Source organism: Thermobia domestica, chromosome 3, assembly GCF_964235325.1.
Source record: "Thermobia domestica chromosome 3, izTheDome1.hap1.1, whole genome shotgun sequence".
Taxonomy (NCBI): Eukaryota; Metazoa; Arthropoda; class Insecta; order Zygentoma; family Lepismatidae; genus Thermobia; species Thermobia domestica.
The window spans coordinates 183,358,501-183,430,589 of NC_137456.1; the positions used below are offsets into that span (position 1 = coordinate 183,358,501).

Genomic DNA, 72,089 nt, shown 5'->3' on the forward strand with positions numbered 1-72,089 from the left:
CAATTATGTTTTAGAGGTTAGAAATTATATCTTGCAGTTTGCTTAACTGCCTAATATGGTTTAGTTCTAAAGGAGACATATTACTACTAAAGGAAAACAAATAATGACAGATTTTTTTTTTCAAACTTAGGATAGTAAGACTATTCATGGCTTTGGATTAATTGTTTTAACAAAAGAGACACTGACCAAAGCTTAAAACTTTACTTTATTTTAAATTATAATTTGTAACTGTTTCGGATATCTAGCATATCCTTCTTCAGACACGATCGAAATTAATGAAAATACAGACATATATATAAATGTTGTTATAACAGAGTTTAAATTCTTTAACCGTGTTAAATTGTTATAACAACATTTATATATATGTCTGTATTTTCATTAATTTCGATCGTGTCTGAAGAAGGATATGCTAGATATCCGAAACAGTTACAAATTATAATTTAAAATAAAGTAAAGTTTTAAGCTTTGGTCAGTGTCTCTTTTGTTAAATCAAACTTAGGACTATGAATTATTCTATCGCAAAACATTTGACAGGTGCCTAAGTCATAATCTGAATCATGATTGTAAACAGTTCGCTGAATCATGCAAGCTACTAATAATTTTTGACTTAATAACGACAGAAATGTTAAGCAATAATCAGGAACACTCAAAGGAGATATATAAATCCAGAAAATGTTGGTATACGCACAAATCACAACATGTACTGATAAATCGTTGAAAACATATTTGGAATCCTTATCCTCTATTTTCGTCTCTCCCTCTCTATTTAAGTCTTTGAGGGTAGGCGCATCTGTATATTGACACCTGACATGTTATCATTAACCATGAATCTGTGTCAGTGTAAAGGGTGTTGACGTACTGTCTGTTAACTTTAGTGACAATACATTTGCTAACGATTTTTTCCCTGCTTCAGCGAATACAAAAGCTTAGCCACTCTTTTACATATTTCACATTTTATGACTTGTACATGCAGCCACTATGGTAGCATTTTGTATTCTTCTGGTACTGCATTTATGAACACAATACATCATACGCTAGAACAACTATTAATGCTTCATTATTAGAACTCATTTAAATTTGTGTCTTCAATATTAAGCAGCTGTAGTTTACGACTTTTGGTAAGGAGAGAAAATACCATAATATTATGAATTCTTTTAAATCGCGATATAAAACTGATATTCTAAGCTCTAAAAAAGTTCATCTATTAGATATAATCACGATGTTGATCCCTTACATTTGTTCTTGTTATATGCATTTCCTATATAGTTATTGACGTTGGGATGGTATCGAGACGGGACGAGACGATACTTTCTACAGTCTCTGCCTCGTCTCGGTTGATAAATAGCGCTCTCGGTCTCGATCCCGTCTCGAGTCAAAAATCGCCGTGTCGGTCTTGATCTCGTCTCGGTCAACAGATACTTGTCTCGATCTCGGTCTTGGTCTCGAGGGCCAAGTCTCAGTCTCGTCTCTAAAGTCTCGAAATAAATAATGTGAAATTAAAGTTGTTAAATATTATTATCTTGTCTTCTGTCATTTCCACTTGTTTCGCCCTTCATTCTTGACTTAGAATTATGGTATGCGTATGGTGTACCTCTTCATAGGTAATTTGCTAGCGCTAATGTTTTCCATGCGTGTGTTCCAGGTTCAGTCATCAGTGGGTATCTCATACCTGAGGTAAAACCCTAATGGTACCCCATATTTCACTTTCAGCAATAGGCTTTGTCCCATGTAGCCTCAGTACTGCCTATACAATTAAACTCTCTAGACCTTATGCAGAGTCGTTTTGATGTATGATTAGCGTCATATCAAAGACCTGACTACTGCAGGAAACATCATAGTCAGACGCTTTTGTATGGCACTAATCACGCATCAGAACGATTGTGCATAAGAACCTATTAAATTAACTCCAGTATTACACAGTAGTTTATTTCCTCCCTCTGAATCAGAATTGTTCAATACCTCCTAACTGATAATGCAGCACATAGCAGCACAAATGTATTTAATCGTACCGAAATTGAAATTTTACTATTTCTCATTTATTATACAAAACATTCTGCTCTGACTGTCATTTTAAAAACAGAATATAAAATTCATCATCTTTACAAATGAGGCAAATTATTACTACAATATATTTTGTTTCAAATTGATCAAATGCTTTATTACCGTTTCTCATCTTCGCGTTTAATTGGCACTTCATAACACGAACTTCCTGAAGCTTGTGGTGGGAACTGTGGCATTCATCTTTGCTATGTGTAATCTTGAGTTGGATCATCGAACAAGTTAGATTCAGTCTGCTGTTTCGCATAGTTCGCGTCTCAATTTAAGTACATTCTGTTTCTTATACAAGTTTATAAGGTCGTACATAAATTTTGAATCCATTTTTACCCTACCTTACACATTAAAAGTTTATATATATATATATATATAATTTAAAAATAGACTATGCAAAGTCACTTTTGGTCGAAATTGAGTTAAGAATACTTTTACAGGAAGCACCCTGGACTCCAGAAAAAAGAAGTCAATGTTAATTTTCTAGATCTTAATTCACTTGTATCTTCCTCCAGCAACTTCCTCCTTCCCCCATCCTTGGTGACCTAAGAAGTTGGGTGCGATCTCCTTGGGAAAACAACAGTATGGAATTTCGAAGAATTAAGAGACTGGTTAATTAAACAAGTTTATGGGGTTAACATATTATTACGGTACTACCATTTTCTAATACTTTGATTTGTTAACTAACTAATTCATACTAGCTTTTCCTACGTTCAATAACTTAGACTAAAATTATAAAATAAAAAAACAATAACTTATTATTTTATAATAAATCATTGCTTTGCTCAGCAATTTTTTTAGTGTAAGTTTTAATTTGTTGGCGAAAAATATTACAAATATATTCAAAAATACAAGCATCATGTAATGAAAAGTTCTGCTATTAAAATTATTTTTTTATTGTAATAACCCCCAAAATAAGCAAAATATGTGAAAAAAAAAACAAAATCAAAAAGCGTTACGTAACAAAGGGGAGAATTCAGCCTTGCATTATAAAGTGTGACAACGTTGAGGGAGGAAGTAAAATTATGTCCATGAAGTGAGCAGGCCACCTATGGCAGGCCAGAACTTCGACTTTACAGATCGTTAGTGCTTCGTTAGTGCTCGTTAGTGCCGCAAACCCCATCGTTAGTGCTACAAAAATAACGTCAGAATTTTAATAGTTACTATTGGCCTGCTAACTTCATGCCAGCAGGCCAACATATCAGAATCACACCATAAGTGAAATAGCCGGTTTGAGCATCGTTAGTGCTCGTTAGTGCTGTAAACATTAACGTTAGTGCTTCCATATATACAGTTTTTAGGGTAACAAAATGGGTCAGTTTTATGAAGCTAGCATGAACTTAGCAGGCCACCTATGGCAGGCCAGAATTTCAACTTCACAGATCGTTAGTGCTTCGTTAGTGCTCGTTAGTGCCGCAAACCCCATCGTTAGTGCTATAAAAATAACGCCTCAATTTTCAATAGTCACTATTGGCCTGCTAACTTCATGCCAATAAACTTGGCAGGTCATATATGACATACCAGAATTTCGACTTTACAGATCGTTAGTGCTTCGTTAGTGCTCGTTAGTGCCGCAAACCCCATCATTAGTGCTACAAAAATAACGTCTCAATTTTAATAGTTACTATTGGCCTGCTAACTTCATGCCAGCAGGCCAACATATCAAAATCACACCATAAGTGAAATTACAGGTTCGAGCAACGTTAGTGCTCGTTAGTGCTATAAACATTAACGTTAGTGCTTCCATATATACAGTTTTTAGGGTAAAAATGAGTCCGTTTTATGAAGCTGGAATGAACTTAGCAGGCCACATATGACAGACCAGAGTTTCGACTTCACAGATCGTTAGTGCTTTGTTAGTGCTCGTTAGTGACGCAAACCCCATCGTTAGTACTACAAAATAACGTCTCAATTTTTAACAATCACTATTAGCCTGCTAACTTCATGCCAGTGAACTTGACAGACCACATGCGGTAGACCAGAATTTGGACTTCACAGATCGTTAGTGCTTCGTTAGTGCTCGTTAGTGCCGCAAACCCCATCGTTAGTGCTACAAAAATAACGTCTCAATTTTTAACAATCACTATTGGCCTGCTAACTTCATGCCAGTGAACTTTGCAGACCACATACGGCAGACCAGAATTTCGACTTCACAGATCGTTAGTGCTTCGTTAGTGCTCGTTAGTGCCGCAAATCCCATCGTTAGTGCTACAAAAATAATGTCTCCGTTTTTAACAATCACTATTGGCCTGCTAACTTCATGCCAGTGAACTTTGCAGACCACATACGGCAGACCAGAATTTGGACTTCACAGATCGTTAGTGCTTCGTTAGTGCTCGTTAGTGCCGCAAACCCCATCGTTAGTGCTACAAAAATAATGTCTCAATTTTTAACAATCACCATTGGCCTGCTAACTTCATGCCAGTGAACTTGGCAGACCACATATGGCAGAGCAGAATTTCGACTTCACAGATCGTTAGTGCTTCGTTAGTGCTCGTTAGTGCCACAAACCACATCGTTAGTGCTACGATAATAACGTCTCAATTCTTAACAGTCACTATTGGCCTGCTAAATTTATGGCAATGAACTTTGAAGGCCACCTATGGCAGGCCAGGAGTTCGACTTTACATGTCGTTACTGCTTCGTTATTGCTCGTTACTGCCACAAATCCCATCGTTAGTGCTACAAAAGTAAGGTCTCAATTTTTGACAGTCACTATGGGCCTGCTAACTTCATGCCAATGAACTGGCAGGCCACCTATGGCAGGATAGAATTTCGACTTCACAGATCGTTAGCGGTACGTTAGTGCTCGTTAGTGCCAGAAACCACATCGTTAGTGCTACGGAAATAACGTCTCAATTCTTAACAGTCACTATTGGCCATCGTTAGTGTTCCACAGTTAAGGTCTAAAATTCTACAAACTTCATTTTTTTCTCATAATTTCATGCAAAAAAGCCACGCACTAAACCTACAACAGACCACAATTTTGATTACACCCGTCATTAGTTCCCCGTTAGTGCTTGTTAGTGCACCATATCCAATCGTTTGTGCTTTACAGATAACGGGTACATTCTTGAAGAAAACCATTATTGTCCTGATAACTTCATGCCAGTAGTCGAGGGACGAAATAGACGGCAACCCACAAGTTTGATTACATCTGTCACTACTTCTTCGTTAGTGCTCGTTAGTGCCGCACATCTCATCGTTAGTGTTCCCTAGTCCTGCATATCCCATCGTTAGTATTGCATATATAACGGCTACATTTTTTAAAGAAATCCATTGTTGCCATGCTAACCTCAACCCAGGAAACGAGGAACAAAATCAACTGGAGGGTACAATTTTGATTACATATGCAATTAGTGCTTCATCAGCACGCGTCAGGCGCGCATATTCCACCGTTAGTGATCCACTGATAAGGACTACACTTTTTAAGAAAGCCAATATTGATCTGATAATAGTATGGTAGCAGACCAGTGACGAAATCTATGGGAGACCACAGTTTTGATTACGCCCGTCATTAGGCTTCATTAGTGATCTTTTGTGCTTCATATGAAACCGTTATTGGATCTGTCATTACATCTTCGTTAGTGCCGTACATCCCATCGTTAATGTTCGTTAGTGCTGCTTATCCCATCGTTAATATTCGATATATATGGGCTACGTTTTTAATAAAGCCATTACTAGCCTTTTAACTTCATTCCAGCATACTAGGGACCAAAGAAGACCACAATTTATATTACATCCTTCATTAGTGCTTAACGAGTGCTCGTTAGTGCCGCATATTCCATTGTTAATGCTTCACGAATAACAGCTACATTTTTTAAGAAGCAAGTATTGGCCAGCTAACTTGATGCCATCAGAACAGGAACGAAATCTAAAGCAGGTTACAATTTAGATTACACTCCTCATTAGTGCTTCATGAGTGCTCGTTAGTGTCGCATGTCTGACCGTTGGTTTCTCAAAGCTAACGGCTACATCTTTCAAGAAAATCATTTTTTGCCTGCTAAATTTATGGCAGCAGAACAGGGATGAAATCTATGCAGACAACAATTTTGATTACATCTGTCATTAGTGTTTCTTTAGTGCTCTCTAGTGCCACACATCCCATCGTTAGTGTTCGTTAGTGCTCCATATCTTATAATAAGTACTGCACATATGTCGACTATATTTTTTAAGAAAGGCAGTATTGGCCTGCTAATTTTATGGTAGGAGACATAGACCAAATCCGCACAAGAACACAATTTTGATTACACCTGTCACTAGTGCTTATAAAGTATTTCCAGTGCCAGTTTCCTATATAACAATACTATAAGGTAAAAACTACGTGTATCATCATACGCGATTAAATTAATTCTAGGAAATCATATTTGATTGAATAAATAAATAGCTGTTTGATTAATGGGGTAATTAAATTTGATATAATTAAACAATACTATAAGGTAAAAGCGGTACGTGTATCATCATACGCGATTAAATTAATTCTAGGAAATTATCTTTAATTGAATACATTAATAGGTGCTTGATTAAAGGGGTAATCAAATTTGATAGGCGTTTGATATCAAATTAATTAGAGTTTGATATCAAAATTTAATTAAATTATATCTTACAATGTTGCCTAATTTACACTATAAATATGCAAAATATAGGGAATTTCAGTTCTTTTAAGGCCTAATTTGGCAACACCGCAGTGTTATAAGTTCGTAATACAGCGTGATTACAGTGTAATTAATCGTCCACCATTTTCAAAAGGTCATATTTGGCAAACTATCTACTCTACACTAAAAAGCACTAACGTTATTGGTTGGTTCACTAAGAAGCACTAACGATTACAATAGAAGAGACCATTAGTGCTTTTGAATTTGGCGGGAATTTGACGCAATAAAAATTCCCCATGCTTTTCTAATGGGAGTTTTGGAACTTATAATTGGCTACGTCTACAGCAATAATGAAGCATTCACCGAACTATTAGTGTTTTCTAGAAGCACTAATGATGCACTAACGAAAAGCACTAATTTCTTTGTTAGTGCTTAAAGGAGGGATCAAGATCACGCTGTCCCCCAAAGCTTTTTCATTTGTTGCATCTACACTAAGAAGAAACGCTAGGGTTGGTGCACAAAGAAGCACTAACGATGAACTAACGATTGCACTAGAAGAGGTCATTCGTGCTTTTCAATTTGCCGGAAACGTCACGCAATGCAGAATTACCCATGCATTTCTTACGGGAGTTTCATGATAGATAATTGCCTATATCTACACTAATAATAAAGCATTAACAAAACTATGAGTATTTTCTTAAAGCACTAACGACACAAAAACCAATGGCACGAATTTTTTCACTACTGGACAGTGTGGGGAGACTAGCGTGGACCATTGCTTTGGCTCTAGAGCCTACACTAATGAAACACTAACATTAGCGGTTGGTGAAGTAAGAAGCACTAACGATACACTAACGAATGACACTAATTATTTCTTTAGTCCTCAAAGTGGGGACCAGCGTCAATTTGGAACACGAGAGGTGTTTTCCTTGTAGCATGTACACTAATGAAACACTAACGTTAGGGTTGGTGCACTAAGAAGTGCTAACGATGCAACAATGATTGACACTAATTTTATCGATAATGCGTTAAGTGGAGGCGCAAAGTTCACGAGCGTGTAATTTCAACATCACTAACGGACAAATTGAGTCACGACCAAGCACTAAAAAGAGCGGAGCCAACTTGACGCTAATTTATTTCGTTATACTGGCGTTATTTGAACAGCACAAACGCTCATATTTGGGCACTAACCCGCACTAACGTAGCACAAAGTTTGCCATTAGGAAGTCAATTCTATCTTAATTAAGGAAAAAAAGCGGTGCTAGCTTGATGTCAAGTTGGCCCCGAAATTTAAATTGTTCATAACTTTGTTATTTTGATAGCACAAACGCTGAAATTTCTGCACTGACCAATACTAATACAGCACAAACGAATGGCATTATTTATTTTTCCCAGTCGAAAAGTGGTGGTCCCAACTTGATACTAATTGTAATGTGTCGTGCACTAACGATATGATATACAACATTAACGAGTACTTACGAAGCACTAATGATAGATAAAATCAAAATTGTGGTCTGCTGTAGGTATTGTGCGCGACGTGTTTGCATGAAATTAGAAGGAAAAAAATGGATTTTTTAAAAGTATAGGCGTTATCTGTAAAGCATTAACAATGAGATATGCAGGACTAATGAGCAATAATGACGGGTATAATAAAAATTGTGGTCTACCATAGATTTCGCTTCTGGTTTGCTGGCATGAAGTTAACAGGTCACTAATGGCCTTAAAAAATGTAGCTTTAATCGGTGGATCACTGATGGTGGGAAAACGGCACTGGAAATATTTAAGAAGAACTAGTGAAAGGTGTAATCAAAATTGTGTTCTTGTGCGGATTTGGTCTATGTCTCCTACCATAAAATTAGCAGGCCAATACTGCCTTTCTTAAAAAATATAGTCGACATATGTGCAGTACTTATTATAAGATATGGAGCACTAACGAACACTAACGATGGGATGTGTGGCACTAGAGAGCACTAAAGAAACACTAATGACAGATGTAATCAAAATTGTTGTCTGCATAGATTTCATCCCTGTTCTGCTGCCATAAATTTAGCAGGCAAAAAATGATTTTCTTGAAAGATGTAGCCGTTAGCTTTGAGAAACCAACGGTCAGACATGCGACACTAACGAGCACTCATGAAGCACTAATGAGGAGTGTAATCTAAATTGTAACCTGCTTTAGATTTCGTTCCTGTTCTGATGGCATCAAGTTAGCTGGCCAATACTTGCTTCTTAAAAAATGTAGCTGTTATTCGTGAAGCATTAACGATGGAATATGCGGCACTAACGAGCACTCGTTAAGCACTAATGAAGGATGTAATATAAATTGTGGTCTTCTTTGGTCCCTAGTATGCTGGAATGAAGTTAAAAGGCTAGTAATGGCTTTATTAAAAACGTAGCCCATATATATCGAATATTAACGATGGGATAAGCAGCACTAACGAACATTAACGATGGGATGTACGGCACTAACGAAGATGTAATGACAGATCCAATAACGGTTTCATATGAAGCACAAAAGATCACTAATGAAGCCTAATGACGGGCGTAATCAAAACTGTGGTCTCCCATAGATTTCGTCACTGGTCTGCTACCATACTATTATCAGATCAATATTGGCTTTCTTAAAAAGTGTAGTCCTTATCAGTGGATCACTAACGGTGGAATATGCGCGCCTGACGCGTGCTGATGAAGCACTAATTGCATATGTAATCAAAATTGTACCCTCCAGTTGATTTTGTTCCTCGTTTCCTGGGTTGAGGTTAGCATGGCAACAATGGATTTCTTTAAAAAATGTAGCCGTTATATATGCAATACTAACGATGGGATATGCAGGACTAGGGAACACTAACGATGAGATGTGCGGCACTAACGAGCACTAACGAAGAAGTAGTGACAGATGTAATCAAACTTGTGGGTTGCCGTCTATTTCGTCCCTCGACTACTGGCATGAAGTTATCAGGACAATAATGGTTTTCTTCAAGAATGTACCCGTTATCTGTAAAGCACAAACGATTGGATATGGTGCACTAACAAGCACTAACGGGGAACTAATGACGGGTGTAATCAAAATTGTGGTCTGTTGTAGGTTTAGTGCGTGGCTTTTTTGCATGAAATTATGAGAAAAAAATGAAGTTTGTAGAATTTTAGACCTTAACTGTGGAACACTAACGATGGCCAATAGTGACTGTTAAGAATTGAGACGTTATTTCCGTAGCACTAACGATGTGGTTTCTGGCACTAACGAGCACTAACGTACCGCTAACGATCTGTGAAGTCGAAATTCTGTCCTGCCATAGGTGGCCTGCCAGTTCATTGGCATGAAGTTAGCAGGCCCATAGTGACTGTCAAAAATTGAGACCTTACTTTTGTAGCACTAACGATGGGATTTGTGGCAGTAACGAGCAATAACGAAGCAGTAACGACATGTAAAGTCGAACTCCTGGCCTGCCATAGGTGGCCTTCAAAGTTCATTGCCACAAATTTAGCAGGCCAATAGTGACTGTTAAGAATTGAGACGTTATTATCGTAGCACTAACGATGTGGTTTGTGGCACTAACGAGCACTAACGAAGCACTAACGATCTGTGAAGTCGAAATTCTGCTCTGCCATATGTGGTCTGCCAAGTTCACTGGCATGAAGTTAGCAGGCCAATGGTGATTGTTAAAAATTGAGACATTATTTTTGTAGCACTAAAGATGGGGTTTGCAACACTAACGAGCACTAACGAAGCACTAACGATCTGTGAAGTCGAAACTCTGGTCTGCCGTATGTGGTCTGCCAAGTTCACTGGCATGAAGTTAGCAGGCCAATAGTGATTGTTAAAAACGGAGACATTATTTTTGTAGCACTAACGATGGGATTTGCGGCACTAACGAGCACTAACGAAGCACTAACGATCTGTGAAGTCGAAATTCTGGTCTGCCGTATGTGGTCTGCAAAGTTCACTGGCATGAAGTTAGCAGGCCAATAGTGATTGTTAAAAATTGAGACGTTATTTTTGTAGCACTAACGACGGGGTTTGCGGCACTAACGAGCACTAACGAAGCACTAACGATCTGTGAAGTCCAAATTCTGGTCTACCGCATGTGGTCTGTCAAGTTCACTGGCATGAAGTTAGCAGGCTAATAGTGATTGTTAAAAATTGAGACGTTATTTTGTAGTACTAACGATGGGGTTTGCGTCACTAACGAGCACTAACAAAGCACTAACGATCTGTGATATCGAAATTCTGGTCTGCCATATGTGGTCTGCCAAGTTCACTGGCATGAAGTTAGCAGGCCAATGGTGATTGTTAAAAATTGAGAAGTTATTTTTGTAGCACTAATTATGGGGTTTGCGGCACTAACGAGCACTAACGAAGCACTAACGATCTGTGAAGTCGAAATTCTGGTCTGTCATATGTGGCCTGCTAAGTTCATTCCAGCTTCATAAAACGGACTCATTTTTACCTTAGAAACTGTATATATGGAAGCACTAACGTTAATGTTTATAGCACTAACGAGCACTAACGTTGCTCGAACCTGTAATTTCACTTATGGTGTGATTCTGATATGTTGGCCTGCTGGCATGAAGTTAGCAGGCCAATAGTAACTATTAAAATTCTGACGTTATTTTTGTAGCACTAACGATGGGGTTTGCGGCACTAACGAGCACTAACGAAGCACTAACGATCTGTAAAGTCGAACTTCTGGTATGCCATATGTGACCTGCCAAGTTTATTGGCATGAAGTTAGCAGGCCAATAGTGACTATTGAATATTGAGGCGTTATTTTTATAGCACTAACGATGGGGTTTGCGGCACTAACGAGCACTAACGAAGCACTAACGATCTGTGAAGTCGAAGTTCTGGCCTGCCATAGGTGGCCTGCTAAGTTCATGCTAGCTTCATAAAACTGACCCATTTTGTTACCCTAAAAACTGTATATATAGAAGCAATAACGTTAATGTTTACAGCACTAACGAGCACTAACGATGCTCAAACAGGCTATTTCACTTATGGTGTGATTCTGATATGTTGGCCTGCTGGCATGAAGTTAGCAGGCCAATAGTAACTATTAAAATTCTGACGTTATTTTTGTAGCACTAACGATGGGGTTTGCGGCACTAACGAGCACTAACGAAGCACTAACGATCTGTAAAGTCGAAGTTCTGGCCTGCCATAGGTGGCCTGCTAACTTCATGGACATAGTAAAATTGATCAAAAACAGCGTTACGCAATATGTGAACGGCCCCTAATGCCTGTTACGTGTGCTACCTCTCTGCAACACGTTTTTGAATTACTCCAATGGCTTCATTTAGTTATCGGGATATGTACCTTCCAAGCAATGTGTACAAAATAAAGTGGTCTTTTCATCGATATCTCGAACAATTGCTTGTTATGACTAATACAGTGAAACTTCTCTTAACGGACACCTCTCAATAACGGACACTCTATAATAAGGGCAAATTTTTTTGTCCCGGCAAAAATATATGTTCTCTTACGGAACAAAACCCTACCTTTTACGGACACTCTCAGATACGGACGCGGACAGTCCTTATTTCCCCCAAACGTTTCAATAACCTCTTCATAACGGACAGGAATTATTCTCAGTTCTGCTATACCTATATTACAGTAGACAAAGAAAAGTCTTTTCCCCACAAGTGTATCTATCAGAGTCTAGACCTGGTAACCTCAAACAGAACAGCTTCAGACTGTACTTGAAATTATTCTTTTTTTCTGTCCACAATAAACTGCTTTCTGGTGGAAATCCTAGAAAACCTTCATAAGCAATAACACTCATGCAGGGTCGGTCGTATGGTCCAGAATTCTATGCGAAAGATCTCTTCCTTAACAAATGTAGTCCTTTTTTCTCTGGGCCTTTCATCTTTCCCGATAATTTCATAGATAACAAAGCAGTGTTTCACAATAAACATTTTCAATGAGCAACGTTTCCTCTTACTTTTTTGGAAAAGCAATATTTTTCTTTTATTTATGATACTGGAACAAGTCTGGGTTGGAGTTTTCCCGGCTTCCTTTTTCACTTTCTCTAAGAGGAAATTCTTTCTGATTGGTACTGGTCACTAAACATATGCGCTCCCAATAACTTGCAAAAGAGTTTAGCCGATTAGTTGGTTCCTAATGCATCTTTTGAGAAGGTACTGAGAATTTGAAATAAATGAAAAACGCTTTCCCTCCCGCCTCCCCCTCCTATGTAGGAAAGTATCCAAACATCTTTGGCATATTATTCTTTATTAGTTGAAGCAGTGCAAAAGAGAGTGCCATGCCGTATTGTGCGTATAATTTGTGGGTTCGTTACATTTAGTTAAGTCGATGGCTTTTTAATACTGTAATAAGAGAATGAAGTTCTTCATTCCTCCAAGTAATCAATCCTCTCCTAAATAGAGTATTTTCATATTGAATTTTACGTATTTACGCTCATACATAATGTATTTACTATATATTATTGCATACAATTATCGTTGTGAACAATTAAATTTCTGTCACCTCCCTGTGACACCTCTCAGTAACGGACAAAAAATCATGTCCCATTAGTGTCCGTTATTGAGAGGTTTCACTGTACTACCATTCCTGAAAATATAGCACTTTCCTGGTGGGACATATACCATTTATAATTTCCTATGTATATATATATATATATATATATATATATATATATATATATATAGAGAGAGAGAGAGAGAGAGAGAGAGAGAGACGGTTGTTAAAAGATTAGAATAGCGCCACTGCAAATACGTCATTTTAAGCAGTATAACAATCACTATCCATGTGTTTGGTATCTCTTTCTCAAACGGTTTTTAAATAACAATTGTTGTAAATGGTATTATGATCATTTAAGTCTTTTGGAAGTATCTACATGATGAAACGTGATATCTCAGCACATTTTCTAAGTAAAGTCTTTAGAAAAAGTTAAATTTCCATTTCTTGTAACTTTGGTTCTTCATTCATTCGAAATACGGTACATTATAGCATGATCATAGTATTTGACGCAAAGATACAATTAATGTGCATTGCACTGTCCATGCCACTTGAGTTATTAGAGATTTCCAAAATGTTGATGTTAGTGATACTGTATTGTTCTTTGTTACACTGAACAGTGTATGTGGTATTGTGGTTTTATTTAATATCTGAATTAAAAATATGTAATATATTACGTCGTACAATTTGAGAAAATATAACTTTATGTTGCATTGGCAACACTGCTTGCTTATCTAGTGGTATTGCAAAGTATCTAGAAGAATTTCCCCTTCAATATTTCACACAACATTATACAAAATTTCAGCATTATATCCAGGGTGTAACATAAATGCACGGCCGAAATTGACGAGATGATTGCGGACATCCCAATAAGCAAAAATACTCCTATAAACATGGGTCCGATGCCCCTTCATTTTTGAGATACAGTGTGTTCAAATGTTGAGTCCCTCTTCTGGTTCACTTCGAACATTTTGTCATTATCTTTACGAACACTGTCTTCCAAGTTTATATGTGTATAAACGAACGCTGTGGCCTCCATCGAATACCTTTCTCAATTACTTATCTTTGGAAATATTCAATAGTTGTGGTGTATAAACCGTTGTTTACTATTGTGAGCCGTTAATTGACTTCACACTTGGACGCCTTGTCTTTCGGAAACGAAGCGGAATCTGCCCCATGTTTAGGAACGTTTTGAGGTCACCAATCATATGCTAACGTATGGTCGTCTAGTGCTATTTGAAATCATAACACTTTGAACCAGGTTGACAACACTGATAACCCAATAATCTCAAATATTGATTTGTTTTATTTTCTATGTTAGTGTAAATGTATTTGCACAGGCAGAATTCCACTTAATTGTGTTATTCCTGTAATATTAAACATTTCCATTCACTTTCCCATAGTGAGCCATTGAAGGGATTCAATGTTTGAACACCCTGTATCTCGGAACCGAAACGGCATCAGATCCATGTTTATAATAACATTTTTACTTATTTGTATGTTTGCAGTACATTTTGTTTTGGGAGAGGCTTGAGGAACGGGCAAGAAACATCTGTGTTGTACGTACAATTCGAAAAAATGATAACAAATTTATTTCAGGAGGATTTTGAACCTGATATCCACTCATTAAATACGCCACTGTATATCTATTATCTAACACGGCAACGAAACAAATTTTGAGTAAAGGCAATTTTAATAGCCATCAATATTCGAGACAAGACCGAGACTGACCTAAGTCTCGTCTCGGTCTCGTCTCGGTTTATAAAGATCTGTCTCGGTCTCGGTCTCGTCTCGGTATATAAAAGTCCGTCTCGGTCTTGTTACCATCCCTATAATTGATGTCCACTTCCTGGTTATATGCATTAAGGAAAATGTACACACACTAGAAGTATTCTTATTATATTAGAAATCATAAAATAAATTTTATTGAAATCAAAAGAAAATATTTGATGATTAAATAGCAAGGTGACCCTGAGTGCAAACGATAACTGTCAGACATTTTTAGGTCCTATGCAATCATAATACCTAGATTTAGAAATGGATGCTATATTTTAAAAGTTCTAAAGAAAGTGGAGATATTATCATTTTTAATTAAATTTTATAATAATATTAAAGAATCTCCAGTTTACAAGACCTCAAACAGGCGTAGAAAATAGAAGTTATTTCTACTAGTTTTCTAATATTTAATGCCTTAAGAATGAGGTATTTGTTACATTGTTCTTTAATAAATTTCAATAGTAATGTTTCATACACGTTCGCGAGGGACAATTCTATTCGATTCTTGGTAAGCGCTCATGTAATTCGGACTCCACAATTAACTGTACGTACACGTCTCACGTAGCTGTAGGAAAGCCATTAGTGGTGAAACGGGAATTAAAATTCAAACCAATTGGAACTAAATGATTATTAAACTAATTGTAATTTTTAATGTAACATAATTTCAGGAGTGTGATTTAGGACGGCACGAACCTAATTACAACGCAAAGTAGGAGCTAAGGATGTTCTGGAAGATACAAATATATTTTTCTTAATTATTTTTGTTCAAATATAGAAAAAATTCTGTACTTTAATGCAGTTGTGTCCGTTACAATATTTCGAAAGTCATGGTGTACAATACATTGAAAGCAAGTATGCATATAGGGTTTGTAAATGACAACGGATGATTTGCTATTCGATGAACTGACCAACAAACCGTAACGTAGATGAAGCCGTAAAACAGATTACATATTACTGCATAAAAATGCGTTACTCCCACTACCTCCTTATTGATGTGGTAAAAGGGCTCAGTGTTACAGCGCTTACCACTAGTAAGTGGTGTTTCTAGTTCGATCCGTCGTCTTGCCAAATGGGCCTTGTTGTGGAGAAATGCAATGTGTGTTGGTTTCCTTGGAGTCCTCTCAGTTTCTCTCACTTTTTTCATTTTGTCTTTTGTCTCTCTTAGCATCGAAATATAAACATGGGACGTTAAACAAATTAAAACTGAAATGGAAATGAATAAGTACTATTCAATACTGTTGATGTTGTACATTGTAGAAGCTAGGTATTCTCCCTCTTCTCCTTCACTAATTTAAATCCCAAACTACTAAACTAAAGGATTAAGTTTTCTCCAAGAAAACTCACACTATGTTTTATAAAAATCGGAGTATGTTAACGGAACATATTTTATTTAAAATTTTTGGGGCTGAAATTTACTCCCTTATTACGCATTCCACTACAAAAGGATGAAACAATTGGAAACTTTCACTAAAATTTGCTCCATACTCCACCAAAATCGATTTTTTTTAACGAAAAAGTAATCGTGGACAGAAGTTGATAAAAATAATTTGTGAACAGAGGATGCGGGGCGTAAAGTGAGTCAAGTTTTTGACTCTCTTCAATTGCAAGCAGTGTAGATTGTGTGAAGGTTCTAATAAACATATACACGAAATTGTGTCAAAATTGAATAATTATTACAGATTTTTTTATTTCGGGTTTAGCGTCTCTTTCACAGCGAGGCTATATGAGACGTAGACCTACAGGTTAACGTGGACCCAAACCGCATGAGCTCCCATTGGGAATCGAACCCAGGTCTTCCACCCCAAAGGCACGTACGCTAACCGCTTAGCTACGAGGGAATTCTATTACAGAAATTACAATAAAACACGTTTTTCAAAACGGGAAGGGGTAAGTTCACTCTCTCGTTCTCGATTGATTTTAAGCTCGAATATTGAGGATGATCATGAAGGTTCAAAATATATTCACCAATATATATATATATATATATATAAGACCAATAATTTTATTGTTTAAGTAGGGAGAGGCAATCTATAATACAATAAGAGGACCACGTTTAGCGCTCATTTCTGACTGATTTTAATAATCAAGCACTGGAGGATAAAGAGAAAACCTCACAGAAAATATACGTAATACTCTATGAAAATTAATACGAAAGTTAAACCATCCTTCATTCTTCACTACTAATCATGCCAAATGGATGTTTGAGAAGTCTAGAAAGAAATATTCGTCATATGTCATCAAAACTGAACAACTTTTCTTATGAAAAACCTAAATACTTAGATGGTTGATGAAATACTTATATTCGAAATTTTGTGAATTCTAACAATTTTAAATGCTGTTATCTTTGGTATTTTCTTTTCAATCACTTTTAAGTAGATTGGATTGACATTTTTATTATGTTACATTATGATAATAAGTGCACATCCGCTTCAGTGTAAGCGTTCACAGTATTGATCTTTGATTTATTGAAAAATTACTGTATCTCATCTTTATATAATACATTTTAAGTTATTTCTAAAAATGATATATGTTTTCACTTTTATATCTAGTGATTATCTTAAATTTTTTCATACACTTATCTCATACAAAGAGAGTCCAAAGCTATTTCATTTGCATTTTATTCAAAATGTATAAACCTAAGTTTTTAATTTAGTTCTATAACATGTAGTATGACGTTTACTAATACTGATAGGTACATATTTATATTCGTTAACTCTTTTACATTGCGTGTATATATACAATTCTAGGGTTGGACATAGAAAGAGCAAAGAAATTCAAAAAAAAAAAAAAAATTTCAATGAACAAATCGACCCATTGCTTGTATTCAACCAGTAATAGCAAAACATAAACTGCAAGCATTACTATGCTCTGCAACGTACGCAAGAAATTAACCGGGAACTGAAACCGTAATTATAGTCTCAGGCTTTGAAAAGAAGAAATTAATTCCTCTTTTGATGTTCAGATTGGAAACATTTCCCAATATCTCTTCAGGGCTATTCTATACCCCATCTCCAATCACACACCGGTATCTCTGATACCAAACCACTGATATTTCTCTCTTCCTCCTGCTGTAGTTTTGTTTCTGAATCGTTGATAGATTTCAAAGGGAATGAAGGGAAAACAGAAACTGACAAGTCCTCCAGACTCTCTTACTGTACGAAAAGCTGGTGTGTATATGAATAATTTATAGAATTGTCTTCCAAATGTTACACTGTTCATATGAATTCTATTCCAGAAAATGTATACATATGCGTATATCCTTAATATTACATTCTTCATATTTATATAAAGAATTTATTCTACAGAAGATTATTATAACAAAATTGTTTTTCTTTCTCTAATTCGTTTAACGTTCAAGTATACATTTCTGTAAAATATAAAACAATAGCAAATTTTTCGGAACAGTTTATGAGTTAAGGGATTTGCCAATTAATATAATTTGTATTCCTAACAAAGAGTTAAACAAATAAAAATCAATGTTAGCATTTCTTTGCATTTTTTGCGTCATGTTTAATTTTTTCCTGGTCAGCCTGTTACGTTATAAGTTAATGCCCTACCCATACTGATACTTGAATTTCGCCTTTCGTGAGATCAGTGCAGTATAAAAAGTACCGGACTTGTGTCAGAGGAAAGATAGATGACTGTTCGTACTTATCAGGTAGTATTAGTATTGTGACGTCCATTCAGAGTCATGAGGACAATTGGAAAGCATTTTGAAGAAATAAGTTGCAAACTCCATTTAACCCGTAAGTAGTCGCACCATTTTTGTAACGTAAGTACTCGCGTGGGGGTGCCACAGACTCCCAATTTTTTTTTTAAGCTGTCAATTAAAATATTGCGGTGAGAATTGCTAGAGACATTCCTTATAAGCTTCCTTTTCGACTCAATGATTAATAAAAGGCAAAATATTGATGTTTCTGAGGAACGTACTGTAAGTGGCAGCAGTATAACCAACTCTGTTTTCAAGAAAATCACTAAGGAATCTTGCTGTTAGTCCAGGAGACCCCCACGCGAGCACTTACGGGTTAAAAAAGCCAGCATTAACAGCGATGGGAGCAGATATGCTAATTGTTGTCAAATGGAACACGATACGCAATCGTAAGTTCCAAATGAACACGTTTATCCGGTGGAGAAAAGAGACACGCTTAAAGCACAATACAAAAATGGCTTTCTATTATTATTATTGTTATTAGTATAATAATAATAATAATAATAATAATAATAATAATAATAATAATAATAATAATAATTATTATTATTATTATTATTATTATTATTATTAGTAGTAGTAGTAGTAGTAGTAGTAGTAGTAGTATGATTAGCATTATTAATATGAGCAATATGATGATTAAAAATAATAATAATGAGAAGAAGAAGACAACAAATGTTTTGTTGAGCTGTTAGGTAACAGAAGACTTCAACCCGTCTTGAATATCCTCTAGCACTGCTATAAAGGTTTTAAAAAACACAAACAACCATACTCCAACCGGGATTCGAAGTCGGAATCCTTGAGTCGCTGGCTTGACGCCTCAGCCAACACGAACATGAGGTCGGCAATAAGACGAAAAAGACGACAAAGAAATAATAATAATAAAATTAATAATAAGAAGCTAGTAGGTGACATTGGAGATCTATCAACGACTTCGTTGGATGGAATCGGAAGTGATTTCTGAGCAGCAGAAAGAGGTTGAAGAGCTAGGAAAATAATATATTCGGAGTTGTCAGCCATTATGAGCACAAATATATGCAGGATGATCTTACTTCCACTTAGAAATCTCGGACCGGAAGTGGTCGTAGGGCATCCGGATTAACATATTCTGGGTCCTCAAGCTATAAGGAAAAGGAGGATATATAGTTTGATTCAACGACCTAGTGGTCACTTCCAACCGAAAATGGTCAACATGTATCCCCTGTTAATCTCCGGAACCGGAAGTGAGATCGGAAAATGGATTCCATATATGATATCCTGATTGGACGGAGACAATCAGGATAGATTTTGATCCCAATTTGGCCACTTCCGACCTGACATAACCTCTCGAAATCCAACCGGAAGTGGCCAATCGGGAATAATTATATTCGTTGTTGTCTCCGTCCGATCAGACTTCCAAATATGCAATCCATTTAACGATCTCACGTTCGGGTACGGAGATGAACGAGAACGAGGAGTTACGCACCAGGGGAATACAATAGGAGATCCTTACTCATTTACATTCGTCGGGCCCTTAGCGGTCGAACAGGCCCACGCTGTACCACGCTACTTCCAGCAATAGTCACTGCCATACAACATGAACGCCATCTACCAGGTATATGCCCTACCACCCATGAACCTCGTAGCATCAAGAAGCCCGTAACTTGATCACTTCGAATGGAGAGTATCGCCTGTAAAAATTACTGTACTAAGCAGAGAATTATAGTACTACTACTCCTACTCCGACTACTCATAATAATAATAATAATAATAATAATAATAATAATAATAATAATAATAATAATAATAATAATAATATAATCCTATACCAGTGGTTCTCAATCTAATTCCCATCACGACCCCCATATTGCGACTCCTTGCCAGCGACCCCCTTATAATTTCTGGCTTGTAATAAGCTTGTGTCGGATTTTTAATTTACCTATTGCGAAGATCTCACTGTATACATTTTATTTCTATAATAGTAGAATCCATTTGCTGTATATAGTTGATACAGTAACTTCCCTAAAAGGAAATGGATTAAAACCAAATTTGAGCAATTCATTCATATTACAAATATCGAATCCGATCCGTCATACTGTTTAAAAATGGAGACCGTTTGAAAATTTTAAAATTTCATTACTCCCTTAATTTTGAGTCATATGATAAAAAATGAAGTGCATTTGCATTCTTCTGGTATTTCAATATGCAGTTCTCAATAGTTTCATGTCGTACCTCTTTCACTTAAATTGATTTTTAACCTGCTATGCACCTGTTGAAAATGCTTAGTAGACCAATTTTTTGTTGTTCTTGATAGTATGTAGATTGTCTATCAGAACAAAATTAAAAATATTTAAAAATATTTTTCGGTATTAGATTCTCATTATATTTATCTCTTTCGCTTATCTTCGCAACGCCCAAGTTGAGAAACCCTATCCTTACTATTTCTTCTTCTTGCCGACTTCGTGTTCGTGTGGATTGAGGCGTCAAGCCAGCGAATCAAGGGTCCCGACTTCGCACCGCGGCTGGAGTATGGTTGTTTGTGGATTCTAAAAAAATATAGCAGTGCTAGAGTCTCAAGACAGGCCGTGGTCCTTTGTTAGTTGACAGGACCAATACTACAATTGTTGTCTTCTTCTTCTCATTATTGTTATTTTTACTCATATTACTACTACTACTACTACTACGACGACGACTAATAATAATAATAATAATAATAATAATAATAATAATAATAATAATAATAATAATAATAATAATAATAGAAAGCCATTTTTGCGTTTTGTTTAAAGCGTGTCCCTTTTTTCCACCGGGTAAAAGTGTTCGTTTAAAACTTACGATCGTGTATCATTTGACATCGATTAGCATCAATGACGTACTCGAGATCCCAATCAGCACCGACTGTTATCATCTTGAGTTAGCAATATTTGTCTTCGTGAGAAAACAAGTTCCAATGTATCACATTCTGGCATGTATGACCAGAGTACATAGCTTTCAGGGGCTATGGGGGCAGATCATTCTACTTCCTATTTGAGGACGTTGCGAATCGTACTAGTAAGCATATTTCCATCTTTCAATACGTCCTTTCACTTGTGCAAGCTTCAATGGAATACTCGTGGAGAAGTTGGATAGCTTTCCTTGTAAGATATTCAAAAGTACATGGAAGTCAGAAATATTTCTGCTTCTATAAACCTTTGGATTCTTGATTCATTGAAAGTGATACAGTGAAATGCGAAGGAGTAACATACGTTCACTTCACTTGATAACAAAAATTAAAAAGAAATATATAAACACACAAAACTGAACGAAGTGCTTTAGACTTACACACAACCATTGTTGTTATCTTTCGAGAAACATTTTTTTTCGCATTGAAAATACCTTTTGTTAACCCTCAAGTGGGTAGTGAGTTTTTAGTGCATAGTTAGTGAAGTGAGGTCCCTGGGTCCCCATATTAATTATTAAATATTAAAAGGAGCACAATTACTTTTGAAAGACAAATTTGTTTTAAATATACATTGCAGTTATAGGACGGGTGCAGTGCAGGTCGGGTTGAAGACCGACCCGACCCATGACCCGAATTGACTGACCCGACCCGATGACCCGACCCGACCTGATTGACCCGAACCGTGATCCGACCTGATTGACCTGACCCGACAACCCGACCCGAGCTGACCCGATTGACCCGATCCGACAACCCGACCCGAGTAGCCTGACGTATTTAAAACGAATTTTACAGTATATATAATTGCACGTAAGAAAATACATAATATGAATTTTGTAATTTAAAATTTAAAAATACAGTATGATATTTAATTATAAAGTACTAATTTTATTTCATCACTTTCAGCCCAACAAATGAAATTCAAACAATTCGCTCCCTGGGTCTTGGTCATCAATACTGCGTCTTATTCTTTGTCTTGCAGTCAAGTCTTGGTCCTGCATTTCGTAGACTTGGCGGTCTTTCATGCTATACAAGAGCCAAGAATGCTCGCCTCATCGGTACAAATGAAGACCAAGTGTGATTTTGATTATGGTCTTTCATACTATACGGAAAAGAAGAAAATATGCTCATCTTTACTTGGTGATCACCAAAACAAGTCCAAGAGCAAGATTACTATGCAATTCGTATTCCACATCCAATCTTTATCTTGTTCTTGTATCGATGTCCTTGGGCTTGGTGAAATAAAATGAAATATTCAGTTTAAGGTCCCTCGATTCTGCACCGAGGCTAAGGGATACGGTGACCATGAGAAATGAATAAAATGGTGGAATGAAGAAAGTGGGAGGAAACAGAAGAACCCCGATAAAACCCACTACACAGCGTTTCTCCACCACAAAGCCTACTTAGCACAAGCTGGGATCGAACCATGGACACCATGCACCAGAGATGAATTCTCTACCACTGAGCCACCGCAGCCCTGCTTGGGCTTAGCCGTCCATATCCACTCTTTCTTCTGGCCTTGCTTAAACAACTTTAGTTTTGTTCTAAATCCAGACTCCATATTGGCGTAGATATTAATATTACAGTCGATTGGTAAAATCAATCTTCCACATTTACAAATTAAAGTACATACAAATACAAAAATAAGCATTTACCATAAAAACATTAGCTACAAGTGTTCAAAATAGATTTATGGCTTCTATAAAATCAATTGAAAATTGCTATTTTTAATTACGCAGCTAGTGGAAAACAGCATGTTTCGACTCCAGCCGAGTTTAAGCTCAACCTAAACTCAGTTGACCAAAGTGAACTGACCCTAATGAATCGACCCGATAACCTAACCCGAGCTGACCTAATTGACCGACCCGAGCTGACCCGAGTTGACCCGACTGATCCGACCCGACAACCCGACCCATTTGAGAGCACTAATATCCATAGCTTCATATATGGCTACACTGGCACTGATATGCAAATTATAATAAACGTACTCCTCAAAATTATTGTCAATGGAAGGCAAGAAATTTACAAATCTGTGAAATTTTTGAAGTACATATTAGTTTCGCCAATTTTGCAAAGGTCTGTTCTACCTTACTTCTCACTGCATCACTGACACTTTATGACACGAAATATGTAACATGTAGTTAACTTTTTTCCCGTAAATTCAGTATTATACACATGCACATTAGATGGGCCAGGTTTTCAAATATATTGAACGAGAAAAAGTGATTATAAACTTTTCAAAATGCATAAAATATGAATACTGGCAAGATCCTTCATGGCTACGCGCCTTTGGCATGGGAGACCCGGGTTCGATTCCTGGCGGGAGTTCATGTGGTTCGGATTCCACGTTGATCTGTAGGTCCCGTCTCATATAGTCTCGCTGCTGAAAGGGACGTTAAAACTCAAAATCAAGTTAACTCATGAACACTGCCCTGGAACAAAATAGTAACACAATTAGTGACGTGTGGTCCCTGGGACTCCACTAACTGCAAGGAAACGTAACAGTGACGCTTAGACATCCGAACTCTACAGCTACTTGTAGCCAATTGTGAGCGTGAAAGGTACTGGGAGTGGCACGCCTTCAAGGTCAATCGTCTGCTAGAGAGAGAGAGAGAGAGAAAAAAAAAAGGTGTTTGGTGTCTGGGACCTCACGCCACCAATTAAGGGTTAAACATTCACTTAGATTTGAATCAAAATGATTCATGAATGTGCGTACAATGCAAACTTGTAAACGTAAACCACTAATCTGGAATAAAGTAATTGTAAAAGAAAGATGAACAGAGTAGTAGTACTGGTTGTTGTTATACATCTGTAAGACCGTCTGTTACGAATACAAAAGGCGTTTACATGAACAGATGTGTTTAGTCATAAGTAATTAGAAAAAGCAATGCTTTTTTCGTAAATTTTGTTAGGTGGGGTTAAAAGATTGCTCTAAAGTAATGTTCTATCTTCTTTTCCAAAACAGTAACATTCCTTAACCTAGTTTTTAAAAAGATACGGTATATTAATAGTCCGAAAAATCTTATTTACTTGGAAATTTACTACTTTGTTGTAGAAGATATTAGATTGATCTAATAAATAAAATATATTTAAATGAAAATGTATTCTGTTCAAGATAATTTCAATGGAATTGTTTTTACAATTAATTATTTAAATTTATTTCTATCGGACTGATTGATTGATTTGTATTAATATTTCTTTGTTAATAGAGAAGCTGCAAAACGCGATCACAGATAAAATTGAGATTTTAATCGCTATAGTGTGTTCGATACTATTTCGTTGGGAACCGAATCGGGAAACTCGTGCACAATAAGAACATGCGCTAGCCACTAGAGTATTAAAGAGAACAGCTTTAGTGCAAAAACTCTAGCTATGGTTACGGTACGTAGCAGCGCAATCCATTGCAGATACTATCTAGCATAGAGATCGATCTGTCGTGAGGATACTCAAATTTCCTCCTTTATGGTTTGGGTTGCTTTTAGTAGGAACATAATTTTTGCTTTATCCCTCTCGTTTACTTTCTGGTATGACGTAGGTATTGTTTTCTCTTCTAGTATCATAATGCAAAATTGCTCTTAACAGGTAACCCTGACCACAGCTTTAAAAAAAGGAAAGGAAACGAAAAGAAAAAGGGAATCAGAGTGAGAAGATCATAACGAAATGTCGCACACACTCTCGTTGCCTCTCATTCTCTCCTGTTAAAATTATTTAGTAGAACTTATGTTCGTAGGTTGTTAATTTTAAAGAAGATGATAAATTTCTGCCCAAGGTGCACCATCCTTGTTCTCTCACATGCCATCATACATCTTCCTTCCTCTGGATTAAATCTTACAAATCAGCTTAAGCAACAGTAAAAGTTTTAAAATTTATTCCTATGTAAATGTTAATCTATCTATGTATATTTCATTGTATGGTTTTGTAGGATTGTTTCTAGTCATTGTATTTGTGATTACGAAGAACAGCAAAAAGAACAACAGATTTTTCATAATCTCTACACATATCATTTAGCAATATTCTCTATTAAATGTACCCATATACATTATGCGATCAAAAGTATCGCACACCTGGCTGAAAATAACTTACAAGTTCGTGGCGCCCTCCATCGGTACTGCTGGAGTTCAATATGGTGTTAGCCCACCCTTAGCCCTGATAACAGCTTCCACTCTCACAGGTATACTTTCAACCAGGTGCTGGAAGGTTTCTTGGGGAATGACAGCCCATTCTTCACGGAGTGCTGAACTGAGGAGAAATGTAGGTCGGTGAGGCCTGGCACGATGTTGGCGTTCCAAAACATCCCAAAGGTGTTCTATAGGATTCAAATCAGGGCCCTGTGCAGGCCAGTCCATTACAAGGATGTTATTGTGTTGTAACCACTCCGCCACAGGCTGTGCAGCATGAACAGGTACTCGATCGTTTTGAAAGATGCAATTGCCATTCCCGAGTTGCTCTTCAACAGTGCGAAGCAAGAAGGTGCTTAAAACATCAAGGTAGGCCTGCACTGTGAGAGTGTCACGCAAAACAACAAGGGGTGCTAGCCCCCTCCAAAAAAACACGACCACACCACAACACCATCACCTCCGAATTTTACTATTGGTACTACACACGCTGACAGATGACGTTCACCGGGCATTCGCCATACACACACGCTTCAATCGGATAGCCACATTGTGTACCGTGATTCGTCACCCCACACAACGTTTTTCCACTTTTCAATGTCCAATGTTTACGCTCCTTACACCAAGCGAGGTGTCGTTTGGCATTTACCTGCGTGATGTGTGGCTTATGAGCAGCCGCTCGACCATGAAATCCAAGTTTTCTCACCTCAGGCCTAACTGCTATAGTACTTGGAGTGGAGTTCCTGTGTGATGGTCTGGATATATGTCTGCCTATTGCACTTTACGACCCTCTTCAATTGTCAGCGGTCTCTGTCAGTCAACAGACGAGGCCGGCCTGTACGCTTTGGTGCTGTATGTGTCCCTTCACGTTTCCACTTTACTTTCACATCTGACACAGTGGACCTAGGAATGTTTAGGAGTGTGGAAATCTCCCGTACAAACTTCTGACACAATTGACACCCAATCACCTGACCACGTTCGAAGTCCGTGAGTTTCGCGGAGCGTCCCATTCTGCTTTCTCACTATGTCTAATGACTACTGAGGTCGCTGATGATGAGCACCTGGCAGTAGGTGGCAGCCCAATGCACCTAATATGAAAAACGTATGTTTTTGGGAATGTCCGAATATTTTTGATCACATAGTGTATATTAAATCAATAAAGCATCTTCTTAAATTGTGTCTAAATGTAAAGGTAACGTCGATTGTAAGAAAATAAAATACAGACATAACATTTCTAGCTTAACGTCCCACTTTATTCTTTTTAAACTTAATGAAAAGAATATTTTATAAAAGCGAACGATTATGAAATAATTGGTGAATTGAAAATGTGAGAGGAAACGGAAGAACGTGGGGAAAATCCAAGGACACGATGTTATCCACCACAAACACATGGCCGGGAACCGAACGAGAAAACCTTGGCAATACAGGTGATTTCTGTAGCACTGAATCACCTTGCTAATCAAAGAGCATAAAAATAAAACACAATTTGAATATTTAAAAAACCGTCAATATCAGAAAGAAAGTACTACAATTAAACAATGCATACTGTGTAAAATCTATGCTACATCATCATTAGATTTTGTCTGCGAACTTTAGTCGAAAACAAGAGAGGTAACTAAACATATCAGAGTAAACAAGTGAGAGATAGTCATGACTGCTCATAAACACGAACTCGTTATGCCTATACGGATAATATTGATGATTTTTGCATTGTATGAACAATCTATGTACTACAATGCAGTAGATGACAACAATATGCTACTTACAGCCAAGGGCGGCCATGTTGTTGTTACCAAGGGGGGCAAATATAAGCGAGGTTCCAAATACAGTTTTAAATTTTGCTATAACTAATGTAAAAATTCTATTGGACTTTCGATATTGATAAGTACGATTTGCTCTTGGGGGGCGAGCGCCCCACCTTGTCCCCCCCTGATGGGCGCCCTTGCTTCCAGCTAAGAGTCACGTCAACTATATTTATTAGTGAGTAATAATTTCTTGTCATTCACATGACGTGATTATCTAATCAATTTACAGAAAATAAATTGACGACTTTTGTGGTCCAGCGACGAGGACCAGCTCTTACATTATGAGAAATTTCAGCAATTTAAAGGAATGATGCAAAATATATTATTTGGAATTGTTCGAAAGTAGCGCTAACAGATAAATTGCTCATATGTCTATTTTAATAGTCGTCAAAAATGAACTTGAAGGGAAATAAAAATGCTGAGAGTATTGGGCATAGTGTTATAGAGTTTTTGCCTCGGTAATGTTAAAAAGTTCCACTATATATATACCACCGTATAGCTTCTGATCATTTCAGGAACGCGGAGTTTAAGGGGTAAAATAGCGTCGAAACACGTAGCGATACTACTATAAGCGTTTAGGAGTCATCTTGATGTTTTTGTATTCAGGTGCAATAAACATGAAGTTCTCTTATGTTAGTCTGCAGACTGTATTATGTCATTATTCTTAGTCAGTATGCCCTCGATACGTAGAAAAACAGCTTAACGTGGGATTCGAACCACTCGAGCTCCCATCTGGAATCGAACCTGGGTCTCCCACATCAAAGGCGGTACGTTAACCGCTTAGCAACAAGGAAACTCGAATATGCCTTCGATTCACTTAAATAAAATAATTTTGTCCTATTTATTCGGCTAAGAAACACGATTTGTAAATCATCACCTCCGAGTGATTAAGTTATTATATTATTTATATTTCTAACACCACATTAAATTGTAAACAACTATTTCAAGCTTCATTCGCAGATTAGAGATAACACTTTTCGAACACATGAACACTAATAGATACGAAAAGTTCACATTCTTCTTATTTTCTCACCGTCTTATATAGTTATTCGAGAAAATTCAACTGGATAATTTACAAATATCGAAAAAAAAAAAAAAACATTTTCCTATTCTTCAGGAAACAGTATCATGTAGAAAACTTTATAACCTTTTGCGCATCAATTTCTAAGTTATTTTCATGACTAGAACACAAGATTATGTGTTAATGTTAACTTTTAACTCTTCATTATATGTACGATAAGTACTTCATGCCTTACAAATTGATACATTCTTGCGGTTTTAATGTTTGTGAACTTCGATATAGAACTCAAGTACAAATCTAACTTATTGCAATTTATGTTATTGTAATTTAATATTAACGAAACGTGCAGTATGTGAAGACAAAATGTAGACTGTCAAATTTACTGTAAGAGTATAAATCTGTGTGTATCGATTTGTAGCTAGACACATAGATATAGAAACGAAACTAGTAAATATTGTGTATGAAGAATTGTTCGTATTTATTACACATTTTATTAACACAATCGCACATTTTATCTTCTCTGCATTAAGTATCATTTTGTGGAATTTACAATATTGCGGTATATACAATACAATATTAGTCCCTGAGTTCTAACATTGATATGTACAGTCACCATCAAAAGTAATTCCCCCGTGACTGGAATAACTCCACTTATTCACGTCCAGAACTTCCGATGGTATCACACACATCTAAGCAGATGAAACCTAAACTTATTTTAAGTAGCCAATGACAGTTGGTAAGACTATACAGTATTAAAACAATCTTTTGCTGTGCAGTTGATGCACGAAATATTTCTCCATTCTAAGATTAATCTTTATTGTTCGAAATGTGTTGTCCAATGAGATTTTATATAAATGATATTAAAATTCATTGTGTGTATAAAATATTTGTTTATTACATATTGCATGTGAGAAGAAAGAAAGAAATACAGTTCATACATGAGTTAGACTATTGTTGAAATTAACTGAAAATATTAAAATTAACTGAATCGACAAAAGACATGTTCAGTCTGTTTGGGATGAACCTATAGTCAAGCTTCGTTTATCTTCACTCCTATCATCAACTAATAACCCAGATGACAAAGCCAGGCTGTTAGCTGTCTCTTCCTCCAAAAACGGAGCATGGCTTCAAGCCCTACCTTCTCACACACTCGGCCTACACCTTTCTAATGAGAGCTTTCGTATTGCTACAGCTCTGCGCTTAGGTGCTAATATTTGTGAGCCTCACTTTTGTCCTGCTTGCAACGCATATGTTGATAATAAAGGATTACATGGCCTTTCATGCAAAAAAAAAGTGCGGGAAGACAATCTCGACATCATATTGTAAACGACATTATTTGTAGAGCCCTCGTTTCAGCGGGAGTTCCTTCAATAAAAGAACCAAATGGTTGTTGCCGCTCTGATGGTAAAAGGCCTGATGGCATGACCTTGTTACCATGGAAAAATGGAAAAGCACTAGTCTGGGATTTCAGATGTTCCGATACGTTTGCTCCTTCCAACTTACCCCATTCTTCAATTCAGGCAGGTCTCGTCGCCGCTCACAGAGAATCAGACAAAAGACAAAAATACTCAAACCTATTGGACAAATATTGGTTTGTAACAGTAGCAATAGAAACCAGTGGGTCTTGGGGTCACGAAGGATCTAATTTCATTAATGAAGTTGGTCATCGAATAGCAATCAAAACTGGTGACCCCCGAGCGACTGCATTCCTTTTCCAACGTATCAGCATCGCCATCCAGCGCGGGAATGTGTCATCGATTTTAGGCACATTACCTCCTGGTAAAGAACTGGACGAGATTTTTCTTCTATAACACACAATAAGACGGAAGGAGACATATCCGAGGAGGCTGACAACCACTTTGACTATGTTCATGAAGAATGTTTTGAATCCAGTTTGGATAAATATACATTGTTGGAAGTCATGGCTAATACCGGTAAATTTGGGAGTGGTAGCAACATTATCTACAGATTTTACTTTGTTACTCAAAATCGTTAAAGACCCGAATGATATTGTTTATTTGTCCGATGTTTATTTTGGAACAAATATGATAGCTACATCATTAAGCTTTAATTTTTTTATGTTGTTATTATTATTTGTAATGTCATTGATAAGCCACAAGTTGATGATCTTAAATTAGAGAAGGAAACGTTTCAACGATTATGTGCTGCTATTCTTTTTTCCAAAGATAAAATATGGATATTTAGAAAATGATTAAGATAATGCAAATATTAAATCTGGAACAATTGAAAGAAATATGTTTGTAAATCTTTGTCCTTATCCATAGGTGTATTCCCATTGGCTGTCAATCTCGTCATTCGAACATTCTTTATTTCTCCACAGATCTAACATACAGGGTGTCCAAGAAGTCCTTCCCTGATTACAGGAATTGATAACTCAGGCTAGAAATAAGATAGAAATATGAAACTGGTGTTGAATTGTTTACAAACTATAAAAGTTTTGGTCACATCAGTACACTTCCACATGAGCACCCTTGGTAGCACGTAGCACATCTAGGCGATATTCAATTTCCATCCATACATTAACCAACATCACTGGAGGGATCGATGCAACGACTAAAACAAAAACAAAAAAAATTGAGACTTGGTAAAACAGAACAAACCTAACACAGACAAAAACTAATTTCTGTAATCAGGGAAGGACTTCTCGGACACCCTGTATAATGCTTAGTTCAGACTGAAATTTAATTGAAGCATTTTAAAAATTTCTGCGGGAATTTGAATCCGGGAGGTTTGTGTAGAAATCCAATGTGGTAACTATTTTCCTATCACTTGATGTTGCTAGCTTGTAGAAAATCTTTCAGGCAGATCAAATACTAAGCCCTGTATAAAGATACGATCACCATTGTTCAGTTATTCACCATTGTCTTCTTTAATACTATTTATTGTATGACCAGGAATCTGCGTATTGTGAATCTAATTGATCTCAAACAGCTATTTCGAAAACAATATAGATACATCTTATATTAGTTCTGGTATATTTGTTTATGTTATCTTATGTTTATATCTTATGTTTGTGGCTTAGGCCTAATATAGTTACATGCCATTTTAGAAATTTGTTAATAGTGCATAACTATGTTCTGCTGGTGGGATATTTTGCTATCATTCTAATGGTGTTGTTTCTCGGTCTGAAAAGAGAACATTTCGTACTTTAGCAAAGGATTCTCATACAATGAAAACAATGCATAGTGCTGTAACACAAGGAAGAAATGAACCTATACTTGATACTATGTTTCATAAGATATTATCTCAGGATAATCGGAATAGCATCGAGGCATTCCTCCTTATTCTAAGAAATGTTGAGAGGAAAATGAAATAGACTACCATGAATATTATCGAAAGTTGAAGTTTAAATCATGTTGAATTTATTGTTGTTCCTCTAAATCAGTGTTTCCAACTTGCAGGCGCACCTCCCTGGATGGCGTTAAGAGCAAGCAAGAGGTACTCAAACTATGATAGAAATAAAATGTGAAATTACGAATAAAGCAGAACTTGTAATAAGCATTTAAACTTTAACTTCAGCAAACTTCAAAATGCTATATATATTTCAATGCCATAGTATGCTATGCACTTGAAATTGAAAAATAAAGATCAGACAAATCAATAGCAAAAGTAATTTTAAGCATTGGATTGTGACACGAACACCATCTTCAGCATCTTGTTGTATGTAAAAAAAAAAAAAAAAGTCAAACAAATGTTATTAAAGTAGAAGTATTGGTAACACTGATATATTGGTAACTATGCCATCTAGTGAGAGTTTTGAACGTGAAATTCTGTAGATACGGTTTACGTCAGAATTCAGGGAAAATTGAAACTGGTCGGACCTTTTGACCAAGTGTTGTTAAAGTTATAATAATGGTGTATAATATTCATCTGTTATTAACGACTAATTATTGTGATTTCCGGAATATAACTTTGAGTTAAACATCTAAAATTGGGTGAGTTTGTTCCATGATTTTGCTATTTTGAGTAAATATATCTTTAGAATCTGTTATAGACCGTCATTCAATTAATTTGTCAACTGTAACCTGAAGGTTCAAATTGTTTAACAGTCAACTTGTAAATTCAGCTTTTGTCTTAAAATTTAATTATATATATATTTCAAAATTTCAATATTTCATGAGCCTAAAATTAATATTAGAAATTGTTATAATTATTAATACTTGAAATTTCATGAATTATAGTTTGAGCTCTTGGGGTAGTTGACTACTGGAACCATTATTGAATGTTACATTTTTTGAAAGATGTTGTACCTATTTCTTGTTCAATTCGAAAATAATAATTATTTACATTAAATTCAGAAACTTGTTATTCAACCTAATTGATTATGGATATTTGAACACTCTTTACTATTTTTGGTACGTGGAATTGAGAAGTTGAAATTAACTAACTTGATATCGTCTATGCAGATTAATAGCGTAAATTAAAAGCTGAGTGCTTATACATGTTTATAGACTCTCTTTAATTTTTATGCTGATTACTCTCTACTATAATATTTGGGGGTGGCGTATTGTGACCCTGACCAGTGACGGTGCGATATTACTTTTTCAATTCTTTATCTTTTTTTATAAACGCACGTTACACATGATTTTCCCTGAATTCTCTCCTGCCAAAAAGTTGCATTTGTTGAAAATTAAAATTTTGTCAATGGTTGTAGTTATTTGATATGTTAGAAATTGTGAATGGTAGGATAATCTAAGTAGGGAGTATCAGTGTGGAACTACGACTCACCATATTAGATTTATAGGTTTTGACTAGAAATATTATTAATCAAAAGCGATTCATTTTAGCATAAGTTGTATCTTATAACTTATTATATTATCTAAATTGTAAGAATGCAGGTTAACCGAGATTATCCGATTAGGCAGCAATTGCATTTAAATTCTTTCCCAAATGGCGATGGAGGGATAGTGGAACCTTATAATCCCCTTGATTGGGATTTATCATTTCTTGAAAATAGAGGAAATGTTTCCGTAAACGCTACCTTGCATAGCACAAACCCATTTTTATCTTCAACTTCGTATCAAGAAATACGAAGAGAAAGACATTCGTCCTTGACTGATAATGCCAATAGATTACGTGTCGTTGATAACCATTTAGTTGGTCAAGGTCAGTTACCTGTGCAAACAGGTGTTCAGGGCGAATACTCAAACCCGTTCTTCGATACTCACGAAGAAAAAGAAAGCAAAGGTGCTTTTGTTCCACCAGCTGGTTGTGCTGGATTAACTTTACGTACAAGTCTTTCAAATGTGACTCAGTCAGCTGCAACTGTTAGCTTTTTAGAAGCAATAAAAAGTATTCCACAGTGTGATGGTTCACGTTATGAAGAATTATTTAAATTTTTGAAGGCAATATATTATATTAAATCCACTGAGTTATATCCCGACGAGGCCTTATATTTTTCTGCTCTATCTCGGACTTCGGGTAAGTTGCATTCGAAGTTGATAAGTGAGTTTACAACAACAAACGATTGGTTGGTTGTTTGTGTTCATATACTTAATGACATGGTTTCGGTGCTGGGTAAACGAGAATTACGAAATAAGTTTATTGATCGGCTACAATATCCTAATGAAAGTGCTTCTGAATATATTAGGGAAATACGCCTTTGTTATGAGTTGCTGGAGGGTAAATGTGCAATGGATAATATAGCTATTCTTCGGCAAGTTTATTATGGTTTAAATCCGCAACTTAGGTACGATCTATTTCGCGATAAAGAACCGGAAAGTTGGCAAACATTATTGATTGCGGTAAATCAATATGAACTTTACAAAAATGATTTGTTGGTTTATAAAGGACTGACATCTGCTTCAAGTGTTAAAGAAAAGAGGCAGTTACAGTGCTATGTTTGTGGTGGTGCGCATTCTTATAAATACTGTAATGTAAGACGGGCAGTTGGCGTGAAAACAAACATGGGCGTGAGTGATCGGCATCGCTCCACTACTCGTAATGTGCATTCCTCGTATCAATCCCGGCCTACTAATAGTGATCTGATGTGTGAAACTGGTTCTGTAAATAGTGGTCGTGGGGAAGGAACTTCTACTAAAAACTGTTCTACCAGAATAAAAACTTCAAAAAAGGGGCAATTTATGTCTGAGCATAACTCTGAAAAACAACGTAATATGATATGTATGGGGCCCACGAAAGTGAAATCCCGGTGTGATTCAAGTGTTGAGGAATTTATGAAACCTTCAAGTTCTGAAATTAATAAACAGTATCCAGATACCGCTTTACGTCAAAAACATATCGTTGCTGTTTTTGTTCAGGCTTTTGTTATGGGACAAAAATATTACGGTGGTTTAGATAGCTGCAGTACTATTTCAATGGTAAATAAAGAGCAATTTGAACGTTGGAACTCATGCATAACAAAACCTATAACTGTGAAAAGTGAAACTTTTACTGGTGTTGGTGTGGATAATAAAACTTTGACATTAAATTCATATGTGGTGTTACCTATAACTTTCCGTAGAAGGGTCTATAATTTGAAGTTTTTTCTTGTGCCTAATTTGAGTCCAGTTTTTATTGTGGGCATAAGGGAACTTAAGCAAATTCAGGCAAACTTGGATTTGGTTGCGAACAAATTGTGGTTGAAATTAGAAGGACAATTTGCACCTTTAACTTATTCGCCGGTAGATTCAATGAGAGGTGGGGGGTCAGAAATTTCTCCTACTTATCCAAGGAAAGACAACGATGATGCTGGTGATTGTTTTGGTTTTTCCAGCCAATTTCCGAAGGGGTCCTTGTCCAGATGGTTTATTGGAGAATCAACATCCAATGTGAGTGGCCCAATGAGTAGCAGAGTTGCCAACTGTACGGAAGAAAAAGTACCAAATTCTTTACTGCAGAGCGGTCTTGGGGAGAATAGCTGTACAAATCCTCTGATGGTAGATCCAGTATTATTGGAACAAGACAATACATTGCAAGGGTATGTAGATGAACTTGTTAATAATTATTCTGACGTGTTTTGTAAGAAAATAGGGAAGGTGAAAGGTGTAGAATATCAAATACGTGTTAATAATGAAACACCAATTAGGAAAAAGGCGTATCCATTAAGCAAACAAGATCAGAAGCATATGGATATTATTCTAGATGAATTGTTAAAAGAGGGCGTGATTGAAAAATCAGATAGTGAATGGTGTTTTCCAAGTTTTTTGGTTAATAATAAATCGGGAGACAAAAGATTAATAGTTAATTATCAGGATTTAAATTCTCGGTTATATTTAAATCCTCAATATACTCCTAGGATGGAGGATATATTGGCTGAGATATCTAAAGGTAAAATAAGATCAAATCTTGATGTCCGGAGGGCGTATCTACAAATTCCTCTCACTGAAAATTCTAGCAAATACACTGCTTTCATGACACATAGGGGGCTGTTTCAGTGGCGTGTTTTGCCATTCGGTTTAGCCGCAGGTTCCCATATGTTATCAAAAATTATGACAGAAATATTGTATCCAATAAAACATTTAGGAATTGAGTGGTTCTTCGATGATATAATAATTTTTCAAGATACTATAGATGAACATAAGCGTGTATTAGAATTGGTATTGCAGAAATTCAGAGAAGCAGGGATAACGTTATCTTTAAGTAAGTCAACCTTATTTCAGAATAAAGTATCATACCTTGGATATATTATTGACGGAAATCATTTGTATCTAGATCCCTCTAGACTTGAAATTATTAAAAATTTGCCTCCCCCCAAAAATCGAAGAGGTTTGTTAGCTTTAACAGCGTTTCTGCAATATTATTCCAAATTTATTCCACATTTTCAGGAAGTTCTGGAACCCATTAACCGATTAAGGTCAGCAAAAGTTGAGTTTGTATGGGGTCCTGAGCAGCAAGCGGCACTTGATAAATTAAAAGAATTATTCGAGACTCATATTGTATTATGTTTACCTAATTTAAATGGTAAGTTTGTAATTAGTTCAGATGCATCAACAAAATCCTTAGGGGGATGTCTCGAAGAATATGATAGTAATGGGGTGTTACGGCCTATTGCTTATTTTAGTCGAAAACTTCGTCCTTATGATTTAAATAAGCCTATATATTTATTGGAATTAATGGCCTTGGTTGAATGTATGGAACGTTTTAAAACATATTTACATAATAAATTCGAGGTACGAGTTGATCACCAAGGATTAGCATATGCCATACGAAATTTAAAGAAAGTAAAAATCTATGGAAGCTTATTATATCGGCTGTTAGGGTTTGATTTTGAAGTCAAACATGTACCTAGTGTGTTAAACACGCCTTCAGATTTTATTTCCAGGGTCCATGACACGCAGATGTTCGAGTCAGTTGATTTACAACCTACTTGGAAAGATGAGGTAACAAATATGTGTAAAATTAACTTGTGGTTAATGCCATTTGCGTCTCAGGCTGTGTTTACACACCAAAGAAGGGATGAAGAGTTGATGAAAATAATTGAACAATTAGAAAATAATGTAAACGTAGATGGATATAAATTGGTAAAAGGGATATTATGTAAAAAGACGAAAGCTATTAAAAATCCCTTTAAGATTTGTATTCCTAAGAGTTTGATAACATCTATAATTGATTATTATCATAATAATATATTACCGGGTGCTCATGCTGGAACGCAGAGAAGTATCTCTAAAATATGTGCAAGATACACGTGGAATGGAATAATTAGGGACATTAGGGATTATGTTTCACGGTGCAAGGAATGCCAAATAAATAAAAGTACAAATAGACAGTCTATGGGACAACTCATTTCTCAATATGAGAAAATTCCGAACGCCCTATGGTATTTTGATGTATGTGGGCCACTATGTGAATCAAAATCTGGCAAATACTGTCTCATTGTTGTAGATTCTTGTACTAAATTTATGTGGTTAGAGCCTTTTAGAACTTTAAATGCTAAAACGGTACGAGATAAGCTGTATAAAATTATGTGCCGATTCGGATTTCCCCATTCGGTTTCCCATGATAATTCAAGTCTCTTTGTTTCATCTTTATTTAAAGATTTTCTGTACGGACAAGGAATTAGGGATATTTGTATATCTCCGTACCACGCTGCTTCGAACGCATCGGAGCGTTATTTGCGTGTTTTGAAGGATTGTCTGAAAATTTATTTCCGGAATAAACAAACTAAGTGGGATCAGGGTATCCATGAAATTGAATTTTCTATAAACTCAGCGGAGCATACTGAATCAAAATGTTCACCAATGGAGCTAGTGTATAATTATAATGTATGCGATCCCCTAGATGTGAAATGGGAAATTGATAAATATGAAATCAGACAAAAGGACAAAAATTTATGGGTAACAGCTTTAGAAAATTTGGAAAAAGCGTGGCACCGTAAGAAGAGAGAATATGACAGGAAAAGATCTCCAGTAACATATCAAGTTAATGATAAGGTTTTAATAAAGTCCCAATTTAAATCTAGTCTAGCAGATAAGGTGACTAAATCATTATGTCCTAGGTGGCTTGGCCCATTCCAGATTTTGAGATTACTTACAAAAAATACATTACAAGTTAGATCAATTGAGAATCCTAATGATGTAAGAAAAGTACATGTTTCAATGACAAAAATTTATCGTGAACCTAGATTATCTGTTAATAATTAAGATCAAACCAACTGTAATTTCATTTCTGTGGATCAACTATTTCTAGTCAGAATCTTGAATTAAGTAAATTAAATTAAAGATAGAATTACACAAATAAACAACTTGGTCAGCATATATTTTAAATATTGTATGAATGTGATGTTAATATATTTTTTGTATTCCAGGCCTGGAATGAATGTCGTGTGACTGTCCTTTTCACTTTGTACTTCGTGTATTCAATTTTGGATTGTAACCTGTTTGCTGTACGCAAGTTTTGTTGTCCTGGTAAAAATAATTCATTTTGATGTTGTTCTGAAACTACCCGAGCTGCTGTAATGTAAGTCATTGTTTTCATTTCTAATATAAAATTCTGTTACTACTTCAGGAAATTAATAATTATAATTATATTGAAGGTCTCCTATTAATGGAAATTATTTAAAATTGGAAATATAAATTGTGGAAATCAGTCTTTCGGTCTTTATTGGAATTGTTATTATAAATTATTTTCGATTATTTACTCATGACCTTATATTACTAATACGGGGATATGATAGGTCGGGCGAGTCAGATGGATGCATGCTAATTGAATGAGATTTTGGGGGAAAATATTTTTTTCTTTTAGTTTTTACTTTTATTTGGTGGTGCATGAGAGAAGGAGTCTGGTATTAGTAGTTGGTGGTGGAGTAGGTGTTGATATTCTAACCAAATTGACACAAGACTGCTATAATCAAAATAATTTATAAAATAAAAGTACAACTTTTATTTTATGGGGGCCTCTCGATGTTGTTGTATGTAAAAAAAAAAAAAAAAGTCAAACAAATGTTATTAAAGTAGAAGTATTGGTAACACTGATATATTGGTAACTATGCCATCTAGTGAGAGTTTTGAACGTGAAATTCTGTAGATACGGTTTACGTCAGAATTCAGGGAAAATTGAAACTGGTCGGACCTTTTGACCAAGTGTTGTTAAAGTTATAATAATGGTGTATAATATTCATCTGTTATTAACGACTAATTATTGTGATTTCCGGAATATAACTTTGAGTTAAACATCTAAAATTGGGTGAGTTTGTTCCATGATTTTGCTATTTTGAGTAAATATATCTTTAGAATCTGTTATAGACCGTCATTCAATTAATTTGTCAACTGTAACCTGAAGGTTCAAATTGTTTAACAGTCAACTTGTAAATTCAGCTTTTGTCTTAAAATTTAATTATATATATATTTCAAAATTTCGATATTTCATGAGCCTAAAATTAATATTAGAAATTGTTATAATTATTAATACTTGAAATTTCATGAATTATAGTTTGAGCTCTTGGGGTAGTTGACTACTGGAACCATTATTGAATGTTACATTTTTTGAAAGATGTTGTACCTATTTCTTGTTCAATTCGAAAATAATAATTATTTACATTAAATTCAGAAACTTGTTATTCAACCTAATTGATTATGGATATTTGAACACTCTTTACTATTTTTGGTACGTGGAATTGAGAAGTTGAAATTAACTAACTTGATATCGTCTATGCAGATTAATAGCGTAAATTAAAAGCTGAGTGCTTATACATGTTTATAGACTCTCTTTAATTTTTATGCTGATTACTCTCTACTATAATATTTGGGGGTGGCGTATTGTGACCCTGACCAGTGACGGTGCGATATTACTTTTTCAATTCTTTATCTTTTTTTATAAACGCACGTTACAATCTCTTCTGTGAAACTTCGCCTATTATCTACAAGAAGCGACTGTAGAGTGAGAATGAATGTTCCACACCTAAAACATACTGTATCTGCATGTGTTAAATCTTCTTTAACAGTTTTGAGAGTTAATTCTAAGTCAGCACTCAGAACAGCGGCGATTTTGGAGAAAGTGCTATATCCAGGATTATTGTTCAGTATGGCAGTGAACTTGTCTTTCACCAAATCTCCTGTTGACTTTGTTCTGACATCTTCTACGGTTTCAAGACAGTCTTGCACACTAAGGCCATTTGTCTCCAATCGCTCAATGGATGACACAAAAAACTCAAAATTTGTAGAAATATACACAATATCATCTTTTAATTTAATATCATTAAGCAATTCCTGAACAACACTAATACATGTTGCATCTTCAGTTTGAAATTCAGCAACTATTTCGGCAAGAATAGGCAGATTGGGCGGAATAATATTGAATTGCTTGAAGCCATGTTCCCCATCGTGTCACCACCGGCTGTGGTGGCAAAGCAATATACCTGGCAGTCTCCTAAAAGGCCTGGCGTCATGGACACTTCAAGAAAATTTTCTTCATATTTAACACAAAGCGATCTACGTTGGGGTATCTTGCTATTATTTCTTCACATAGTCTGGGGACTCCGTGCGCCAGACAGGTAATGGGGATCATTTTGGGATATAAAACTTTCAAGGCTTTTCCTACTTTCACCAAATACCTAGCTGCATCTGTTACAAGTACGAGAAGCCTGTCACGAAGAACGCCTTCTGGAAAAACTTCCTGCATTGAGTTTTCAATACAGCCAGAGATTGTAGAATGGTTAACCTTCTCCAACTGCTGAACATGCACAAGTAGAATTAATCCAGCCTGTTCTGGTTCCAAACTCTACAGTTTGTCGTTTCGTCCACTGATAACCAGAAATCTATATTTTTCACTTTCTGCCGGATGTTACACATATTTTCACTATAGATATTTTCCATATAGGCCTTCCTAAGTGTGGATTCGTGAGGGATTTCCTTGTTGCAGTCCAAAACCTCACGAAGATTAGGGTTTTTCAACTTCCACAGAGAGGTATCAGATGCGATAAATGCTTTACACAGTTGCTTGGAGAAAGAGGACATTCGACTACTCTGGGACAAAGTCACATGTTGAAGTAACGTTTGCGATGTCGCTTTCCTCCTACACATATTTCTTTTATGCTTCGTCGTATCTAAATGTTGCAATACAGAGGATCTCTTCAAATATCCCACACTGGATTCACAGAATTTACAGAACAATATCTTGGCATCTGTAGAGAACACATCGCTTCCAAATTATGCAACGTAAGGCCTAAAGTTCAACAAAACAGATTGCTTCACAGGAGGCATTCTCAACACTTTTTCCGCTGCACGCCTGGCTAAAACTACTGTTGATTTTGGCTCATGTAAAAATAACTATTTTTCAGCACAAAATTCTAATTTGTATTTTTGTTAATCTCTGCACTCTCACAGCGCAGGCCTAGATTGACGTTTTAAGCACTTTCTTGCTTCGCACTGTTGAATTACAATTCGGGGATGGCGAATGCATCTTTCAACACGATCGAGTACCTGTTCATGCTGCACGGCCTGTGGCGGAGTGGTTACACTACAATAACATCCCTGTAATGTACTGGACTGCACAGAGTCCTGAGTTGAATCCTATAGAACACCTTTGGGATTTTTTAGAACGCCAACTTCGTGACAGGCCTCACCGATCTCTATCGATACCTCTCCTCAGTTCAGCACTCCGTGAAGAATGGTCTGCCATTCCCCAAGAAACCTTCCAGCACCTGATTGAAAGTATGCTTGCGAGAGTGGAAGCTGTCATCAACGCTAAGGGTGGGCCAACACCATATTGAATTCCAGCAGTACGGATGGGGTGCGCCACGAACTTGTAAGTTATTTTCAGCCAGGTGTCCGGATACTTTTGATTACATAGTGTATATTTCAGAAAAGCACTAAAAGGATAAAATAAAGAAAAAACTTTAAAAAATGAACCAACTTTAAAGAAATACTATAGGGCATAAAATAAAAACGTTAAAAAATAGAAAATAATAATAAAGCAATTGAATGCAGAAAATAATTCATTACTATTATCTGCAAACGTTTTATGGAGTCTTGTAAAGCCAAATAAATTAATGCTTCATAAAATTATTACCGAAATAATTTTATATTAGACATTAATTTATTCATCATCGCATGACTTAAACAAAAGTAATGACAGTGAATTATTTTCTGCTTTTATACCTCATTTATTATTAGTTTCTACTGTTCAGTGCTTCTATTTTATATTTTAGTGCCTTTTTAAAGTTACTTCATGGTTTTTAAACAGTTTCTATCTAATTATAAAAATAAATTTATTTAAATAAATACATTTTTCTTTAAATTATTATGTATAGAAGAAGGATTGAAGGAAGAGTGGTTGTTCTACAAATTTAGGAAAGCATGACAATATTCTCAGACGGAAGATAACTGCAAAATAAGTTGGAATGTTAAAGATGTTTTTCTGTTCTTGTTTAAAGTTTTTCAAGTAGTATTTTCTTTGTTACTAGAGCAATATATTTGAACTTCTTGCCTCACTCAATATATCGCTTGGAGGTACCAATATGGTTTGATTCGAGAGTTGGAATCTACACTAGAGGGGTGCAGTGGCTCAGTCGTGCAAGAATTTATAGTTCCAATACAGCTCGTTACACGTGGGCTTTGTGGTGGACAAACACCATGTGCTTGGATTTTCTCAGAGTTGTCCCCTCTCCTTCCACTTCCCCATTTCCACCTTTTCATTCATTATCATTATCATGATTGTTTTCCTTTTTATCAGGACATAAACGTCGGACGTTAAACTTAAAAAAAAAAAGAGAACCTAAGTAGATCGCAGAATTTGATGTGAAGTTAGTGATCTGCGGTAATAGAAACGCTTGCGTTAGTATAACCCAGCTAGTATGCCTAACTGATATGCAACCCAATTGGAAGCGTTGTTTTGTTGGCCACATAACGCACAGGGGTTTTATGAAACTAAATCAGTAATTCATTTTTATTTTAACGCGTAATATCTCTTACCAAAATTCTTAATCTCCCCTTATAATTTATTAATTCTATCTGTCTGAATCACAGGGAGAAAGAGTTTATATTATGCTAACTTAATGACCTCATTTACCACGTTAATTAAGTTAGTTAGAATATTCTTTGAACAAGGACTATGCGATCACAATTATTATCATCATAGGTAATCTGTAATTATTAGCAGGTAACGTCTTGCAAATTGAGAACCTTTCATGCGCCACGGTCTTCAGCTAAAATCTTCGTATTCGTATGGGAAAATTCTATTTAATACCGTTCACCAACTGCTGCCATGCTCGCCTCTTCTTCTCGTTTCTTCCGCCATACCTTCCAGCACGTTCCTCACGATACAGTTCTTCTCAGTCAATGTCATCTTATGTCCTTACAGTTTTCCATATTACTTCTAATTAATTTAAAATTGTTCCTTTTCTCAATTACCAATTCCAGCGCCTTTTCATGCGTTTTCCGTAGGCCTAATTACCTTTTCACATTCTTTCACACACCCACATTTCGATGCATCCAGTCTTCTTTTTTTGTTTTATGGCTTCTGCATAATGTCCACGTTCGTGTTCCGTACAGTACAATACTCATCACGAACTATTTTATGAGTATTTTTCTTAACTCTTTATTCAAGGACTTTTCTTCTTAGTAAATGCAACTTGCACCATTCCTTTGCTTGCTTATGTTTCACATTCCCACTTCATATTACCAGGTATCGAAATCTAGTTGCCATTCTATTATTTCCCTCCTATTCGACAGCGATCGCTTTGTTCCAACCACCACAACTTTTTTTTATTTCATGTTTGTTTTCATTTCATGTTATATGCTGGATTTTTCTGGATTATTCCTGGATTTTTCTAAAATCTTATTAATTTTCTTTTCAGTCTCCACAACAACCGTAACGTAATCTGCAAATTATATACGCCTGACAATTCTATTTGCCAACAAAATGCCGGCTTCATTATCCAGGTTCTTCTTTACTATATCTTTCAGATATATATTAAATTAGCTGGCAAAATATCACATTCGTGCCGAAATTTCCTTTTAATCGTACTATCCTCTATCATTTATGTCGCTATTCTAACATTTACTTCTTGGTTCAAATGAGTTTGTTATAGTCTTTGATCTATCCATTGTAACCGTACCATCTTTAGAACTCCCATCAACAATTCGATGCTTAGGCGGTCAAAATCTTGAATTCTATGTCAATAAATAAAAAAATACACTTCTTGCGCTTTTTACATACCACATAAAAATATCATCGGTTACTCTTAATACTTCAAGACATCTTTCGTTCCCTTGCATCTCCTAAAACCAAACTGTTCCTTCTCAGTTTTTTCATTTGTTTTTCCATATAAATTGTTGTTAAGTATTCGAAGCATAATTATAGCTACATGTAAAATGAAATTAATAGTTCTCTTTTTCTCAATATCTCTCTGTTCAACTTTTTACCCAAGAGTATCGTTATTATCTCCAGGCAATCTCTTTCGTTTCATATATTTCATTACAGAATCGGAACAACTCTTTCCTGATCTTGTCTTACTTATTCTTAATGGATTAGATTCTATATTATTTATTGCGGTTACCTTTTCGTTCCCGTGTCTCGTGCCATATATAGACTTTCAAACTCATCCCAAACTTCAATATACTCTTTGAAGTCCTCGCGCAACATATTCTATAATTTAACAACTAGATCGCCGGTTTATTCCTATTTTTACACAAACTCTCTTTATACCTTTCTATCTTCCTAAGGCTTTATTTCTCTTGCTATCACCCATTCTCATCCTTGCTGCCATCAAAAAGCTCCATTATTTCATCCGAAGCTTCACAAATATTAACTCCTGATACATTTTATCATATAACCCCACTGCCTCTAATTCTTCTAAATCTTAACTTTTTTTTCGTAAACTTTTCCCTTGCTCTGCACGTTTCTCTTCCCAACTAGTTTGACTTTCTGTATATTATTTTGCCATCTTCTGTATTAACATGTTTCTACCCTCTCCTTTCGCTCATTTCAGCCAACATCTGTTATTTAACATACGATTTCTTAGCCATATTCTGTTCACAGTAACCTACTACTTCTTCTGAAGCCTACTGTAAGCAAAGTTTAATATGCTGTCCTTGTCCGTTAGAACTTCCATCTATTCTTTCCTTTTCTGAGTACTTTTTTAGAAGTATTATAAAAGATTTCTTACTTAGTCATTTTTCAACTTTTCAGTATTCACCTTTTCTTCTGCCTACACTTTCCAGTTGAACACACCTCGTTCAGCACAACGTTATGATTAAGGCACAGAAGTTGTCAGCGTTCTTTGAACTATTTCAATACGTGTATTCAGTTATAACAAATCTATTTGGTATCTTAGGCATCTATTTGGTATTGTATATTGGGAATCTTCATTTTTGCCTCTTGTGCTGATAGAACTACACGTTTGCAATTATTAGTGACTTCTGTCTACCAAAATTGACCACTTCTTCCCCCCTTTAATTTCCTTCCTTTAACCATGTTTGCCTATGGTACTACTTTCATCTTCTTCTCCCACAATTGCGTTGGAATCTCCTGTTACAATTACTTTTGCATTCCTTTTGTCTGTCTACAGTTTATTCTATATATTTCATAATAATTTCTCTCCACTTCTTCAGTTTCTTCAAAGTAGTCGATGTTTATTTCTATATCGCCATTAGATCCTTCCTTTCCCGTTTAAATCATGCCATCAAAACTATCATCAATAAATTCTACTTTCATTACCTTCTCCTTTTATACACTTACCAGAGATGTTCTCCACCATTATGACCGCCCTTTTCATTATCTGAGTAAGCCATTCTATATCCTTTGCTTTTCAGTTCCCCATTACTTTCATCATAATTTCATATACTCATTCTTCACATAGGCAGCAATACCTAAGAATATACCTTATTGATTTATTTTTAAAATTCTAACGTGTTTTGTAAGTATTTAATTCCTTCTCTGTCTGCGGAAGTGACACACTATATGTTTCCCTTGTACGTTAAGTACTAAGGGTATTTTTTACACAACATTATAGTGTTCACTATGCTTCTATTGTTACGATACATTTTCTGGATTTACTATATAACATTATACTTTATATATATCAATAAATATACAGTGTTTCAGAACAACACAGACAACGTTTGGGAGCTGATTCCTTCCACCAAGATAAGACGAAAAATATAGGCCATTCTGAGTGCACAAATGCTTCCTTTCGGAGTTATAGGCTGCTGAAAACATGTCCACAGCTCCAAAACTATGGAACCTACCGTTGTCGAGACAAGACTTCACTTAGGAACTAATATGTGCGCTATCCAAAAATACGTGTTCCAGAATCCTAAGGTACTCACGCAACAATTTTTATAGAGGCACTTTCGCTACCGGCATATAATTTGAAGTACTCTCCATCTGCCTATAAAAATTGTTGTGGAAGTACCAATGAATTTTGAAACTTGGATATTTGGATAGGGACATATTAGTTCCTAGGCGAAGTCTTGACCCGACTACGGTAGGTCTCATAGTATTGGAGCTATGGCCCTTTAGAGTTCATTTTTTCATGTTTCCGGCAGCCTATAACTTCGATAGGAAGCATTTGTGCACCCAGGTCCATACTTTTCGTTTTATCTTGCTGTCAGGAATCACCTCCCAAACGTTGTCGGTGTTGTTTTGAAACACCCTGTCTAAAACATATATCTGGTAAAAGTGAGCTAATTGTTGTTTCCAATCGGACTTACTACGAGCATCGTGAATATTCAACGTGTTAGATAACATCATTTTTTAAAATAATTAAACACATTGAAGTTAGCCGTCTTTATATACGTATGATATTAGAATTCATAAGCAGGCCTGTCGTATTTTTATTGGGCCTTAAACTTACATAAACGTGTCAAAAAAAATAAAAACGGAATTCATTAAAGAATCACATATTTCAGTATAGTAAAGTTTTCTCATATTACCAGAGATGTGAAAACTGTTCCAGTATATACAGCTTAACACTGAGCCTTATTACCCTACAAACCTTATTTGTACAAACACAAATGTACTAAGATTAGACTTTAGGACATAAAATATAAAAATAGAAATGCAGAAAACAGTTTGTATTACTTCCCTTATCGATAGCATCTGGTGATTCCCATATTAAGATTTCGGTTTTTCTTTTTAACTAAAGAAACATAAGATGTCATAAAACGTAGTTATGAACTAAAAATGAATTTCTTTGGGATACATGAAGATAAATAGAGAAATATGACAATATTCTAAATGCAGGTTACTCTTTCCCGTGATTCAGATCAATTTACCTTTCTTCACTGTTTCCATCTGTACTGTAGAAATATATATGTGTCTATCAAATGTCAAACTTACAATTCCAAAACAGAAAATATGCTGTGAGGGTGTGACAGTGTTTCATACGTCTTCTGATTTGTTGTATGCTAGCATGTTCGAGATTATGAAAGCTTGCTTAACAGGGACGGAAACACTATAGCCACTAAAGCTATTGCTTTTATTTCTTATAAGTATTTTTATATTATAATAGAATTTTATATTTTCTAAAGAAGTGTCACTAATCGAATAATTCATTTTTTATGTTCTAATTATATTACTCGGTTTTCTTCACTAAACTATGCATGTAAAATGGCAGTGACAATTAAAAAGCCCTAGACAGAGTTCAGAATACATTGTTTTTAGTATTTTTATTACTAGTATACAATATAATTATAACATTAAAATATTTATGAGCAAAGTGAACAGCATAGGCTTCTTTTTATAAGTATATTGATATTAATCCATTTTAAGAGTAAACTTTCTAAAATCTCACTATCATACAAGACCTTACTTGACTTTTAACTCAAGACTGATTAATTTTCCTATTAAATAATTTTATGTGGTTGAGGATCTCTACGCAAACGTACAGAACACTGGACTTTGATTGCTACTGGAAGTACGTGAGATGGTCTTCGTTGAAATAGAGGCTAACTTATTCTCAATATTGAAATAAAAAGTTAAACTAAAAGAAATATGCATAAATGGTTAATAGCAAGATAATTTTCACACATATAAAAACATTTTATGGAGTGACGAACAAATTGAGAAAAAAATAAAATAAACTCGAAGACAAGAAGGTAACAAGAAAAGTCGCCTTAATTGTAGAATGAGTGAATCATCTGCTAGACAAGAAATAAATGCTCAAATGTTATAGAAAAAATGTCAGCTAGCTTCACGTTTTTCCAAAACAACGGAATTACTAGAACAAAAGAACAACTGCAACATCGATCGTGTTATAGAGATCATTTTTGTACGCTTTCTGGTGGCACATAATATGCAGTTTGATGGTGCTTAGTGTCGATTTTAGAGAAGCAAGCTGTCAGGGAAACGAAACATCAAAACAGTCAGCTGATGATTTTTTGTCTTTCTCTCTGTCCGGAACAGTGCTGTTTCTTTTTTTTCTTTTTTTGTTTTTACATATGTTTTTGATCCACAATAACATGGGGTCAATACTTTATATCCACATGTTCTAACCGTTGTAAAGCCTCTAACGTATCACTACCCTTCGTCACTGCTTAAAACCATCCAATGACGTTAGAGCAAGAGGAACGAAAACAATATTTCTGATATATGAAAGAATACGGAAAATAAAGTACTGTTGCATTGAATCGGAAACAGAGCTGAGATACAATCACAAATAAATTGTAGATTCAGCAATAGGAGATTTGTAAGTTTAAATTCCAGTTTACAAAATTTACTTTTCCCAAAATTTCTCTTTTCCTATTTTATCCTAATTAAAATAAATATATATTCTACTTTGAATTAATAGTAATCAATAGGATCATTAGGAACCAAAATAACTAAAGGACTGTGCAGATATACATTAAAACAAACTATGTTTTTAAACCTACTAAACATATTCTGGGAAAATAATTTGTACGAATACATATAATCAAAGTGCTTTAAGGGAATTTTTGCATAGGATTTTATTCTTTGATTCAATATTTATAAGCACGTAAATAGTTCCAGTTGATTACTGCTTTATTACTTAGAATAGCAAATAATGATTTAAATAATTTAAATAGCAAATAATTACAGAGATAACGAATTTTAATAAAAGGTATATAATGATAGATAGTTTCTCTTAATAAAACAACAATAAAGATAATATAATGCATTTTTTCTTTTCTTTTTCTTTTTTCTTTTTATTTTTACAAAACATCAATTCACCTGAAACAACATTGACAAAATATCAAGAGCTTATTGCTAGAATGAATGAAAAATTCTCACTCAAATTATCTGCAGACTTCAGGTACGTAAAAAATTCATAATCTTAAATAAAATTATCACACTCAAATCGAATTCCGTTTAAAAATCTGTAGATATGTCTCGAAGCTAATTATTTAAGTGCACTAACAAATATTTCTCCACATGACAATAAAGAGTTTTCGTGTGTTAACTTCTGACTAAATCTCTTTTTCATGCAGAAGACTGGATAAACACTGAAATTTCATTAAAAAAACTATATAATGGTTTCAAAATGAAAGTAGGTGCTCGTAGATAATATGCAGATTTACTTCAGTGCTTTTTGCTGCAGATGCCCTAACTAGGTTTCATTTTGAAGTTACAGTTAAGGTGGTTTCCAAAAATAGTATCAGAGCTCTCTAAAGAATTTTTGTAAAGTCGACATAACATTAACTTTCTTTTTCAATCCGAAAACAGTTTTCACCAAATTTCATGAAAATTGTTAGTCATTTCCCTATTTTTTATTTTTTCATAAATGTTTTAGATACAGATCTAAGACCATTTTATAATGAAACAATGTAACAAAGTATATACGAAACAACAACAAAAGTATATACTGATCGGCCAGAACATTTTGAACACCAATCCAGTAGTTGGTATATTTACGTTTGACACGGATAACAGCAGCTACGCGTCTTGGCATGGAATCAATGAAGTCTTGATAGGTCGCTGAAGGTAGCTGACACCACATCTGCACACACAGGTCACCTAATTCCCGTAAATTTGATCAGGAGGTGATGCGCTCTGACATTACTTACAATCACATCCCACAGGTGTTCGATTGGGTCCAGATCCGGTGGGTTGAGGCGCCAGCACATCATTTGCAACTCGCCACTGTGTTCCTCGAACCACTCCTCCACACTTCTGGCCTTGTGACATGGTGCATTATTTTGTTGAAAAATGCCACTGCCGTTGGGAAACATGGACGTCATGAAGGGGTGTATGTTGACTGCAACCAGTATACGATACGCCTCGGTCATCATGGTGCTTTGCACAGCTCCAATGGACTTGTGGATGCCCACGTGAATGTTCCACAGAGCATAATTGAGCTGCCGCCAGCTTGTCTCCGTCCCGCAGTACAGTACAGGTGTCAATGAGCTGTTTCCCTGGAAGACGACGAATTCGAACCCTCCCATCAACATGATGAAGAAGATATCGGGATTTAGCAGACTATGCAACGTTCTGACACTGCGCCAGTGGCGATGGTCACGTATTCATTTCAGTCGTAGTTGCCGATGTCGTGGTGTTAACATCCGTACATGAATGGTTCGTCTGCTGTGGAGGCCCATCGTTAGGAGTGTTCGGTGCACTGTATGTTCAGACACACTTGTACTCTGGCCAGCACTGAAGTCTGATGTTAGTTCCGCCACAGTTCGCTTCCTGTCCTGTTTTACCAGTCTACCCAGTCTACAACGTCCGACATCTGTGATGAGGGGGCTGCCCAACACCTCGACGTTTGGATATCGTTTCCCCTTGGTTTCGCTACTTTTTGAAGGCACTCACCACTGCACTCCTCGAACACCCGACAAGTCGTGCAGTTTCCGAGACGCTCGTGCCGAGCCTCCGGACCATTGCAATCTGCCCTCGGTCAAACTCAGATACATGGCGCGCCTTCCCCATTCTACACACGGCAACACGATCACTGATACTACATGCACCGTACGAGTGTGTGAATTGCAGACAATTCTCGTCAGGTGACGCTTCCATCGCCTGGACGGGATTATATCAATAGTAGGTAGGTGGTCATAATGTTCTGGCTAATCTGCATATATAGTAAAGACCACATTTACAAAGTCTTTAATTTGTTTTCAAAATGATTTTCAGAGTCAAAAATATCAATATCTGAAGATAAATTATTATACATTGATGCCAGTCTGGAGTATAAAGAACATTATGTAATTAATAGTCTGAGTGTTTCGTATGTTAGTAACGTATGACTGCTAGTAAGGGAAGAGTGTATACGAAAATTGAGAACAGAAACCAATAATTGAGAGTCAATTTTTCCATTGTTATTTTTTTTTGAAGAAACACCAAATCTGCTACCATGCGCCGAGCATGTGGAGTCTGTATATTAAATTTGTGTAGGAGCTGTGTTTTATTACGACTATGCACTGAAGTAAATCTTTGTTTGACAATGTCAAGAAAAAAGTTGAGAACAGAATCAAAAAGGGATAAGTTTAAAACACAGGCTATATTTCATATCGGTGAGCAATATTCAAGCTTAGACGATACAAAAGCTTTGAAGAAAATACTGAGTGATTTGAGATGGCGCAGTTTAGTAAATCTGTAAAGAATACCCAGTATTCATATAGCATTCTTCAGAGTAACAGTGATATGATCATCGAATGTAATTTTCTCATCGAGTAGTACTCCGAAGTGTTTATGTGTTCCAACTCTCTCAATAGGACTATTACTAATACAATATTTGTGATAAATTTTATTTTTCTTCAAAGAAATACTACGAGTGAAACACTTTTGAGGGTTCAGTTTCACATTCCAAGTCGCACACAGTCAGCAAATTTAGTGAGGATGTTTTGAAGTCGTAGAGCATCATCTATAGAAGGGTTTTTATGGAAAATTTTACAGTCTTTAGCAAATAGAAGAATGTTCGTAGATGGCAAAGAAAGGAAGGAAGGGATGCCATTCATGTAAAGAAGGAATAGCTTTAGTGCTAGAATACCACCCTAAGGGAACCCAGAAAAAAACTAGGAAAAATTTGGATGATGCATCTGGCAGACCAACACGTTGCATACAATCAGTAAGGTAATTCTTTAGCAGAGACAGGAATTTGTCATGAATATTAAAAATGTTGGGTAGCTTGTGGAGAAGCAGGTAGATGTCAATTTTATCGAAAGCTTTTGAGAAATATAAATAAATTACATCCAGTTGAGTAGTTGCTGAAATGTAGTTTACAGCATGAATAAGAAATTCTGATAAGCTGGTAAGGCGTGATTTCTGTTGCAGGAATCTATGTTGTGCGATGTTCAAATAAGGGACAGTGAATTTGTAAAGTTTGTCCTTTATGATTTTCTCGCAAAGAACTGACAACGGAGAAAGAAGACAAATGGGTCTATAGAAACATACATCAGATTTGTTCCGGATTTGTAGTTCCGGATATATAACGTAATATCCATGGAGAAGGACTGTTTGTGTATTTTTATTCTTTTCGTATAATCATAATGTATAGAAAATTTGATCTTTTATACTACATGATTTATGATAAACCTCCAAATTTCTTCTATCAAATTAAATATAACCAAACCATAGTGTGCAATTAGAAAATAACTTGAGTAAGAAATAGTCTGCTCCTCCCTATATAAAAAAGCTAGCGACATCAGTGCTAGTATTTACACATGACTAGCTAAAACGCTCCTACTAAATTATAAAGGAAAGTTTGTTTTACTTGTCCTTCAAACCCCCATTTTAAAAGTCATTATTTACATTTGCAAAATATATAATCAAATATGGTGGTTCAACTGTTCGTGACATTTTAAAATTCTGACGTAATTATAGAATATATTTTATTTCATTGTGTTACTTAGTACTATTTGAATGAACCATGTGTTAAAATAATTAGAAATGTGGAAGATAAATTGGTGTAAAGTATTTTATAGTTTCCACAGACTTCCAAAAACTCAATGAAAGAATTTGACATTACTTATTCATTGCAAGGCGAACTGTGTTTGCAAGAGTTCAAGTCAAGAAATTTCCAGCCATTTCAGTGATTAATGTCTATTTCTTTCCTTTCTTTCTCCACAAGGCATTTCATTAACTAGTCTTTTCATTTCCTTTATCTTTCTTCTTTCTTTCCAGGCAACAAACTTCCATCATTTTTATAACCTCTTCTTTTTCTGTTGTCGTTGCTGAAGACTTGGCGTTCAAAACAGGTTTCAAATTCGATCTTAGCTTGTCCACAGAATGACGTCAGTTTGAAATATGAGGAGATTGCACGACAAGTTACACTTCATTCGTCTTGTCTTTTTCGCGTGAGTCCAAGATATACGTCATTGCATTCGATACCAGTTTCATTTCATTCCAACACAGACCGCTAATAATAGCCTACTAGGGTGCTGCATGTCTCGAGAATGAAGAGTCGAATAGCTATAATAATCATTTTAATATCAAGACAGGATTATGTTTACTAAGGAAAAGATCATCCAACGTAGATATTGTATTTTATGTTGGGTGTCAAACAGTGAAATGAAACGTTAAAGATATGAAAGCTGATTATGTACCTTAATAACATAAACAAGAAAATGATTCAAATCAGATTGAACGTATTCTAAATCAATTATTCATTTCCCTTGAAAATTTATTCTCAATTATCAAAAACAAAATTTATACAAAAAATGAGTCCTGCAGAAACTACCTGACTGAGGTATTCAAATCTAAAGAGCTAAAACTAAATCTTAAATAATAATATAGTGTTCCTTTTCTTCAGCTCCATGAAAATGGAATAGAAAATGGAAGTATCCAATGCAAATGCAGATATATTTCTGCTACTTTATTTGAGTAATCTGTTTTTCTCATACGGTACAATTGATAGAACACCTAGTTTATTATTTGGATTTTATAAACAATGATTTATTACTGATGATTATTTACAAAGCACAAGATTGTTATTCTTGTGAAATAAAAAGAACTTTCTAGTTTAAATTTCCATGTTATACCTTTAGGCTAAAAGAGACGGATGACTAATGACAGAGAATGATAATAAAAGAGTTGGTTGAATAAAAATTTGGCACGGCACACAAGAACTTCGAGAGTGCCCACGGACATGATGCTTACCAGCACAAGCTCACATGATTTGTGATTGAGACATAGAACTCTCACACCACAGATGAGTGCCCTAATACTGAGTCGCCATGTTTCTTTTATATTTCTGTTGAGAACTAGAGATCGTTAAACAACGTTTCTAAGAGGTGAAATTTCCTCGTATTTACATATAAGTTTTCATTGACACTTGTGGAAAAAAAAGTTCTGTGTCTAAGAATCGTGGCGAGTAATTTTTCGTTGTTTATGTAGTATGTTCAGTGGGGTCTAGGTCAAAACCCCCACAGCCAAAACCCCCACACTCAAGAAATGTCAAAACGCCCACACGATCGGTCATAACTCCCACACAAATGGACAAATCTCCCAAACGCACGAACGGTCAAAACCTCCACAGCCAAAACTCCCACACTCAAGAAATGTCAAAACGCCCACACGATCGGTCATAACTCCCACACAAATGGACAAATCTCCCAAACGCACGAATGGTCAAAACCACACAGCCAAAACTCCCACAATCAAGAAATGTCAAAACTCCCACACAATCGGTCATAACTCCCACACAAATGGACAAAACAGCCACACTTAGCAACGGCATAATCCCCACATAAATGGACAAAACTCCCACGCAAATGGTAAAACCTCCCACATGCAGAAGTTGTCACAACTGCCACACAAATGAACAAAACTCCCAGACAATCGGAAAAATTCCCCACCTCTAAAATGATCGTGATTGCACGTCTTTGTTGCGGCCCTTTATGACGCCCACTTTAGTGTTTCTGTCGTTAGAAAACAGTGCAAGAAGAATAGCTGCAACATCAGTTTAAGTGGAATAAAAAATGTTATTAAAAAGTACAAGGGCAAGACATGCAATCAGGATCATTTCAGAGTGTGGGAGATTTGTCCGATTGTGTGTGGGCTTTGTCCATTTGTGTGGCAGTTGTGACAATTTCTGCATGTGGGAGTTTTGTCCATTTATGTGTGGATTGTGACCGTTGCTATGTGTGGGAGTTTTGTCCACTTCTGTGGGAGTTATAACCGTTGTAGGTTATGACCGATTACCAGTGTGGGGGTTATGATCGTTCGTGCATTTGGGAGATTTGTCCGTTTGTGTGGAAGTTATGACCGATTGTGTGGGCGTATTGACATTTCTTGAATGTGGGAGTTTTGGCTGTGGGGGTTATGACCGTTCGTGTATTTGGGAGATTTGTCCATTTGTGTGGGGGTTATGACCATTTGTGTGGGCGTTTTGACATTTCTTGACCTGTTCCCGTTCAGTGCGCATAGAAACAAGTCCATTCTTGGCCACTTTGGACATATTTCCTTTTTAAGAACAAGTCCATCTGAAGGTCGTTTTTAGAATATTAACACAAGAAGAACAAAATTGATGAATTTGACCCATTACTAACTTTCCCATGGAATTACAATGACATTTTCATGCAATTTCTTTCTAGTATTGTAACTTCACACATTGTACAGTAGCTAACTTCTGATAAATTTTAAATCCAATTCTGTTTGAGAATGAAATAGAAATTTTAAAACATACCTACAAAGCCGATTATGAATCATTTTAACGCAAGAGACAACAAAGATTTAGCCACTGTTTCTGAATTTTCAAAACAGTAAACATATACAATATACAAAAATTTATATTATAAACAATAACGATAACAATTAATAATATAATAATAGTATATAACAACCACTAGAGATATCCACGAGAAGAGACGAAGCAGAATTTTCGAGACGAGATACGAGATGAGACTGAGATCCGAGATGAGACGTCACTTTCACAATACATTTTTGAGTGAAGGGGATATCTGAACTTCTATCTGGGATATAGCTATAATTATGACAATATACTGTATAAGCATAATATTAATTAATTTTTCAATTGACCCTTGTTTAGCTGAGCCCAGTATACTTCCAAAATTTGTCAAAGTGATCTATTCTATCATACACAACATTATAAAGTATTGCAAACAGATCTTTTGAGTAACACGAAGGAAATTATTTGTGCAGTTATTGTTTACAAAAGCAGATTCTATAAAATATTTTGTTTGAACTAGAAATATATTTAAGTAAGCGTCTACTACAAAATTAATGCAATTATTCTTATTGCATTTTGTGATTATATTGGGACAAGTATGTTTTTCATACTATCTTAGGAAATTCTTTCAAGTTTTGAGTAGATACTAAACGTTAGGTGAACTTCAGAACGTAGTAAGTGACGACTTAGGTAAATGAAGGTATATGAACATCTGGTCAAGAAACAGAAAAAAAAAAGATAAAACTATTTAGTTCTTCAGAACAAAGTGGTAATACCTCCGAACATTCTCACTAGTTTTTCTCAGGTGAACCAGAAGATAATTCTGGCTTTTCAGCACCACAAAATATACCTCTGACTCAAAGTGCATGGAATGAATCCAAATGCAAACACATGGATTGATCCAGGTAGGTGTTCGTCGTACAAGTATATCGTTTTACGTACTGTACTGAGACTAACACGCTATGCAACTTAATATGTAACAGGTTAGTTTCCATTCACTACATTACGATTGATTACAAATGGCAAATTGCAAGTTCTCCAACGTTGTACATAAAGTAAGACACAGAGAGAAAAACTAAATTGAATAGTGCTAAATATGAGCTTCTACACTTCGTCGCATTCATATACATTAGAGACGCTTCGATTGTATGCAACTGCCACTATAATTTGTTAGTCAGCTAAATGCGGAATTCTAACTTTTAAACAACGATCAGGGACAGGATATTGGAAATTATGAAAAATAAGATCGGAGAAAAGATCACACAATAACAAAGCTACTCTCTTATCTTCACCTTTTTTTTAGGATTTTAAAATTGTCTCAATCCTGGGCAAAGTGTAACAAGTGGTGAATTACTGTTTCCTACAAACTGCAGCAGATACAGAGACTAGTATTGTGTAAGTGGCTTACCTCACTTAGGAAAATATGATAATAAAGCTGAAAATGAACCTCTTCCTTATTAGTCTTTCGATTTACGGAAACTCATATAAGGAAAGGAGATAAATGTAAGTATTCTACTTGAAAAGAAACAAGACAATGGACAGGTGACCTGTTTATGATGTATTGGGCCTAGCAGGCATAAATTCTTCCATTTTGTAGGAAGAGTTACAGGTGAGCACATTAGGTTCATCCTGGACTTAGCAGTTAAAATTAAGAACGAAAGATAAGATGATAACCTTTAAAAATCAAGTTAAACCTAAAAGTAAGCTTTAGTTGAAAAGAAAACATTGCCAAATTAAAGTAAAGTGTAGCAACAAATCTTTACTATCTTGTACTTTATGTAAAATATTTATCTCTGAAAACTGCTCAATACAATTTCCTATATGTGAAAGAAAACTAATGCGTGCTTCAATATTGAGTAAATAATATAGATGTAAACATGCACATTTTTTCTATTCACAGAAAATAGCAATATATTATTTAGAAAACGAACATAATTTGATGTAGAAAAACAAAGGAAAGTATAATTTATTTTCCTTTTCGTGAAACAAGTGCTACACAGCTAAATAATATAATAAGAGATTATAAAGTAAATAAATCAATAATTACTTACTAAATTACTAAATAAGTGTTGCTTTGCTAATTTCAAAATATAATCTGTTTATGTTTAGAAACGTGGCAGTTTCCTACCCCCTTCATCATCACCATCTTCATCTTCTCTTCTTCTTCTTACTATTATATCGCTAATCTATTAGATCTTTAAGCATAACAAATCACAACGTAAAGACTGTAAATAAATCAAAAAGGGAATGGGTCAAAATGACACACAGATGATTCATATCCAGACATTTTAAATATCTCTTATGATGTAGAAAAAAGAAGAAACAGTGTGCTAACTTTTTCATGTACTTGAATGTCCGTCTCTTTCTCATACCTTTGATATGGACTTGATTTTCTTGTGCTCCATAAAGAAAAGAAGAGACAAGCTACAGATACACAGATGTAACTATTAAATTTTTATTCTTATATTTTTCACTTACATTTAGCTCACAGTTCACGTAATTTTTAAAATATGTCAACACGTTCAATTACATTAAATCAGACACGTCACTTTGTATCACCATTACCTTTTATTCTTTTTCACATCTTCATTAATAATAATAATTTTCCCTTTTTCGGTTGTCATAGCAACTTTTAAATAAACAACTGTTACGGTTACTCTGAGTACAGATTATACATATAAAATCAACATATATGTTTAGCTACTCAGATTAAAACTTATTTCTTTATATTTAGAATTAACAACATATATTCTTTTTTCTTTTTCTTCTACACAAAAGGTTGTGTACTTTTAAGCACCGTTGACCAAAATCAAGATACAAAAATAGAAGAAATTCACAAAACAGATATACAATATCGTTGTACAGATACACTGACCCCCCATATATATATATATATATATATATATATATATATATATATATATATATATATATATATATATATATATATATATATATATATATATATATATATATATGTATATATGATGATGAGCATCGGTAAAGTTTGCAAATCTGTCTAAAATATGTAATTGTAAGAATTTGTTTCAGTTACAACCAACAAATCTATTGCCGTCATATTATAGAAATAAACATGACTGCCGATCCTGGGGTGGCCAAGGGGGACCAGGATATCACAACTTTTCTTAATTCCCCTTGAATCTGATTATTTGTATTTAAATCTTAGCTTTACGCGCACTTCAAAGAGATCTCGTTCAGAGTTACTCAGAAGTTGGCACCACTGAAAGTTAACGAAAGCAACATTGTTTTCAACACCTGCAAACAAATACGATAGCAATTTCTACTCAGCTTTTTCATATCTTAAAGATGGGTTGAGATATCAAATTGCTGTAATGGCATTATGATCTTCATGTTTATTGAAACACATCTATATGATTGGATTCAGAGCTGTAGTTATAAAATTTTTCGCAGGCTATGCACTATTCTGTGAACATCTATGATTGGCATAGAAGTCATCTATTTGAATAAAGATGACTTCTAAACTTTTAAATTAACATGAAAAACGCATCTATTAACAATAAATTTAAAGAGTACGATACTGTTTTATAGTCTAAAAGCATTTTCTCCACCTTCTCTTTTATCTATCTTTTGTGATTCTCCCTCATGGCCATATGTCTTCGGCGCGGGAGACTTGGCTTCCGTAACCTGAAAAAGCTCACGTGATTCGGATTTCACGATAAACTCTAAGTTCACGTCTCATGTAGCCTCGATGCTGATAGACACACTAAATTCTAATGCTATTTACCCTAACCTTTTTCATGACCGCATAACAGTGAAAAAAAAACAGATTTTTCCTCATGATCCTTCTACTTGAACAGCGGACAAAAGTAAGATAGAAAAAAGTGATATTGTCACTTTATTACTGCAGTCATGACCGGATTAAAAAACAAATAAACAATTATAAACGAACTCAAAGTACTATTCATTTTGAAGCAGAAGATACTGTATAATCTATCAAGCAAGGTTAAGTAGAGCGTGTACAGTAGGGTGGAGCGAAATTTTTTTTCGAAATTCGAATTTGGATAGGGGGCAAAAGTTGCATCATATCGTAGTAATTTACCATAGAAATTTTCAATTTTCTAAAATAATTTTTAGCCGGGGCGCAATGGTCCTGAAACTTGGGAATAATAAGACGAAAAGTGATCAACTTTAAGCATTTTGCGAGTTTCTCATAAAGAAGCTTTTTGCTATTTAATAAGTCTTCTGATATCCTACAATGAACTTTTGGCAGTATTGTTAATAGTATAATAGTTTGGTTGGTGGTGACAGTGACGTAACTAGGGGGGAAACGGAGCTTGTGCCCTGGGCGCCAAATTGAGGGGCGCAAAACTGGGTAAATAATTATTTTCACTATAAAGCAAGGAAAGGAGTTTTAGCAAACTAAAGATCATTAAAAAAAAATTACCTCAGAAATTTAAGAGCGCAACAACGAATCACCAACCTTAGAATCATATCCATAGAGCATAAGTTAGCTTCAAAGCTATGTTTTAAGGACATTGTAAAAACCTCTGAATCCAAAAGAGCCCGCAAGGTTAAATTTTAGTTCCAGCTTTTTGTGTTTTCATTTAACTTACATTGATTTAAGAGATTTGTAAAATGTTCGAGTATACTCAAAACAACAGCTTGATTGTTTTTCATAATTAAATATTCTATTTTAAAGCAAAAGACTGTTATTCATTCTACATATCCACATCCTGATATAATTCCAAAAACATTGTGATTTGCAGTTATTTCGTTAAGACTATAAGAATGTGTGAAGCGTGCTACTCTCAGATTATTTGTCAATCAGTTACAAAGTAGTTTAGTGTTTTATCTTGTACTAAAATTTAAAGAATGTACTACAATTTTGAAATCAAGCTTTATCACTTAAAGAAAGAATGGAATAGATCTACTGTCTGATGCCAATATCAGGTATAATTGGGGAGCCTTTTGGTTTGGTTGGTCGGGAGGTGCTAAGGCGAGTTCTTGCCCCGGGCGATAACTAGCCTATTTGTATTGCTGGGTGGTGAGTAAAAAATGATATTCGGTATTATTGATATTACTTGGATAAAGAAATTCAAGAAAAGAGAAGGAAGGAAAGCCGAAAAGCGACCTTACGGTGAAGCATTCAACTAAAGAGTATTATACTCTACTAGTTACATTATCGAATCTTCAGACTACTTGTCATCTTCGGAAACAAGATAGGAAGACAATAGAGAACACACTGAAGCTGGAGGAGATCATATTTTAGTTGGAAATATACTTTGAAGAAGACAAGAGAGCAAGCACAGATTGGATGCACGCAAATCAGAAAATTCGTCCCAACAATACCAAAAGTGAAGGAGAAAACCGGCATGACTAGAAGAAAAATTGCAGCAATTGCTACCGCGGTTTTGGAAGATTTTTAATCTGTGAGTCTAGAGCAGTCGCAAAAATAATTGACAGAAGTAAAATTCAAAGAAAGGTTGTGAAAAATGGAATAAGTGTAAGAACTAAAGAGACTGTTAATAAAGTGAAACCTCGTGCCATCTATTTTGATTGGAAGAAAGACCAAACGCTCACGATGTCCGGAAGTCAGAGATATGAAGATAAAAGAACATTATCGTATCCGTGTAGAAACGGGTAACAAATTTCTCGGCTATGCTGGAAATGCTTTGACCGGATCAGCATCAGCAAAGAATATTGCTAGTTTCATCTGCCGCGAATTAAAAGAAAATAATGTGGGCATATCAGATGTGGTAGTTATCGGCTGCGATTGCATTAATATTAATGTTGGGTCAAAAGGAGGAGTGATTAGAGTGCTCGGAAACTATTTACGGAGGCCCTTGCAGTGGCGCATATGCTTATTGCAGTTCATTGAACTACCACTTCGTCATTTACTAAAAGAAATCGATGGTGAACACTTTCTTTGGCTCTATTGGTAGATCATGTGTGAATTGTGAAACAAATTCACTGTACGGCTTCGAAAATATTTCTTCAGAACCTCCTACACTCCTAAATGTGCCTGATCTCAGTTATGATCAGAGGTACTTGTGTGAAATACTCCAATCTGTAATAAGATGAGACTGATAAAAGCCTAGCAGATTAAGAAACCTGGGAAACTTGGGCATGTTCGCTGGTTAACTGTGGCTTAGAGACTTTTGCATCTATAGGTGTATATATCAATGCCAAATCCTTTAGAGGAGCTCAAAACTCTATCAACGTTCGTGGTAAAAGTATATACACCAGTGTGGTTCAACATCAAACTGAAACCTCTTGTCAAATACGGAGTTAAACATTTGTTCTTGACCATAAAATTTCCGCATGTTTGCAAGAACTTATACAAGACTCCAGTCAATAAAGTAATTTCCAGAAATGCATTCTATGCGAATCGTCAAAACATTCTCATTGCCATGATTGATGTCGACAGATCAACTACACGAATCCTTGCTGCTGATAAAATATTCCAATCCAGAAAGCAGTGTAAACCTTCTGAAATTCGTTTCTTCGAAGTGCCAGTATTAAACTTCGAGACTAATAATTACACAGAAATGATAAACTGGAATGAATGTAATATAACAGAACGCTAATACTGACTCATGGGACAGATGAAAAATTGCAAGAAATTCGAACTTCAGAAAACACATGTATTGATATCCCTGAGTTGAAATATCATATACGTAAGTAGTGGAAAGATTAGTGGAAATAATTAGTGAAACTTCTTTCAGTATGTGGGGCACGAGAGAGCGATTTCTTTATTCGTTCCAAAATTGACTCCAGAAAATACATGTCTACCTTTGAGACAAAATCGCAGTATTTTGCAGGAAGACGTGAACGAAACTTATGAAACATACAATGCAATGTTAGCGAGTGGGTGAGATTGAACTCAACGGCAGCCACCTCTTAGTGGTGAATTCTGGCTTGATGTAGCCTGTTACATAGAATATGAACTTCGGTAGCTTTAGAAATTCAACTCGTCACGATAACGAATCATAACACCTTCAAATTACAGTCTACTTCAAGCGAAGAGCTGTCTAATAATTACACAAATACACAACAAACGTGTATTTGTTTACAAAATCTACGAAACTTAAGGCCCATTGACCCTCGGCTAAGAACATTTTAGAGAATTAAAATTTTCCATGATAAAGTACTACGATATGATGCAACTTTTGCCCCATATCCAAAAAAATGGCCCCTTTTCACTTATTTGCATAATCTATCAAACTTATGGCCCATTGCGCCCCGGCTAAAAATTATTTTAGAGAATTGAAATTTTCCATGGTAAAGTGCTATAATATGATGCAACTTTTGCCCCCTATCCAAAATCGAATTTCCAAAAAAAAAAAAAAAAAAAAAAGATTTTTTGGCCTCTTTTCACTCCACCCTAGTGTATAGCCTATTCCGCCCTTTATCCTCGATTACAGTCTTGATTGGATATTATACATTTCTGAGCATTTTTCTAAAACAAACTAAATCATTTTGATTAAAGGCTAATTTTCAATCCCTTACAACTGTTCCTACTTGTTAGATTTGTGTTATGTCATGATCATAGTATTGGACGCTAAGGAATTTCGGATGTTACATTGACACTTCTTTATTACGTCTGTCTGGTTACTGTTGTAGAGCATTCTAAAATTTTGGGATTTTGATGTTTGTAATATGTAGTATCCTTCCTTGTAACACTGATTAATAAATGTTAGATTTTAAACTTTTCTTGGATATGTAGATTTCAAGCATGTAATAGCCTGATGTAATGCAATTAAAAATTAAACTTTATATTTAGTTAGGAATATACTGTTCATCTGATGGTATTACATATTGTGTTAAACGAAGTCACCGGTCGATAATTGCATGGTAGAACATTTCACTTATTTTTATTAACTAGTTTAAAAGTTACATGGGCGTTTCAAGCTAAATAGTCTACCCTATATATTGCAAAACAATTGAAATCAGTTCAGACAATAACGTTTAAATCATGTGTTGACTAATTTGTAATTTTTAAATTTAGCGTTTTCATATGGGATTTGAAACAAAATATAATTTTTTAAAAAAATTTTCATGAATATAAACATAAATCAGACTGCTTTCATGTCTAACCCGTGTTTTATTTGATTTTATATCTACTCCGCTAACGTATCAAAACTAATTAACCGTTTTCGCAATCGATGGTATTAAAACAATATTGTCTTATGTACGTGGATAATGTAGACTTGACAGCAGACAATATGATTCAGTGTTACAAGATAGGATTATTTTCCTATTTAATGTAAGGAAATCAGTTCGAAGCGGATTTCAATAAGGCAGTATGCGCGCTGATAAAAGGATACTATCACCAAAAACAACAATTCTTTATGTATAGCCACTCACAAAAGTATCTCCCCTCCTAAGTGCTCTAGTTCCATTACTTTTGGTGCAGGTCATTTGTACCAGGACGCCTACATAGATGCAACCCAACTTGCAAGTAACTTTTCTCGGCACTGACAGCCGTTGGTAGCACTGAGTCAAGTCTTTATGCAAGTAAAATTGTGAGTAGATGACGCACGAAATATTTCTCCATTCTGAGATCAATCACTCTGGCTCAGAGCATGTCGAATAGGGTGGGCCGAAAATTTTTTTTTTTTTCAGATATTCAGGATTGAGTAGTTATCAAAAGTTGTGCATTGGTACGAAATGAAGCCATGTCAAATATGTTGATTTTAAAACAATATTAACCGGGTCCCCGTGGCCCTAAAGTGCTTAATTTTTTGTTCAAATAAAATGATTTTAGGTAATAAGAACATTTTACTAGACAATACTATTAATACATAAAACATGAAATACATGGTTTTAATATACGCAAATAACTATTAAGAGCTTAATTAACTTCCATAACTACCATATTAACACATGAAAAACCTTTGTGTTGAGCCCAGCTCAGAACTCTCAAACTTTAAGAGAATATCACTTTTTCGCATCTGGATGCAAAATGCACAACACTGGCTTTCCGAAGGCGGTGCTTACATTGCTGAATTCAAATAAACTAGAAACGATATGGCTGCGAGCCTCTCTTCCTGTATTGTCTTACCTTCGAATTAAGGATATTATTTTGAATTACAACTCAAAATGCAAACGATCATTAACCCCATTAAGAAACAAGATACCTCCATTAAGAGCCAAATTACAGAAATTTAAGAACGGTGCTCAGAAGTTACTTGATATTTTCTCTTGCAAATGCTGCGATAGATTAATCTGTAAGTGTGATAAATCAAATTAAATACTGCTTTTGGAGTGGGAGCTCATATTAGATCAGAGAAATCACAGACAAATGACGATTTGCAATGTAGATGAAGCAGAAACTCATAGGCTCAAAAGAAAGCAGGACACACAGATCGATTATGATGCTGCGGTACCAAATACAAGAGGGTTACAATCGTTAGCCTCAATCCCGCACTTGGAAATATATTAAGTGCTTCCCCCCCGAATTCAGGCGATGAAGAGTTCGCATGGAGCTCTCGTTTAGAGAATAAAATCTAAAGAAACCTAAATAAACAATAGTGAGCCCTAAACAAATGAATACCGCAAAAGATTTAACAGGTGTCTCGAATAGGTCGGCTGCTAAAATTGTATCCGCTGTTTTAGAAGATATGAATTTACTGAACAAAACTAACCAAGACAAGGTAGTAGATAAAAACAAAATCCGTAGGAAACTAGCACAAAAAGAAAAAGAAAGAGAAAAAAGAAACCGTCTACAGTGTAAGGCTACTAATTTTAAGGGTCTATTTTGATGGCCGAAAATACAAACTATAGTTCTAATTGACAATTACAGTAGGCAAAGCACTGAAGAATATGCGGATTATATCGATTTGACCGATTGGTCAGAAGTAATAGTAACGAAAGCTCCAATTTCGGCTAACGTATCAACAGAAGAACTAATCGAAATGATTGTGGAAAAGAGGGGGTTTCACAGTTTGTTACGTTCCCATTCCACACACAGGCTTTGGAGAGGTGTGTAAAGGTAGTAACAGAATTTTCTTCAGAAGTATGCGGTAGTGTTGCACGAGACGGTTATATTCGCTACCTATTCTACCAAGCTTCGAACATAAATCTCAATATTTTGTTCCAAGATTCAACTAAGAAGCTTTAAGTAAGAGGAAGGTAGGTGGGAGGAACTCGCTGTGTAGCCACCTCCAGTGGTGAGTTCTCGGCTGGTTTGGTGTTTGTTGGTCAATTTTTTAATCTTACCTTATGTATTTGTTTCCGTACTATTATATCTACTGAACACCAACCAGACGAAGAGCTGCACATGAGATCAGAACCTGGGGTCAAGTTAAAGTATTAGGAATCTTAACCAATTTTCTATACATACTTAAAATAATGGTATATATATTTTTAAAAAACAAAATAACACTTTTCGGACTCGCAGGGCCTGGTTAAATATATTTATCTGCCTCTGTTTTGGGGAAGAAACCTAGCATTATACAACTTTTGCACAGTACCCAAACTTAATTTTCTTAAAACAAATATTTCAATAATATTTTCACTACTCACAACCATATTTTTTCAACATTAACATACAGCTTTTGCATGGTACTCAAACTTAACTTTCTGAAAGATAATATTTCAATAATATTTTCACTACTCGAAACTATTTTTTCAAAATTAACATTCTTTTGGTCCCCGGGGCCCGGTTAAATATCTTTTCATCCGGCTCTATTTTGGTGAAGAAACATAACATAATATTATACAGCTTTTGCATGGTACTCAAACTTAACTTTCTGAAAGATAATATTTCAATAATATGTTCACTACTCGAAACTATTTTTTCAAAATTAACGTTCTTTCGGGCTCCCGGGGCCCGGTTAAATATCTTTTTATCCGGCTCTATTTTAGTGAGGAAACATAATATAACATTTTACAACTTTTGCACGGTACTCAATCTTAATTTTCTAAAAAAAATTTTTTTCGGCCATTTTCGGCCCACCCTAATGTCCAATGAACATCATACGTTAATCTCAATATTCCTGTGTATGTAATGTATTATTTCTTTATATACATTACATATACTGATCACACATAAATCAGAAAATGCTTGAGGCTACGTCATCGGCAGAGCCGTAACTTGTAAGGGGCCGGGGGCTACTGCTGCCCCAGAGAAGCTACCTACCATTCGAGAGGGCTCATTTTGAGACAAAATTTTCTTACTCCATATAGGATAGAACATAGAATTAGAAATGAAGCATCAAATAGGGTCGCTACATTACATAAACAAAACAACACACATAAGGTAAATAGAACAAAAATGAGTCCTGGACCCATTTCAGTAAAAAAAATGTCTACTATTAGGGGCTCTAGAAACAATATTTATTCGTATGGCCTTGAGATTTATCAATATTGTCCCCTTAATAATTTTGTCATGTATGGAATGGGCCCAGGTAGTAACTAATGGAACCGCAGACTTTCCCGTGCGGGAGGGCCCACAGGCTCCGGGGAGGCATAAAGATTAAAAAAGTTGGAAATAGGGGGCCCAAGAATTAGAAAAACAACTTTTTCTAGGGGGCCTAAATAAGCTTATTAATGCTTGCCCCCCAGAAAAAATCTAAGTTCGGCGCTGGTCTCCGGTTGCAGCGATGGTCCCGATTTACATTACATTTAGTCTTTGCCATAACTTCTAATTTCCAAGTGTAGAAATTGACAGTTCTATGTTTATGTTCCATAACTACTGTTTATTTTCTTATATTCATATGAGGAATTAGTGCCAAATTGAGCCGGTGGCACTAGCCGAGTGATCTCGGGCGTTCGGGTTGTGATCATGAGGCGCAATCCACTAGGGGTTCGAATTCCTCTGAGGAGCAAGGTCGGAATTTTAACTGTCCTCAGTATTTCTCTGTTCGTGTCCCTGTAGTGTTTGAAATACATTGAAAGGACACGAGGTGCCAGTGGCGAACAATACCCCGGTTGGGGCGAATTGTTAAAAAAATGTGAATGCAGGAAACTCCCATTCCAGCTACCTGGGTTCAAATCCCGTCGTGGCAATTATTAACTTTTCTGATAATGTTTATGTAATTAGTATTGTAATTATGTTATTCCCTTATTATTATTATTATTATTATTATTATTATTATTATTATTATTATTATTATTATTATTATTACCACAGAAGGAAAGAAAAAGTAACATAATCGAATATATTCATAAAAACAGAAAAGATACACAGTATGTCAGATGTTTCTTAGGTTTACACATGAACTCAATAATATTATTACGTATATGGCTTTACAGATATAATTATCATTTTATGACAACAAGAAATGGAATATAAATATTTGTTAGCTGATAACAGTAATGCATTTTGTTTCGCCCTTCTTCTAGGTAGAAAGGTGAGGTGACATCTTAAATAGGATCATTCCCGTGACTAGCGTTGTAAATTCAATCACTATTTGCAATTTGTGCACAGCTAGGAACAATTCCTTGGAACTCATTTTTGGCCCTTAGTACAACAGGAAGAACGTGTTTAGCCCTTATGTATTCATCAATTCTTGTCCAAACACTTTACTTTCCAGGCGGTTACGAATGAAGTTGATACGGATGACGTAATTTTGTGTTATTGGCATTTTACCTGTGAAGGAAGACCCAGAGAAATTGAATATTTTTCATGTTAATATATATCAGAAGTATCAGTGTTGCAAATTATAAAAAGTTGCTGAATTTGCACAGCCGGTATGGAACTCCCCTTCCCAACATTATGAAACTAACGCTTAAGCCACTACTCTAAGACATCACTGTTGTAGGAGAAGGGAAAAAATGGAGCTGCAGTGAATTCAGTAATTACACACTTTTACGATTCCAGTGTAATAATGCTGAAACTTTCTGATTTCAGTCATGATAAAAATAGGAAAGTACAGGGTGCGGCACGTAAAACTGGCCCGTAAAGTGAACACATAAAATGAAATGTAATGTATTGAATATGATTAACTACAATACATAAATGAAATGTAATGTATTTAATATGACTACTCACCTTCACAGCAGCCTTCACAGCAGGTGCTGAAAGTGTCCTCCGCCCACTTCAACACACATGTGAGCACGATTGAGGAGATTCATATATACCCTTGTCAGTTCTTGTGTTGTAATGCTATTGGTGACATCCTGGATCCTGGTCTTGAGTTCTTCAATTGTGTGTGGATTTGTTTCGTATACTCTTCCCTTTAACAGTCCCCATAAGTAAAAGTCACACGTGGACAAGTCTGGTGACCGAGGAGGCCACAAGCCTTTGCTGATTGTCCTCTCTGGTGTAAACATTTCATGCACAAGGGACAATGATGCAGCTGATGTGTGGCATGTTGCACCGTCCTGCTGAAAGTAACATAACTGACGCTCCTCTTCGGTCAAGTGTGTATAAATCTCTTCCAGGATTCCCATATACACGTCACTGTTCACTGTCGTCTCAAAGAATATGGGCCCAATAACGCGTGTGGCGGAAATGGCACACCAAACACCAATCTTCTCATCATGCAAGGGTACCTGGTGGATTGCGTGTGGATTTTCTGTCGACCAATACCGGTTGTTTTGGGAATTTACGTACCCAGACAGGTGGAACCACGCCTCGTCACTCATGATGAGCATTAGTGGATCCAAGAAACCACTGGCAACATTGCTCAACAGCCATGAACAGAAATGCACCCTCTTCTGCAGGTCAAGCTCCTTCAGTTCTTGCACAACACTTATCCGGTAGGGTTTTAACTTCAGTCCCCTTAATACACGTCTGCAACTTCTCTCACTCGCATGAACCTGTTGAGTCAATCTCCTGGTTGACTTTCGAGGACTTCTTGTCATTATCTCCCCCACCTGCATCTTTAATTCAGGTGTGCAGACATATGGTCGTCTGTTCCTGGGAGCATTTTGAACCGATCCTGTACGCCGCCATTTTTCAATCAATTCCTGAATGGTGCTTTTTGCTGGCACAGAACGTCCTGGAAATTTCTCCCGAAACAAATTCTTTGTTTTCACAAAAGATCCAGTGAGAATGAACCCTTCAACAATGGCAACACGTTCGGGTATCGAATACGGCATTATCCCACACTGACACTCACCCGGCTTAACACAACGAGGCCTTTTTCTCAACTGGTTTCGACAAGTTTCACTGGCTGCGGCTGCACGTGAATTGTTGGAATTGAAGAAGAACAAAATTGAAGAAGCAGTTGAGGTTAACTTTACATCATGGCAGTCAAAGTGGAACGAAAGGAACCCTGCGAGGCTTCTAAGCCGCTCCTCCTCCTGCTACTACTACTACCACTTATACTGTTGATTCGTATACCAAAACTGCACACGTAACGTAATCATTTTTTGAGTATTATTTTCATCTTATTTTAATGAAAAAAGTGTTTTGAAAACTTTAGAAATAAAATATAAAAATAAAAAACTTTCTTTGGCCCTGGTTTCAACCCATTCCAAAAGCAATTATAATTACTAGCCCATTACGCTGTACTTTCGCCCGCTAAGACAGCCAGTAACGGACACTTCATTTTTGGTATATTTCTGCTACGTGGCGAGAAAAGGATAATTCCAACTTAGCAGAAGCGCGTATTTAGCTCCTATGAGTAGGGTGGAGCGTGATTTAAAAATATGCTTCTGAACACTAGTGAATTTGTATAAGTTTTACTTTCAAGGCCTCCATTTCCCCTTTTCATTTGTTTCTGTTTACTTACCTGAGTTGACTATCTCTAAGTGACCAAAGAACTTGAGACATTATTGGATATTGATATTTGTAATTGTACACGTGTATTAATAGCAATAGTTCGTATACAACTACTTGGCTTTCGAGACAGCCTGTGCGGTTTTGAAGAACTAACTACTGGAAACAATACATTTTTGAATCACTGTAATATATAAATTATTATATAAAAAATAAATGTAACTATGCGTACCTTATCATCACGGTCAAATTGAAGTCAAATAAAATGAATTTTGGTATATAGTTAGCCCTTAATCCAAACTGTGATGTTATTGCGTTCATTATAATAATATCCTAAGGGATAGTGGGGATCCGAATATTTACGAAACAAATTGAGTATCTCACAAGGCGTTGAACTTATGGAGCTCAAAATTCAGTATATTTACTCTTTATTGAAAATGAACAGAACGTCTCCTAACAGTTTTTAACATTCTCCTTTATGGGGAGGGTGCAATTTCTACATATGGTAAATAGATAATGGGTTAGTTTGTAAAAATTATCGAAAACGATCGATATTAGTTGAGAAAGAAAAAATACAGCCGGGTTCGATTCTCGGCGGGAGCTCATGTGGTTCGGATTCAAGTTAATCCGTACTTTATGCCAATGGACCACCGATGGGCCACCAGCGACATCTCGCCAAAAATTGGCGGTCCCGCAGCGACGATCCTGGGTGGCCCCTCTTTCGTTTTAATAATTATACCACCAGCGGCTCACCAGTGGCAGAGACGCGACAAAACGCCAATGAACCACAAAATTACTCCCCCAATATATGTTAAGTCGCCTATATGCGTAATTTGTTTACATTATTAAGAGTCTGAAAAACACTTTAAAAAAGTTAAAAAGAATGTCCCACGATGGGCGCGAACGACCAATCTTTGGATTACTAGGCGCGTGCTCTTCCGCCTTGGCCACGGAGGTGGTGAAGAAAAAGTTGCTTGTAGATGCATAAATCCTTGAGGTATTTTTAATTTGGCTAATCAGAGTTCTCCTGTAACCATGTATATTCGACGATAACCGTTTGAGATGAGATATAAAGTCCGTTCGCCATGTAATTTTATAACAAAAGGATGCGCGTATATTTACTTTATTTCATGGTTCTCCCATATTCACTTTCAAATGATCGGCTACAGTTGTCATCTAAATTCATACAATTATACGCACTCCTCTCAAGATTTTTCACTTCATTATGTAGAGCCAGGGATTACTCTTGACCCCCGTAGCTCAATTTAGGAACAATTCATCAGGAAAAAATAATATATAATTATAACCGCATGCACATGACTGGCGATACTTCGTGATGGTCCCTTCGCGATTCTCCGCGATAAATCGAAGAAGTGCGGACCAAAATGAAGTCCTCGCTGATATGCGGTGCTAACTTCAATACCCCGACTCTAGATATCTATTTCGACTCGACGAAACCTTGCCGCCAGCGGCACACTAGCAGTCCTTCGATGCGTCGCTATAGCGACGATCGACATTTACCGGCAAGTGGGCCACTAGGCGTTGGCGACGTTTACGGCATGAAGTTTCTATGCAAAATTCAAAATTCACATTTTAATTTTTCAATTGTTACTTTTTATTTTACAGGTTTTTGCAATATAATACAATTTGTAGAGCAATCTTTAAGCTTTCTTATGGTGTTTGTTCGACGTCTCCAGTGCACATCTTAACTATTTTATGAGAATTTTTAAGAATCACTCTAACTTAAAAATATGCTCTTTCTTGACATTTTTGAACACCCTGTATGGGGACACTTTCAGGAGGAGAGTGGTAATATTTGTTTTTTTTCATCGCCCACTGTGATAAAGCTGTGCATTTTTTTTTTTTTTTTTTTTTTACAAAAATCTGAGATGGTGAAATCTGATGACTTGTTGATTTGACATGGAATGTCCCTTTACTCACTTTTACAGTTTTTCCAGTAACTCTTTAAGAACAGGGACAAAAACTCA

General features: G+C 35.8%; 1 protein-coding gene across 1 annotated transcript; it reads left to right on the forward strand.

Moving 5' to 3' along the window:
* Nucleotides 1-34,306: 34,306 nt before the first annotated feature.
* LOC145681556 (uncharacterized) lies at nucleotides 34,307-39,567 on the forward strand. Its single transcript, XM_081753194.1, has 2 exons — nucleotides 34,307-35,402; nucleotides 38,232-39,567. Exons 1-2 carry the CDS (start codon nucleotides 34,390-34,392, stop codon nucleotides 38,251-38,253), a joined length of 1,035 nt encoding a protein of 344 aa, XP_081609320.1. The 5' UTR covers nucleotides 34,307-34,389; the 3' UTR covers nucleotides 38,254-39,567.
* Nucleotides 39,568-72,089: the final 32,522 nt, after the last annotated feature.

Coding starts and splice junctions, on each gene's coding strand:
- LOC145681556 (XM_081753194.1), top strand. CDS start 34,390: ATGGGCGTGAGTGATCGGCATCGCTCCACTACTCGTAATGTGCATTCC. Junction 35,403..38,231: donor CAAGACAATACATTGCAAGG/GTATGTAGATGA, acceptor TTTGTATTCCAG/GCCTGGAATGAATGTCGTGT.